The 72089-nt window shown below is 42.6% G+C and overlaps 2 long non-coding RNA genes across 3 annotated transcripts; one reads left to right on the top strand and one right to left on the bottom strand.

Moving 5' to 3' along the window:
* Positions 1-38745: 38745 nt before the first annotated feature.
* LOC143272964 (uncharacterized) lies at positions 38746-40954 on the bottom strand. The gene is made up of 4 exons (XR_013050653.1): positions 40216-40954; positions 39952-40106; positions 39650-39785; positions 38746-39022 (listed from the first exon to the last, which is right to left on the bottom strand). It is a non-coding gene; the product is annotated as an uncharacterized LOC143272964 (long non-coding RNA).
* A 1026-nt stretch (positions 40955-41980) lies between these two features.
* Positions 41981-46757, top strand: LOC107401452 (uncharacterized). Of its 2 annotated transcripts, XR_013050654.1 has the most exons (5): positions 41981-43270; positions 43479-43684; positions 44226-44348; positions 45310-46101; positions 46556-46757. It is a non-coding gene; the product is annotated as an uncharacterized LOC107401452 (long non-coding RNA). The 2 variants fall into 2 exon arrangements; XR_013050655.1 differs by lacking the exon at positions 44226-44348 and having other exon boundaries at positions 41981-43684.
* Positions 46758-72089: the final 25332 nt, after the last annotated feature.

Raw genomic sequence — 72089 nt, 5'->3', positions numbered from 1 at the left:
TAGGTGCATTGCTTTTCTTTTAAACAAAGTTGATAGTTGTACATGTACACACTGGTGAAATCAGAACACAAAGTTACCTAAAGTGACCCCAGCAAGTTGTTTTCCCAGATGACCTGAGTATACTACCAGGCCAACCTGCTGTCCTGAGGGTCATGGTGGATCCTTGCCCCATCATATCTCAATGGCCGGCATAAGAGGTTTGACTTGAAGATTTGTAAAAAAACCCCAGGGACAAAAGTAAATAGAAATTCAAGTTAGGAAACTGAATATTGGTATAGGAACACACACACACACACACACACACACACACACACACACACACACACCTCACACTCTCTAGACTCTGAAATTGCTTTCTGCAAAGTCAGAAGGAAGAGAATGGTCCTTAATGCACAACCAGGTCCCACTTAGTCTTAAAGCTTTTCCTTGATGCAAATACCATTTCCTCAAATTTGAAATAGTAAGAAAGAATTTCTTCTATCCACGGATTGATTTTCTCAAAATACTAACCTGACAGATTGACTTCTTTGCTTACTCTTTAGTCAGCTTCCTCAGTCTGAGCCCTCCATGCTGTCTCCATCCCTATCCAGCAGGAGTAGCTGTCATTTCTTTCAAGTTAACACCCACAAGACAAAAAGAGATGCAATAACATAAAGTCTGTGTCCTCTCCAACACTATCATTCATGCAACATTTATGTATTCAAGAATGCATAAACATTTAAGAGGGACATATTTGAAATGGTGTCTGAGGCTGTTTCTAAATGGAAGCCACTAGGACAGTATTTCTGAGACTCTCCGGGAAACCCTCATGCCAATGTGGAACCAATAATGCTTACTCATGGGACCAAGAGGGTTTATTCATGGGACCACCAAGAGTACGTACTCATGGTACCAAGAGTGCTTACTCATTGTACCAAAAGTGCTTACTCATTGTACCAAAAGTGCTTACTCATGGTACCAAGAGTGCTTACTCATGGGACCAAGAGTGCTTACTTATGTGACCAGGAATGCTTACTCCTGTGACCAAGAGTACTTACTCATGACAAAGATTTGTGGACTTTATTCCAGATCTAGTGAGACAGAGTCAAACTGAGACAGAGTGTGTTTTAAAGGAGCTCTCTATATGATCCTCAGTTGCCTAGGCATCACTGCACCAAGAGTATGCTTAAATTAGGTAAGAAATGTAAAGTTATAGCCAAAGAAAATCATATCTGGCTAAAAGGAAATCAGCCAAAGTCCTTATAGCCATTTTATAGGGAGAAGGAACTGGTGCCATGCTTAAAAGAATTAAGTAGAAAAGGCAGTCTTTATGGTAGGAGGCAAGGCCATGGAGACTTGCCGTCTATGGTTTCCATGGAAAACACCACTCTGTAAAATTCCCTTCCTCCTCCACCTATGGAAACAGAGAGCTTTTGCCCTGATCAGTAGACCACCGAGCAAGCCACTCACTAAAAGATAAACCTCACAAGAAAACTGATTCTCTACCCCCACACACCTCACCCTCAGCAGCCATCACTTGCCAGTGTCTCCTCAGCTAGGAGTGAGGCCTTAGGAGGCCCTCTCCTAGCCATGGTCGCAGGGGTGGCCCTACACCCATGTACATAGTGGCAGTACTAAGGCACTCAGTGAGTTTTAAAAAGAGTGCTTGAAGTCGATGGGAAAACAGTAGGGGGACATGGGAGGTGTTAGAAGGAAGGGAGTGGTGGTAGAGTAGATCCAATCATTATTTTCATGTATGAAATTTTCAAACAATGAATACAAAAGGAAAAAGATAAGCCACATGTCAAATAACACTGGAAGCATTTTCTTCTACCCAGAAAGGGTTGTGGTGCATGTTGATGGCAGTGTCCATTAGACTAGGTAGAGCAAACACGAGTGGATGAAACATTCCCAACTGTTTTGTGACCTCTGCACAAATTTGAAAAATTAAGAGTTTTGACAGCACACTTGAATGGGATCACCATTTTGGAAGGATCAGCAGTCTTGCCTCGGTGTTGTGCTAAGCTCACAGTTAATGGTCTCTTCTCAATGGTGGACTCCAGGACTCTGCTATCCCTTGAGGAGAGCTGATGACTTTGTGTGATAGCCAAAATAGAATCTCTTTTAAATGTTGAAAGACCAGCCACTAAGAATGAAGTCCTGACTAATATGTGCTATGGATAAACCTTGAAGATGTTACACTGAGTAAAAGAAGCCAGGCACAAAAGGCCACATATTATGTATCCCATTAATATGAGATGCTCAGAATAAGCAAATCGATAGAAACAGAAAGCAGATTAGTGGTCACCAGAGGCAGGAGGAGGGGAGTATGCAGAGCAATTGCTAATGGATGTGAGGTTTCTTTTTAGGGCTATGGAATATTCTAAAATTAGATAGTTGTGATTTTTGCACAACCTTGAAGAGATACTAAGACCAACTGAGCTCTACATTTTAAAACAGTGGCTTTTATTACATATGAACTAAATTGCACTAAAGCTGTCCTTGAAAATATAATCTTAAAAATTGTAGACACCTGTGGAAAAATTTTGGTTCCTTAGTATGCTGAGACAGGGAAGTTAAAATTGAATTCAAGCTGGGCACAGTGGCTCATTCTTTCAATCCCAATACTCAGGAGGCAGAGGCAAGCAGCTCTCTATGAGTTTGAGGCTAGCCTAGTCTACAGAGTGAGTTCCAGGACAGCTAGGGTTATGTAGAGAGATCTTGTCTCAAAGAAACAAACAAACAAATAGAATTCATCAGTAATTAAATTATGAGGCCAATGAAGAGCTGAGATTTTATGTCAATCTAGCCTTTTGTTTCAATCTTACCATGTGCCATATCTCTTTGGTTATATCTAAGAGGTACAATGGGAAATGAACATTTTTATAAAAGTCTGTTTTCACACACAATACAAAATCTGAGCATGTACTGATACTAAGCAAGAGACAGATTACCACTCACAGTGGCAGTTAAGGTGAATTTGGAATCAGTGGGAAGGGTTACCACCAGCATTCACTCCTTAAAAAGTCATTTCAGAAGACATGGCTTGTTCTGACTAATTGTTGAGTCATTAAAAAGAGATTATTTTCAAAGGGTCTACTGAATGAGGAAAATCTGCTTATCAATACACTGTAGAGCCTTATGGTTTAAATGTGATTATTTGAATCACAGTAGCTGAATGTGAGCTTAGGGCAGAGTCAGTAGAGTATTTGGTAAAACCAAGTCATGAAGTCCCAGCACGCTACTCAGTCCACGGTGCTTGTAGTCTGAATGGATGCTTCCACTTAGTAGTGCTTTTCAGGCACTTGTTTTTGTGAAGGTGTGAAAGAAGCATGCACACGCACACGCACACGCACACGTGTCACCATCATGTCACCCACACTGCTCTTCCATGGAGTTTTTAGGATTCACTCTGAAGTGCATCCATGGATGCTTCACTCCATTCGGAGAGTACCACACCTATGTGAAGAGCAGACTGTAGCCTACGCTGAAGTTTGATTTCATCTACTCACGCTACTGTCCGTGAGTCTGAACTTGACAAGATTATAACCTTCGTTGTGTGATGGGATGCTGGGGGTTGAGCCTAGGGCTCCACACATGCTATGCAAGTGTTTTAACCCCTGTGCTATATCCCCAGCCTTCTTTTCACTTTTTATTTTGAGACCAGGTCTCTCAAAGTTGCCCAAGCTGACTTTGAATTTTTGGTCCTCCTGCCTCAGCTTCTCTGTTACTGGAATTGCAGTCTTAAGCCTCCATGACTGTCTTTTTAAAAAAATCCAGTACAAACATGTACATATCTTAGGCAATATACACTTACCCTAGTACTAACTGTTCAGTTTCAAGATTGAGCTTTAATTATCAGGACTCTTTGGGATATGACAATTACTTAGAGGAAGTGGGACTGTATGAGATTTCAAAATATTCATTTGACTACCACTTCCTGTGACTCTAGGAAGCCTCCTTCATCATGTGGCCTCCAATGTTTCTTGTTATGCTTTAGTGAACATCTCTACAAATAAACATGTAGTAGAATAGGAGATTTTTTCCAAACATGACTGTTCTAACCATTCAGGACACACCCAACTTCACTCACTGCGTGGATTGAGAGAATGTGGGTAAGCTCTGAGGTTTCCTCTAAATTCTTCATGAAGAAGCCTCAGTGTTTTCTTTCTGTTGACCACGAGAGATATATTTAGTCATCCAGAAGGGGAGTTGCTCTGCCAGGGAAATTATCCCAAAGGACACGAAGCAAGCCATTCCTTGGCAGATCTGGGGGTTGGGTGGATGGGCCTTGTTTCAAAACAGCTTACTGACTCTGCCACCAAGTCCCATGTCCTTGTGTTTTCCTGGGGAGAATCTTCCAAGGAAGCAACATGAGAGCTGACAGACTCAACGAAAGGAGTGCTCTGCCATCTGGCTTGCTCATAAGCAGGATTGCTCTTTTTATCAGAATTATTTTCAGATTTTTTGCAAGGAGAGGATATGGCCATTTTGAACACCAACTCAGTATTTATTCTCTTAAATTTTCTACTTAATTTTTTTATTCAAATATTCCTAATATGAACACTAGGAAACTTGATTTTTTTCCTACTGGAGGAAAGGATGGAAGGCTTAGTAAAATCCACTGTCTAGCATCCAGGGTGAAAGGGCAAATGTATGCCACACATGGAGGCAAAACACTCATACACATAAAATAAAAGAAATGCTTTTTAAATGTGTTAAAAGTTGACCCTTGTTTCTTTCTTCTGTCTTCTTGGACAGTATTACTCTGTGCCCGGTACACCAGCAGGGTGGGCACTTTTCAGGAGATGACCTCGGTGGTGAGCACATGCATTAAATTCTGCTGCTTCCTTTGAGAAGGAGGATAATTGGAATGTAACCTGAATGGAAATCTACAGAGAGTGATGAGATCTGGGGTTTCAGGGACAAATGAAAGAAAAACAGACCACATGCTAATCTGCTATTTCTGGATCAATTTCAAGTATTGGCTTTAAATATATATCCTTTGCCTAAATATAAGGTGAACATTTTGTCTCAAAAATTATTTCCCAGAAAAAAAGGAAGTCACCTTTTAGATCCATTCTTATAATGTCATGTACTCGTGAAATACCTGAATTTAGAACAAGAAAACAACAAAATTACTGTCAGTGGAAGATGTATGGGGTGAAAGGATCTAAGTTAGAGTCTGTTTGGGGTGTTTGTGGAGGTCATCTGCCAGAAATGACTCAGGAAAACAGAAGGAAGAATAGTGTGTCACCGATGGAGTAGTTCAGATTTTAGCTCTGAAATGCGAGTGTGAGATATTTTTAAAAATAAGCCTTTTAGACGTCACCTAAGAATGCAATTCAGTAAGTGGCACATTATGGAGATTACAAATATAGACCTACAGGAAATGAAAAAATGAACAAATGTGATACAAATGGATGACTATGACTTGGGGGTGACATTTCCAGTGCCAGTGTTGTTCATGGACAAAACAGCATTTGCTCTCTGTCTTAGAAGGACGTGGCAATGACAGGCTGGAATCCTGCTGGGGGAGGTGTGTGGTGACCGTTGAGGAGAAAGACAGCTTTAGAAAGTGAAGATGGAAAAATACAGTGTTTTAAAAGTCAACACATAAATGTATTAGAGAGCGATAATTATTATAAATACTGCTGTGCAGTGCTGGGAATGTAACATAAGGTTTTGCAAGCACCCCACCACTGAGCCACACCCCCACTTTCAACGTATTCCTTCACGATGTAAATATAATTTTGAATATGTATGCATAACTAAGTTGCTAACTAAATATTTCAAGCAGATATTTGGCTTATGCTTTATTATCCCTTAAAAAAGTGCTTCTCAATGGTCTGTGGGGCAGGTAGATTGTTTGCAAAGTTATATATCCTTAAGTGACCATGGTGTCAGGGAGATACTTTTTTGTTTTACAGGTGAAATAACTAAAATGTTATTAACTCAGGGTCTCGTAGTTGGTAGGCAAGGGGATTCTAAATGGAACTTGTGCTTTCCTTATATAACTTGGTAAGATCCTTCCTTCAGAAAATTCTCAGACCCTGACAAACAGATAAGAGAAGTTAAAATGGGTCCTTTCGAGTTCTCACTTTGAGGGAGAATTTTTTACATGTGAGAAACTGATGCTTATGTATACACATACATACACACCACACACACACCACACACACACACACACACACACACAGAGAGAGAGAGAGAGAGAGAGAGAGAGAGAGAGAGAGAGAGAGAGAGAGAGAGAGAGAGAGAGAGAGAGCAGATGCTACCAATTCCTGACCTCCCTCTGAGACTCAGTCTTATAGACTGGAATTGACTCTGAACCAACAGGAAATTGATGAATGCTCTATGTCCAAGATGCCACTCCCTTGGAAATCCTTTGGAATCACGGATATTTGTAAATGCATTGGTCCACCCTGACTCTGTGGATCAAATTGTATTGTTTCCTGAAATCGCTTGTGGTTTGGCTTTACAACACATGAAGTCTCCAAACCGTTCCAACAGCCCAGTGGGTTATAAAGCCTGTAACCTGTCAATCATGGCATAGGTATCATGATACTCAAAGCTTTATCAGGAAGAGCCAGATTTTCCTCAAAGGAAACCAGTCATTCCCTGGACTTTGGGTGTGTTGATTCTTATCAGGTTAATTATTCATATGTAATTTCAAGTCCCAACTCAGAGTGCTTCTGGTTTATCTGAGCACTGGAAAGGTCAGGAAACCCCTCACTGAAACTGGCTATCTTCCTAATAGCATTCTGTTGCCACCACACAGGGGGCCAAGAATGGATTCAGACAGGTACTGATGAATGGAAAAGCCCAGTATACTAAGAGTGTAAGAACACACACACATACACACACACACACACACACACACACACACACACACACACACACACGTCAATAGAAAGGAGCCAGGTTACTGAGAGACAGCAGTCCTGATGTTAAGTGGGGCTTTTGAGAAGTGGTGAACATTACTGAGTTTACATAGAAAGATTTCATATGCAGCAGCCTGGGCTCAAAGGACCAATTAGCTGGGTTCTAAAGACAATTGTATTATGCCCCGTATTTCTGTTGGCATGATGGTCCTCTTAAGTAAGACTTCCTTTTTTTTTTTTTTACCTGTTTGGACAAATTGTATCTCTTCTCACATCACACATCTAGTGCCAGTTTCTTCATTAATTTAGGTCACCTCAAAGGTCTAGGTTGCTTGACTGACACCCCTTAGTTACAGCTGTGACAGTCCTTCACAGCAGTGCCCACAGGGAGCGTTGACTGGCTACCTGGAGAAGACGTATGTCTCTTGTGGCTAGGGTCTTGAGAGTTGTCTTAAAATTCTGCTTTCACCCTTGTTAGCATCACTCCGTTCTCTGCGCACTTGGAATATTAAAGTACTAGGCTGGGCAGAGGACTCAAGGGGCAAAATGAAGGGCTTGGTGCACAAACACGAGGATCTAATTTCAACCCCCAGAACCCATATTAAACAAGCAAACAAAATGGCATAGCACCTGCCTATCGTCCTAACACTGGGGACATGGAGACAGGAAGACCTCTGGGGCTTGCTGGCCAGCCCAGCTAAAGGATCCAGTGAGTTCCAAGTTTAGTGAGTGTGGTAGTTTGAATGTAACTGGCCTCCATAAGCTCATAGGGAGTGGCAATATTAGGTGGTTGGCTTTGTTGGAGTAGGTGTGGCCTTGTTGGAGGAAGTGTGTCACTGTGGGGGTGGGCTTTGAGTACTCCTATGGTCAAGCTTACTCCCCAGTGTTATAGTCTCCTTCCTGTTGCCTTCTGATCAAGATGTAGCCAGCACCAGGTCTGCCTGCATACCTCCATGTTCCTTGCCATAGTGACAATGGACTGAACCTCTGAAATTATAAGTGAACCCTCCCAATTAAATGCTTTTCTTATAAGAGTTGCCATGGTCATGAAGTCTCTTTACAGCAATAGAAACCCAAACTAAGACAGTGGGAGACACTGTCTCAAAAAATGAGCAAGAGGCCAGGCATGGCCATGCCTACCTTCAATACTACCATTTGGGAGGCAGAGGTAGGTAGATCTCTGTGAAACTGAGACCAGCTTAGTCTACATTGATAGTTCTAAATCAGCCAGGGATACATAGTGAGACCTTGTTTCTAAATAAGTAAGTAAGTAAATAAATAAATGTGGCGAATGCTAGAAGAACATACCAATATCAACCTCTGTCCTCAATATGCATATATACATATTCATGACCACTAATGCACACACACATGCACATGTGCTCACAAACACATGCAAGGAGGGGTTCTAGAAAAGATCTATTTATATTATATATAATTTATTTTCAAATATGTACATGCCAATACTGGTAAAGATTCATGAACATAGTTTCCTTGAATTCAGGAGCTTCTCTCTGCTTGGTGCTGGGTACATTAGCTAGCGTACATTGTTGTTTTTTTTATTCCAATAATCCATGCTCAAAGGTAACTGCATCTGTTTTATATATTTTGATCATAATATCAGAATCCTTTAAATTAGATCTTGACTTGAGACTGGGTTTGGTGGTGAAATCCTAGTCAGGCCTATTTCTTTTGTTTGGAATTTGTTGATACTTTTCTAAGATAGACACTGATTCTGAGGATGGGGAAGTTACACCAGATGTGAGGTTTTCTGAATTAGATCATTGTAGGCTCCAAGATAATCCACCTCGAGAAATACAGCTAAATATCAGAAGATGGTAGGCAGTCTTTTGAAAAGAGAACTGAACTCTTTAGCAATCTTTATTGCCAGAGGGTCCAAGTGGAAGAAATTAATTTAAGCCACCATCTAATTTATATGTATAGTCAAGAAACGGCAATTGACTCTGTTTATAGCTCGTTTTAAATCTACTAAGATATGTAAACTTTGTACAACAAAAGTACATCTGCTTCCTGGATGTACAGTCAATGTCTTCCTGATTTCAAACCCAGACAAGGTTTGCTCCCTGGATTATAGTCAAGCATGATCAAAAGTAGATTTCTGGAAAGCTTAGGGTCATGGACAGCTGAGTTAAGTTCAAGGAAGTGGAAATTACTTACTTTGTAATAACCCACTAAATGAATTCTCCGATTATGGAGGCCTGTGTGATGTGATTCTTAATTAAAGCTAATGATTGCTGTGTGATACTGATGGGAGGAGGCCTTCGTTTTGCCTTTGGATAAAATTACAGATGTTTGGGATGCTGCCTGGATATGAGCCCCTTCTGGAGGATTTCTGAGCAAAGTGGTCATTATATTTGACAACAAATGAAGGAACTGTTTATCTCGATGTTCTGCAATATGTCAACATCACTGTCGTTTTAGAAACCTAGATGTAAAATACAGACAGAAAACTGTCTTAGTTAGGGTTACTATTGCTGTGATGAAACATCATGATCAAAGCAAGTTGTAGAGGAAAGGGTTTATTTGGCTTATAATTCCACATCACTGTTCATCACTGAAGGAAGTTAGGACAGGAACTCAAACAGGCCAGAGACCTGGAGGCAGGAGCTGATGCAGAGGCCATGGAGGAGTGCTGCTTACTGGATTGATGCTCATGACTTGCTCAGCCTGCTTTCCTATAGCACCCAGGACCCCTAGCCCAGGAATGGCACCTCTCACAATGGGCTGGGCCTTCCCCTATTGATAACTAATTAAGAAAAAGCTCTACAGGCTTGCCTATAGCCTAATCTTCTAGAGGCATTTTCTCAATTGGGGCTTCTTTGTGGTGGTATTGTGTTCCCCAAAATATTGTGTACTCTAATAAACTTATCTGGGGTCAGAGAACAGACAGCCACTAAATACAAAGGCTAGAAAATGGTGGCACTCACACCTTTAATCCTAGCATTCCAGAGATAGAAATCCCTCTGGATCTCTGTGAGTTTAAGGCCACATTGGAAATAGCCAAGCATGGTGACACACGCCTTTAATCCCAGAAAGCCAGCCTTTAATCCCAGGGAGTGGTGGTAGAAAGCAGAAAGATATATAAGGCGTGAGGACCAGAAACTAGAAGATTTTGGCTGGTTAAGATTTTGGCTGGTTAAGCATTCAGGCTTTTGAGCAGTAATTCAGCTGAGACCCATTCCGGATGAGGACTCAGAGGCCTCCAGTCTGAGGAGACAAGACCAGCTGAGGATCCGGCGAGGTGAGATAGCTGTGGCTTGTTCTGTCTCTCTGATCTACCAGCATGGACCCCAATAACTCGCCTCAGGTTTGATTTTATTAATAAGAACTTTTAAGAATCCTGCTACACTTCTTCCTCTGTGATAACTCCAGCTTGTGTCAAGTTAACATAAAATTAGCCAGCATAAAAACCAAAGGCAGCAACTCTCAGAGAAAAGATAAACCTGGGTCAAGTCTCACCTGAGCTTAACATTGTGTATTTCAGCCACAGAACCTTCCAGATACAATTCAACCTTTCCTTCTAAAGTCTCTCTCAGTGGATTAATTAGTTGTTAATTAATAAATTACTATGATTTTTAAAAACTAACTAATGTGAATGGAGAGCTTGCTTTAGAGGGACTCAGTCAGTCACTAAATTTCATTTAAAATCTCTCTTTAAAACTTTATATTATATATACTTTTTTTATAAATATATAATTGTTACACCGTTACTGTGTGTATACTTGTGTATAACATGTGGGCATGTGTAGATCAGAGGACAATTTTGTGAATTCACTTTTTTCCTTGTATCTTTACTTGGATTCTGGGGATCAAACTCAGGATGTCAAGCTTGTATGGCAAGTGCCTTTACCCATTGAGCCATCTTTGGGTCCCTGTTTGGTTGGTTTTGAGACAATCTCTTGTATCCCAGGCTGATCTCAGATTCACTATGTATGCAAGGATGACATTTAACTCCTTATCCTTCTGCCTTTTCCTTCTGGGAGCTGGGATTACAGGCTTGTACCACCACACCTGTTTTTTCCCCCTGTTGTGCTAAGGATTGGATCAGTGTGTGTGTGTGTGTGTGTGTGTGTGTGTGTGTGTGTGTATACACGTGCTATTTCCAGGCTAGAAACAGACGGTTATTCTATGAGGAATCTGACTGACCTAACAAGAAAGACCTATTGGTTCTGACATTTGTTATAGCCAGCAAATATTTCTTATCATAGAATAAAAGCCACCAGTTAGCAAAGCCTACTCAGACACATGAATTACCCAGAATGCTTTTGATTGGCCCTTAGATGTAGATGGACTTTTCTGTCCCACCAACCAGTTCCCAAATAACCACACAGAGACTTGTTATTAATTATAAATACTTGGCTGATAATTTAGACTTGTTACTAACTAGCTCTTACAACTTAAATTAACCCATATTTTTTTTCTTATAAAAGAAACATTTAATTGAAGTGGCTCGATTACTGTTTCAGAGGTTCAGTCCATTATCATCATTCCAGGGAATGATGCTGGAGGAATAGCTGAGAGTCCTACATCTTACAGGCATCAGGAGTTAACTGACATCCTGGGCAGTATCCTGAGCATAGGAAATCTCAAAGCCCTCTGTCACAGTGACACACTTCCTTCAACAAGGCCACATCTCCTAATAGTGCCACTCCCTATGAGATTATGGGGGCCAATTACATTTAAACTACCACAGTCCATTCCCTGGTCCCCATATGCTTATAGCAGTATCACAATGCAAAATGTGTTTAATCCAACTTCAAAACACTGCATAGTCTATCACAGTATCAACAATGTTGAAAAGTCCAAAGTTCAAAGTCTCTTCTGAGATTCATGCAATCTCTTAACTATAATCCCCTATTAAAAAACAAAAAACAAAACAAAAAAACAGGATATACATTATCATTCCAAAATGTAGGGAAGGGAGTGTAGTGAGGAAATACTGGACCAAAGCAAGACCGAAAACCAGCTGGATAAACTCCAAACTTTGCATCTCCATGTCTGATGTCAAAATGCTCTCCATATCTTCAAGGCTGTTCAGCTTTAGTGACTGTAACACACTTCGTTCTCTTGGGTTGGTTCCACTGTCTGTTAGCACCTCTCCTCAGCAAGTATCCCACCACTCTGGCATCTCTAATATCTTGGGATCTCCAAGACAATCTAGGCTTCAGCTTCACACAGCGGCCTCTCTACTAGGGCTCCATTCAGGGACACCACATGCAGGCCTCAGTGACTTTATACCATAATTCCTTTCTTTTACCTTTAACTCCGAGTCAGAAACACATGGCTGAAGCTGCCAAGTTCTACTGCTTGCTGGGGCAGAAGCAGCCCCCTTATTGAATTACATCTTCACCAGCTTTCTGTTCTCCTTCACTGTCTAAGATTGACTGCAAACTCAGAGATCTACCATCCTCTGCTTTCCCAGTGCTGGGATTAAAGTTTTGCCCACCACACTCAGAGTCACAGAATTTAGCTCTATTCTACTTCCTAGTACTCTTTTTTCTCCTCAAAATTTTCATTTTGTAATTTACCTTGCTCAGCTTACTCCTTTTCATTATAAATCTTCATTAGAGTTACCACTAAAAAACCACACAATAGGGTCTACACTAGGCTGTTTTCAGATTTCCTCTGCCAACAGAATTAATCCAAAATTTAGCCTCAGGCAGACTCTTTGGACAAGGGCAAAAGACAGCCACTTTCTTCACCAAAATATCACAAGAACAATCAATAGGCAAAATGCTAATATTCTTCTCCTCTCAAATCTCTTGAGTGAGTCCCCCATAGTTGAAATAACTCTTAGCACCACTGTCTTCCATGCTCCTACTAGTATAGCCCATTAAGCAATGCTTAAAGCATTCCACTGCTTTCCAAACCCAAAGCACCAAAGTTCAAATTCCTCCAAACAAACACATGATCAGGCCTATCACAGCAATACCCCAGTTCCTGATACCAGCTTCTGTCTTAAGATTTTTATTGCTGTGAAGACACACCATGACCACAACAACTCTTATAAAGGAAACATTTAATTGGCATGGCTTGCTTACAGTTTCAGAGGTTTAGTCCATTATTATCATGGTGGGGAGTGGTGCTGGAGGAATAGCTAAGAGTCCTACATTTTGCAGGCAACAGGAAGTTAATCTAACCCATATTTTTTTTAATCTACCCTCTGCTAAATGGTGGTACCTTCTTTCAGCATAGCAAGGTCATATTGCTTCTCTTTATGTCTCCTTGTGATCCCGACTCCCCTCTCCTTCCCTTAGTCTGATTCTCCTGCCTAAATTTATACTGCCTAACTATAGGCCAGTCAACTTCTTTATTAAGCCAATGACAGTGACATATATTCATACAGTATAAAGGAATATTCTACATTTTCCCATTTTTGTCTAAATAAAAAAGAAAGATTTTAACTTTAGCATAGTAAAATTATGTACAACAAAAGCAATTGTCAAGTAAGAATTGTAGTCACAATATCCAGTCCATTTGTATATGGCAAATTTAGAGAAAATATTCTATTATTTATCTTATCTTTGTGAGTCTAAAGTTTTATACTTAATTTATCTTTATCATTACTAAGTAAAACTTTAAATCTAATTATTTAGTCTTTAACTCCATCAAAGATCCAAGAAGGGTGTAATGTTACCTAATGACAAGGACATTTGGTTGCCTGGATGGTCACCCAAAGTTCTTCTGTAATGTTGGGGCATCCATCTTTGGTCTACAGACCTAGAATATCTGACAGACATTTTGGAGAAGTGGGGAGTTTGGAAGGACTGTCCTACTTTGTTTTGGCAAAGTTGGAAGGTTTTGCTTTTTTGGCATCCTGCTAGTCTAATTTGGAAAGTATACTGTCAGCAATTGAGGCAAAGGCAATATTTTTGCTCAAATGGCTGGCTTTGCCATAAAGAAAGCATATTCCATACAGAGGTTCTTTGATGCCCATTATCTTCTCTGAAGTAAATTGGTGCTGCCAAGAGCAGACATGTCTCACTATCAAGAAAAGTTTTATGTTGTTAAAACATTTTAAATGCCATATTCTGTAGGTCTTTGAAGTGTTTGAAGACCATCTATCTAAATAAATCTATTTAACTTTGAAAACATACCTAATATGACTACAAGTTTGATTATTATAGATGACTATTAGCCTGTATTTCTAAATTATACACTACATTTTTAAATGAGTTGCATAAGCACAATACCCCAAACAACAGTAGAAAATAAATACATATAGTATAGCAAAAGTAACTTTAAATTTGTATCAATAAAACAAAATCCATACCAATGTAAAATATTTAAGACTAGTAGTTGCTTTTTTAGTTTAAAAGTAGATTCAATGATCTACCCTTTTATCCTATCATTTCTATATCTCCCCTTTTTCTTTTCAGAACAAAATCATTGAATCTAATCTCCTTTGTTCAGCTTTTTTCTTTACCATATCAATAACAACTTGTAACCAACCCACCTTAAATGATAACAAACATCCATAAACCATTGAATAACTAAAACTCACCCATACCCATTTCTTGGGAATGTACGCATCATACTCTAGATTACTTCCTGTTGTTGTGGGTGCTGGTATCTTTGGGGGAACCTTGAGAAAATCAAGATAATTGTTAAGTCTTGATTGGAGTAGTTTATGAGATTGGACCATCTCAGCCAGCAGCCTTGAAACTGTTCTAGATGCAGAACTCTGAGGAGATTGCAACAGAGGCATTTTGAGATGCTAGATTACCTGGGCCATCCATTTTCATTGGTGTCTGGTCTCCTTGTCCTGAAAATACACAAACTTTAAAGGTAACATGCATGTCTGTATTAATACAAGTACAGACTGTGTGTCATATACAAGGTAGACAAAGATTTTTTGCTGTGTATTTGAGCAGGTAAAATATATGTTACATGTTTTGTAGTTCTTTTAAGGTTTATTTCTTTATGTCTATAGCCAGGATTTTCAGGGGATCTTCTCTGATCCAACCTGATCTATATCAACCTGGAATGAACCCATAGCCTTTCATTTCCTGTGGAAATAAAAGCATAAACTCTTCCCCAAAGTAATATATCTTTTGACTTCCAAGTAAAGACATTTTAAAAATATATAGTTTTGTTTAATCCAGCAGTTTCCATAATCCAATGTATCTTAGCAGCTGTTGTTTCTTCTTCAGCAATCAGAACTCAGACAACACCATAACATACAGGATCCAGACTCCCCATGTATTTTCCATATTTGGGTGACTTTTTTCCTTTATATTACTTTATTCTTTCTTTAAAATCTTTATTAGTTTTAAACTATTTTTTTCTATGTCTGTCTATACCATTTCTCTTGTCTCTCTCAAGCCTATGTACATTTTAAAACACACTGTGACCCATTTAGAGGTTTTTGTTTTTGGTCTGGATCTGTCTTTACTGTGTATCTATAATCTTTTCTAGCTGCATGAGCAAAATTTAAACCTGTCATGTGGCTTAGTTTATTGCATGCTGGCGGGGCTTACTCTGGCAGTGCTTGTGCTGGTTGGTGGCTTAAGCTCACAGGCAGCAGCTGGGAGATGCATCTCTGTACCATGACTGTCATAAGAGACATGAAAAAGGCTGTGTTTGGCTCCATTTTCATGTGTTTGGAACATTTTTAAAGCTTTCTTAGGTCCTATGTGTATGTAGGTGCCCCATGTTGGATGCCATTTAATGGCAGACTTTTCTGTCCCACCAGCCAATTCCCAAATAACCACACAGAGACTTATTATTAATTATAAATTCTCAGTCAATAGCTTAGACTTGTTACTAACTAGCTCTTACAACTTAAATTAACCCATTTTTTTTTTTACCTAACCCCTACTACATGGCAGTACCTTCTTTTAGTGTGGCACACTCATCTTCCTTCTCTCCACGTCTCCTTGCAACCCCAAGACTCCTCCCCTTCTTCTTCCCAGCATCTTCTTAGTCTGATTCTCCCACCTAGCTTTTCCTGCCTAGCTATAGGCCAGTCAGTTTCTTTATTAAGCCAATCACAGTGGCATATATTCATACAGTGTAAAGGAATATTCCACACTTAGGTGCCTTGTTTAAATAAAGTGGGAGTGGAAGATCTCAAGATCCTTCTAATGTGGAATGAGAGGTTAAAATCAATACATTAGATAATGTCTGTCTTACTATGACCAAAATATAACATAAGAGATGAAGGGTTCACTTTGGCTCATAGTTTCAGGAAGTATGGCCCATTATGGCAAGGAAGGCATGGCAGAGTTCACGGTGCTGAGAACATGTGTTAGAGACTTCTCATATCATGGTGGACCAGGAAGTTGAAAGGAGGCCTGCACTGGGGGGTGGGGGGTGGATATAACTTTCAGATGTCCACCCCTAGTGATGTTCTTCTACCAGCTGGTCCCTACCTCCTAAAGGTCCCCTATCCACCAAATAGTGACACCAGTCAGAGAACAAGCTTTCAAAACACAAGTCAGCAGGGATCATTCTAGATCCATGACACCAAGCAAAGATCTATAAACAAACAACAGCAACAACAAAAACAAAAAGAGAAGAAAAGAAACCAAAAAGGTAGCAATGCAAATAGAAAATTCAGGAGGAAAATGCTCAGAAAAGCCACAGAACAACTGTGTTACAAACCATGCTGAGGACAAACATTTAAAGAAGAAAAAAAAGATTTCCAAGGTTAAAGTTGGAGAATCTTCCTGAGAAAGATGCAAAAACTGAAAAGAAAACAAAGCAAAAGTGTTAGAGGATCCATCCAGGAGATCCAACCTCAACCAAAACAAGTTTCCAAAGAAGAGAGTAGAGGAAAATAGAAGAAAGATTTAATGGTTAATATTGATTGTCAACTTTACAGGATCTAGAGTCACCCAGGAGACAAACCTCTGTTCTTATCTATAAGCATTTTCTAGGTGAGGTTAATTGAGGTGGGAGACCTACTCTAAGTGGGCAACACAGTTCGTACACTGGGGCTGGGGACTGAATACAGAGGAGAAAGGGAGCTGAGCACCAGCCTTCATCTCTCTCTGCTTGACTGATCTAAGGGTGGAGGAGGGAATGTATTTATGCACTATTTGATGTGTTTGGTTAATAGACAGCTGGGAAGGAGCTAATGATAGGGACACAGAAAAGCAGAACCATGTTCATTATTAGCTAGTAGAAATAAAAGTTTTACAAAAAGGGGAGTGAAAGTGAGATTATGTTTTGCCTGTGAGTGATATTCACATGATCATGTTAACTAAATACTGAAGGTTAATTGAATAAGAAGTCAATATTGGAAGAATGGTGTGTGTGTGTGTGTGTGTGTGTGTGTGTGTGTGTGTGTGTGTGTGCAGGTATTGGGTGTGCACATGTCTGGCAAGAAGTTGATGTAAGACATTTCACCTCTGTCTTCTTTAATAAGAATGCAGCAGGTCAAATATATAGAAGAAAAATCTAAGAAGTAACAGCTAAGATAATTATCAAGAATTACAAATTAAGAAGTAGAATAAACAATTCAAGAGCGGAAAGTGATTGCCTCTGAGCCAGGTGATGTGGAAGACTGCTTGTTTTGCTTTATAGTAAGCCTTTAGGTGCTCTTTGAATTCCCAGATGGCTTGATTCATACCTGTGCTGGGTACTGATTTGTCACCTTGACACAAGCTAGTCATCTGGGAAGAGGAGCCACCATTGAGAAAATGCCTCCATCAGATTGGCCTATGTGCAAATGTATAGGGCATTTTCTTGACTGATGGTTGATGTGGGAGGGCCCAGATCATTACGGGTGGGGCCACCTGGGCAGTTGGTCCTGAATGGTATTAGAAGGCAGGCTGAGCGAGCCATGTTGAACAAGCAGAGTTCCTCCACAGTCTCTGCTTCATCTCCTGCCTTCAGGTTCCTGCTTAGACCCCTGCCCTTGCTTCCCATAATGATGGACTGTAACCTGCAGGCCAAATGAACCCTTTCCTCCCCAAGTCACTTTTGGTCATAGTCTACCACAGCAATAGAAAGAAAGCCAAGGCATTATATACATTTTTAAAAATGAAATTTAAATTTTTAGTTAAAAAACTAAAAATGAAAACAAGTGACAATATAGAGCATGCACACACACACACACACACACACACACAGACAGATGTGTACATATAATGGAATAGCAAGGCAGCCAGAGCTCAGTCCTGACTGGAGGCAAAGGATACATTTCCTCTATTCCCAGTGTCTTTGGGCAAAGTCAGGTTCAAGAGTCTGCTCTAGCTCTGTCATGTCTTGGAACGTGGGACCCATCACTGCTGCAAACTGTCACATAGGACAAGCTGAGCAGGAACGAGAGATCATGCTGAAGGGCACACTCATTTTCATACTCAAACCTTGGCTGTGGTAGGGTTGCCTGAGGTGTCTTCTCCAGGGAATGGGATATTCATGCTGCTTAGAATCTGACTCGGTGTGGTGGGCATGGGGCAAAAAACGCAAATGATAACAACGGCAGCAGTCTGACCGTTTTGAACCACCCAGAGCGTGTGATCTCTGACTCAGACTCTGCCAGTCTTCAAAAGCACCCCTCAACGGAATCAGCTGCTGAGACGGTTCCCATTTTCTTTCTTTTCTTCTCCTTTTTTAAAATTGAAAATAATATACTCTGATCACTATTCTCCTCTCTTGTCTCCTACCAGTTTCCATTTTCTTCACACTGTTAAAATTCTGTCCTGTCTTGGCTCTGAAAGAGGACACCAAAGGGTATCATGCAGGTCGGGTCCTGAGATGGGATTGCAGTATGAATGGCATATCTATATCAAAAGCTCATTCATTTTATATTTAAACTTACATGATATTTTTCACAACTGAAATTCTTTCCTTAAGTGATTCTGGGACTAGGTGTTTGTGCAAATTATATATATATAAAATTTTTATATATGTAAAATGTGTACCTGAGAATGAGAGCTATCCAGAGAAAGGAGAGACAGAGTGAGGGAAAGAAAGAGAGAGATTCAAATTGGCAATTAATTTTTATTTTTCCGTGTTTAATACTGGTGACCTATCATCTAAATAATACAATCTAGAAACTAAGGAGATGATGGTTCAGTTGGTAAAATGCTTACCACCCAAATGTGAGAATCCCCCCAACACCCATTTTAAACGTCAGTCATGGAACTGCATGCTTGTGATCTATGTACTAGGGAGGTGGAGACATATTCATCCTTGAAGTTTAGTGGTTGCCAGCCTTGCTTAATCATCAAGACTAGACCCAGATGCCAGTGAATGATTGTCCCCCCCCCCCCCCCCGCCAAAAATGGACCACTCCTGTGGAACAACACCGGAGGCTGCCCTATGGCCTCAACATGCGTGAACACCTTCACATACATGTGTACCTGCATATGCGCGAACATAGACAGCCTGCATACACCACATGTGCATAGAACATGATCTAGTCCTCTAAGGAAAACCATCCAGCCTGTGGCACAGGGCTTGTTTGCATAGAATTATTAAGACATTGCAATTTGGATAATAAATCAAAGTCAAGTCAGAGACTCTGACTTCAGGTTCATTTATTATGATCTGGACACGGGAAAGTCTCTTGTTCTTCCTGTACTTAAGGATGGATGACAGTTATTCAGTATTCCTGATATCTCACTGTGATGATGAAAGATCAAAGGTTAGCTATAAAATACTTTGAGACATGGGGAAATTATAACTGAGTGAAAAATATAGTCTTGTGAACAAATTTCCGAAACTCCCTCCCTCCCCCGTCCCTCTTTCCTCCCTCCCTCCTTCCCTCCCCTGCCTCCCTCTCCAGGGTCTCACACTGTAGCCCAACCCCCCCATCCTGTCTCTGTCACGTGACACACAAGTGTTGGGATTATCCCCCAAGGGACCACACCTGCTTCTCTTTTTTGTTTTCCCCTTTGCGCATTTGATTGCGCTCAGGAAAGAAGGGGAACATTTACTTACTGCTCAGGAACATGCCCAGCGTTTACACTTGATGTGCTGTGCACACTGCATTGAACATATAAGCAAAACTTACTTTTTCTTAATAGCTGAGTAATTCTTTGAGTGAGAGGCCTAAGTTGCTTTTCTAAAAAGATTTGTTTTACTTTTATGTATGTGTGTGCGCACGCGTGTGTGTCTGTGCGAGTGGATGTGAATACAGGTGCTGGAGTTACAAGTATTTGGGGATACATCCAGCTTTTTACTTGGGTGCTAGGATCTGAACTCTGATTCTCATGATTATGCAGAAAGGGCTCTTAACTACTGAGTCACCTCTCTAGTCCTCAGACCTAAGTCTTTAAAATCTTCTAAGTATCTTCAATCACAAAGTAGAAGACACAAAAGAAGAAAATTATGCTTGCTCCTTTGGATACCATACTTCCCTGGTTCTTTTTAAAGTCACCCTTTCAAAACAAGAGCCCACTTTCCTCTGAGAGAGGAAATGAGTGTTAGAGAAGACGAGATATAGCTTTTATATCTGATTGATCCAGCCTGATTCAAAAGCTACCGTCAGCAGTTCTAATGGGAAAGGATGTGAAGTCTCAGGTGTGGCTGGTCTGCTGAACATCTGCTTTTTGATAGTGTAGTGGTCAAAAGCTTATTGATTTCTGTCACAGGAAAGGAGGAAGCAGGCTGGGGATGCTTTCTTGCTGTACTTAATGTGCTCTCACCACCACTCTCCCATGAATTCCCAGAGCAGAGCTTAATAAGGCCCTGTGCATTGTCCTTGGGGTTATTATTTTGAATGTGAATTGGAATTGAAATGACACTAAAAATACCCAGTTTAACAGGAGTGTGTTTCAATGCCCTGAAGGCTGATTTTGTTGGTGAATATAAGGTAAATTAACTTACTTTTGATATTCTAATTCCTTTAGAGACTTCCATAATTGGCACCTAGATAATTAGGGTGAATGAAGCTACCAATGTAGGTGCTCTCCTCCTCGGGCAATCTCCATCTCCAGCTCTCTCAATCGTAAGATGTACATTTGATTGATCTTGGTACTGAATAATTTCTCCAAAGGTACCACATAAATGAGCGGCTCTTTTTTCCCCCCTTCTAATTTGTTGTTATAAGAAGAGACACAAAAATCTTAGAAGGCTGGGGAGGAAGTCCTAGGTTCAATAAACTGGGCCCAGGGGTGCATGTCTGTAACCCCAGCGGCTGCAAGGAAGTGTCATCTTAGGGAAATTCAAGGTCATCCTAGGCTACATAGTAATTTGTGGCTATTAGGGTAGAGCCTGAGTTTCCAGAATCTTCACAGTTAACTGATTTCTCTGCCATCCTGTCCTTGTTGGTATATATGTATTTTTCTCCAAGAAATGATACTAAAGGATATGTTTGTGTTGGTAGAAACAAACAGAAGAAAACCTTCAAAACTTTAGCCTAGAAGTTCTTTTTATTTGCCAACTTATTGATCCTCAGATTCTTAAGCTTTGTTCAATGAGAGGGATTGCTAATGAGTTCCCTGCACAGAGTGACCCTATTTCTACTAGACTTGCTCCCCTCAAGAATGGAGCCCCAGAAGCTGAATGTGTACTTTGAGGCTTTGTTCTTGTATACCTCCATTGACTCCATCAGAGAGGTCATTCTCCCATGACGGGCCATCTTGACTTTCTGGTATTTGCAAAGAATTTTGGATTACACAATCCCAAGAGGCACAGTTACTAAGAAAGCTCTCCTACTGAGAGGTAAAATGGAAAGAAAGCTTCAAAGGCAGACTAAACAAGGGGAGAGGGTTTAGGAAACAGGGGGTTGGGGCTGGGGGAGAGTACTAGGCTAAGGCAGAGAGAAAAGTTAAGGGAATAGAGAGATAATTGTTTATAGGCCTTGGTTTGTTTTTGTTTGTTTGTTGAGAGGTTCTTACTCTACAGCCCAGACTAGCCTTGAACTTGCTATGTAGCCCAGGTTGATCTTGAATTCATGGCAATCCTCCTGTCTCAGCCTCCTGAGTGCTGAGATTACGGGCATGAGCACTACATGTAGTGTGAAATCCTTCTGGAGAATTTTCTCCTAGCTGGCTTGGTCGTCAGGGGACCTGTTACACATGTTGTCCTCTGTGAGACAGTGATGACCACTTTGCTAATTTCTTAATATCAACCATCTTTAGTTGAATGTGTTCTTGTTATTAACCATTGAAACATGTTAAGAGAAAAACTTCTATATTTGTTGAATTCCTGTTAGATGGTTCATGGTTATAGTTCTTAAAAGTGCCAGAATTTGAGCTGAATTCCACTCTGAGGCTTTGGTCACCTCTGGGTTTCTAATAAATAACCACAGCTGTTTGGGGTAAAAGGGCAAAAGGGTCTTTTGGGTCTTGTGCTGGGATTTGAATAGTCTGAACCATTTGCATTTGGGTTTTGTGTGGCGAATCTCATTAGAGTAGTGATTGGACTATGTCTTTCACTCTGGCAAAGGTTACCTGGCTTAGTTTAGTCTACAGGATCCCAGTCGAATTGTTTTATGCCAACAGGCTCGTATGACAAAGATGTCTTTGTTCCTTTCTGTTACAGCAACATCATTGCCTGCTTTTGTGATGGCCACAGAGTTTGGAGATGGGGTTTGTTGATGGTGAACACACTTGAGAGGAGAGTTGACTTTCATTTAGAGGGTTCTAGAAGTGAGTACTTCCAACATGTTCCAGGGAAGGCAAAGTGACCACTTAAAATGAAGGCAAAGCATTTCCTGTGTTGTGGGCGCTAAAACTAATTTCTGGGTGGCTGTGTCTTTTCTTTGTGAAGCTATTGTCATTTTATTTTCCACATACATCTTCAAGTTATTTTCCAGTGGAAAAACAGAAGCACCCACTGTAGTTCAGGCCAAGTAGCCACACATGTCCCATCCACAGAGACAGAGTGAAGGTTGTTAGTGCTCAGCATTCCAGACTGAAAATATCCGTCTGTGGAGAGAGCTCGTGGAAGCCAGCATTCCTCTGGGTTTGCACAGTCAATACTATTAAGAATGAAGAGGTGATGGAACGCAGAGTTTTCCTCTCTTGCCTCACTCTGGAGAGACCAACCGAATGAGAGGAATTTCAAGTGATGTACTGTGAAGGTTCTGCAAGATGTTTTAGAGGACCTTTAGGGACTCTGAGCAGGAGAGCAAGCGCAATGTTTTTAGGTAAGGTGTGCACTCTTTCCTTTGATGTATTTGGGGAAACCCAAGAAGACTCCCTTTTCCAAAAATATCTTCCCAACCAGCACTGGACCTGTAGTTCCATAATTAGAGATTGAATTTTGGCTTAAAGAATCATTCCATTAACACATAAATAGTCCGGGGAGTTAACTATGAAATTAATATCTAGCTAACATGTTGGCTCAAAAGAAATTATTTAAGCACAATGTATGAGAATTCCAGATGCTTAAAGACATGCTTTGTGTTGCATAAAGTTCTGACACTTTCCCTCAAGACTCCCCGTTCCCCACCAATTCACTTGTTAACTCACGCCTGGTGGGGTACCAGAGATCATGGCATCAAGAACCAACTGCTGCAACCCTCAGGGCAAGTCTGGGGACTGTTTTCTTCAATTACAGTTAAATAAGATTGGAATATTACGGAGTTAAACATTTGGATGGGTAAGGAAGAGAAAAGATATAATTTTGACACAAGGATAAACAGCTCTGAAGAAATTCTATTGAAGATGCTTCATGGTGGCCAGGCAGGAGAATTCCTGAGCAGACTGCTGTCCGTTTCCTGGACTCTAGGGGTATAGGGGGTTAGCCCCCAGCAGCAGCAAGAACAGGAGAGAGACGTGGGAAGTGAAAACAACAAAGATCTGAAGATACGTTTGGAAGATAAGAAAAGTTATAGTGGTGGGGTGGGGCTCTTTTGGCTGTAGGCGATTATAGAGAGGAGCCCGTGAGAGCACCTGCATAGGTTTGTTCTGCTCTTGGATAGTATTTTTTCTCCTGGATCCTAACACGCATATTGATCTCTGTGGAACGAGCAAGCTGAACCCCCACAAGACAAATGGTTTTGATATTTTCAATAGGAGTCAACCGTGTTAAACTTTCTCCCTGAATCTGGCTCCAGCTTGTGTGTCTGTGTGTGAACAACCTTGGACTAGTCAAGTACAGCAGCTCCGAGATGTTCCCCAAATGAGGGCTCTATAGCTAGTTTCAGAAAACAGGTGCTATCCCAAGGATGGTCCTGTCTTGAATGTGCATATTTGCTGGAGTGAGATTTCAAGAGAAGCCACAGAGAGCAGTTAGTTTGAGAGAATCCACAGGGTCAACAAACATGTGTTTAAACAGTTTCTTAATGGCCACTAAACTAATATAAACTAACAGCTAGTTGTCTCCAAAGGTTCTGGATTTTGGCTGCTCCTCAGGGTCAGCTGTGAAGCTGGACAAATAAAGTGTAATTCAAGAGATGCTAGTGACAAACAAACACACACATACACATACACATATATATTGTATTTATGGCCATATATACAATATATGCATATATATTGTATATATGGCCATAAATACAAAATGTAAAGATCCTCTTTCTCATCACCAAATGTCTTCATCTATATAAGTAACTTAAAAGTTCTTTAATGAATTTCCCATTGATAGACAAAGCAGATGGATAAATATAATAATGGAAAAAATAATTTGTATTGTCTAAGTGTATTTTTCACTTTGCCAATCAGAACATAAATTTCTATTTTGTCTCAGTCTGAACTGAGGGATTGTAATGCTTCTAACCAACGAGTTGACTATACGTTCCTGTCGGAGATGTGTGGAAAAAATAAAGACACTTTATTTTTCTAACTTTACTTGTTCCAAGAAAGATTGCCGATCACATCCCTGCCACGCCAACTAATATTTCTGACTTAGAAACTTCTAGAACATGTTTTAAATAAGGAATATACTGTTTATTCTGTACATGTTTCTAGGAGGGTAGCATTGTGAGCACTCGGCAAACAAGTTGGAATTGCACTGAGCCTTTAGAGCTCTTGTTTTTCCGTGCTGGGGCACAGGCCCACATTCTCCGCAACAAATGTATTAGATGTTTTCTTTCTCACAGTCGCTCCTAAGCAGGCACAGAACCGCTGAACAGTGAGGAAGTGAATGGGGAGTCTTCTAGCTTCCTCCTTGGCAGGGCTTCCAGCGCGTCCTTTGCAACCGCTTGAGTACTTTTTCCAAGTGATTGGCATCTTACTGGTGGTTTTAGCTATCCCTCCCCCTTACCACCAACCTCTTCCTTCTCACTTCAAGACGGTATTCTTAAAAAGTTGAGCCCTTTAGTCCACCAAGCAATGGGCTGAAAGCAGCTGCTCAAGACGGCTTTATAGGCTGTTTCAGTCCAGAGGGATTAAACAGGATGACCTCACTGAAAAAGAAACCACACTTAATAGTTTTAAATGGGACTGCTCTTAACTGGGTCACCCTGAACCACTGAGCATACTTCTTGTTTCAGATGAATGTGGTGGTTTGGGCCAGAATGAGTTGTTGGCGAGGTAGTGTAAATGGCGTTGTCTTTCAGAGATGAACCAACATCTTCTAATAGCAAGCAGGAAGGGAAACTGTGGAATGGGTCAGCTGACCTTCACCCTGAGCCTTGAATCCAATTTCTGGAACACTTAGGGAAATTGACACTTAGGGAAAGGAAAGGGAAATTCTTTCCTTTCTTCTCCCTCCTCCTTCCCTCCCAGCTCCCCTTGCTCCCCCCTCTTCCTCTTCCCTCTCCTCTCCTTAATGAGAAATTTGTAGGACATAGTTCTTCAGAATAAAGACTCCAGGCTAGAGAGACAGCTTAATTGACATAGGACTTGCCTAGGGTACTGGTTTGACCCCCAGCATCCTGTAGTATAAACCAGGTATGGTAGTGCATGTCTGTAATCCCAGCAATTGGGAGACAGAGACAGGGGATATCCTCAGCTAGTCTCCTCCTTAGACCAGCCAATCAGCTGACTCTGAGTGCAGTTGAGAGACCCTGTTGCAGTAGAGATTGACTGAGGAAGACATCAAATGGCAACTTCAGGCCTCTGTGTGCACACAAGTGTGTGGACACACACACACACACACACACACACACACACACACACACACACACACACCCAAGAAATTTAAACACATTAAGCATTTATTCTGTTCTGAGCACTGAGCTAAGCTTTGTTATTGGACCCCTATAACAACCACCTTGAGAGTGAAGTTGGGAGCAGATCTCTGATCTCTCTGACTCACACTATCATGTTCTTTACTGTGACTTTATTTATTTATTTATTTGCTGGGTTTATTTGTTTGTTTTGGTAGGATCTCATTATGAAGCCCACCCTGGCCTCAAACTTGTAATCACACACCCTGTGTTTACTTGGGTTCTGGGGATCTGAACTCAGATCTTCACACTTCCTCAGCAAGGTATCACCTCTGGCCCCTCTTGGCTGGTTTTTTAGTTTGAACTCAAAGTTGCCTCTGTTCACTAAGGACTTCTGAGACATCTCAAAAATTGAGTTTGAAATATTAACTGCTACAGGATTTCTAGAAGCAATCTTTCCTAAATCCCTTGGGCTTCTGAGAGTGACACTAACTTTTGGTCTCAGACCTCCAAAGGGGAAATGGATTTTACCAACACTGGTAAGTTTTCGTTATTCATAGTCCAGACCCAGGGATTTCCCTCTAGCTAAATCGCTGACTCAATACTTCTTGTTTTAGAAAAAAGGAAGTCACAGAAAGGCACCTGCTAATGAGCCTGAAGTAACTTGATATGTATGTGGTTCTTGGCAGGAATAGCCCATCATATGGACAGATGAATGCCATGGGTACTAGAACATGCCAGAGATCTCACTACTTAGGAAAAAGAGGCATGAAGATCAAGAGTTCAAGGCCAACCTGGACAATGTGAGACTCTATCTGAAGATAACAGGAAGAGGGAAAGGAGGGAGAAAGAGGCTGTACAGTTGTTTTCTAAGGTGCCTATTTTATTTTCCCTAAAACCTGACTTTGAACTTTGCTCCTGAGAAGCTTGAGTAGGCAAATAAGTTGTTACTACAATGGAAAGATGATTTTTCCTTGGATTTCTTCACACTAAGCTGGAGTAATCATTGATATAAATTTCTTCTGTGACATACCAAGTTCCATGCTGAAGAGGCTGAAAGAGGGTTTTGTAGAGTCAAGAAGAGTCTGTGTCAACCCAAAGTTGACCTGGGTCTTTTTCCAGTGCAGTAGGGCAAGGCCCGTGGTCCTAACAAAAGGCTTCCACCAAGGACACTTTCCTCACTCATGTGATCAAGCGAGTCATTAAAGCGCATCTATTAACTGCCTCCTGTGCAGCAGGCTTTGTGCTGGGGAGTCATGAGTACAATCTAGAGAAGAGCAGACATGGCCAAGTGACCAGGGCAGGCTGTACAGTGAGAGGAAGAGGAGGAAATGGCAGAGATGGAGGAAGCAGTGACTCATCGCCTGCGGTCAAGGAAGACTCAGCAGAGGAACTGACTCCACACGGTGGAGAACGCACTTGGTGGTGTGACACCAACCTGCTTCCTGGGTTTTGTTTTCTGACAGATGCAGCTTGTGCTTCTGGATAGTTCACCTGAAGATTCCAGTCTATTCATCTTAAAACCCAGACCCGAGACAGGATCATGGGCCAAGTACACAATAGGTGACAAATCAATGTGCACCTAAATGGCTGTGGCTCCTGGCTTTAAAAGGCTTCCGGCCTTGTTTTTTCATGGGTAGAGTGGACCTTTCTTTTTGTGTTTAATCTCAAAATAGCTTTAAGATTTTCACTTCCGCATTTTAGCTAGAGTTCTGGGCATGATCAATGATTCTGCATGCCTGCTGCCCACTGTCTTCTGGCACCAGACCCCATGCTAAGGTCCCTTCATTGTCCCGTGGGATTCTCCTTTAAATGCCTTTAGTCCTTAGAATACTCTCATCATGTTCAGGGTTCCCCTGACAACACCAGAACCAGACAATCTGTTTAATACTCCAGAATGATGGTTTAAAAGGCGCTTTAAAATCTGGAACTTGGGCTTCTTATCCTATTCTATTAAAAAATGCCTAAGTGGAGCTTTCAGGAATGATGAAACCAATCACATCATGTTATGATCCCTTCTATAAGACAAGATAAGATCAGGGGGTACTCCTGCTGACACCTAGTCCAGCCTCATGGGAAACTTGACTCACTACCAAGGCTGATGACTAAAGGGCATTACATTTCTTAAATGATAAAAATAATCTTTTGTCTATTCAGTGAGTGCACATTCATGTGCATGGAGGGTGTAGGTCAACATCAGGTATCATCGCTCAGGAACCATCTACCTTGGTTGTGTTTTTGTTTTTTGAGGCAGGGTCTCACTAGGCCCTGGGGCTTATAGATTCGCTTAGGCTGGCTGGTCAATGAACCCTAGGGATCTACTGTGTCCATGTCCTCCGCACCGAGGTTACAATCTTGTGCCACTACACTCGGCTTTTGATGTGGGTGGTCAGGATCAAACTCAGGTCCTCATGCATGAGCTTCAGGCTCTTGACTGACTGAAATCTCCCCAGCACCAGGCACAGCATTCTTCATGGAGTCTTCTTCTCTGTCCAGTAGAATATGAGTTCCATGAGAGCAGGGGCTGGTTACACTCTGCTATCAATTTTCAGCATCTAGGGAAGAACGAGGCATATACGCACAGAGGAAATGTGCATGGATTGTGTGTCTGCATGCTGGTTGCTGACCTGGACATCTGAAACTCTTAATTTGTTCTTTCAAAGAAAATCAACACAATTAAATGATAATAAGCTCAAATCAGGCTAATATACATAACTTACATAACTGATGGTGATGATGATGATGGTGGTGGTGGTGGTATCAATTAGCATTTAAGTTAAAGTCACAAGTCATTGCAGCTGTTCAAAAGACATATGTAGCTCTTAACAAATCATGAGTGTTAGTCTGCACCATGTGACTTGGCCCAATAAGACATTAGGAAGCACAATACAGTTAGAGGCTTGGTAAAGCACTGTGCCTTGGGCTTTGTCATCTAGAATGCCCTCTCTATTAGAATGAGAATCTCTGTAGAGAGCAGTAGCATTTGGAAAACAAGGGATGTCTCCCACCACTCTGGCGTTACCGACGATTCCACTGTAGTCTCAAGACTTGTGAGTGAGGCTGTCCAGGAATGGACTCCTCCAGACTAAGTCATCACTGTAAGTGCATCATTGGGTCCAGCTTCTCCTATGGAGGACTCAGCCCAAATTGCCAATCCATAGACTCTTGAGCAAACAGATGGTTGGTGCATTATGCTACTAAGTTTTAGAGCAACTTTACCTGTAATATTAAGTAACTGATACAGTTATTATGCTTGAGGTACTGAGGTAACCTAGGTTTTACTTTACTTACAAGATAACTCAGGCATTCATTATTATCTCTGTCAGAAGGTTAACTAACTTGCTCAAGTCAGTACCTATGTTAATGATGGAGCAAGGATGTAAACCAGGTCTGTCTGATTCTGGAGTCTGGTTCTTGCTATTGTCCTATATTGACTTTGTGATACCGTTTGCCATCTGACCATATCTGGAATTTTTCACTTCCATAAAAGGACCTGTCATGCACATGGACTTGCTAGGGGCTTGTGCTTGCTGCAAAATAAAATTACCAATCTCTGACACTTGAGTTGCTTTTGTATAGCCATCAAACTGAGATGAAGCATTTGAATAATTTATTTGATGAATAATTTCAGGATTTGTCAGAGGGCACAAAGAGCCTTGTCTTCTACTATTCTCATATTTTTGTTATTATTTTAGTAATTATAGACTGCCGTTAAATAGGACAGACAAGGCTGGGAGTGTAGAGCAGTTGCACTAGGCTGTGTTTGATCTTCAACATCATTAAAAACAGGCGCAGGCATCCCTCATTCCAGCACTTGGGAGAAGGAGCCTTTGAGTTCAGAAATCTTCTAAAATGGTGGAGTTAGAATCCATGTTGGGCTCCATGAGACATGGTCTCAGAAGAAGAAAAGAAAGAGGGAAGAAAAAAGAAAGAAACAAGAAAAATAGTAGAGGCAAGTGGAATACTATAGAGTAAATTGATAACAATTTAAATTGATAACAATATAAATAACAGATTCTACCATTGAATAAAGCATTGCATCTTTGTGTCAATGTGGCTAGTGTGCCTGTCAGTACAGTAAATTATGATCTAAAAAGGCTATGCAGTCTTGCAACATTCATTTGCTATCAGCATCTTGGAGGAAGTGAAGAAGTGGGTGTCTCTTATCGTTCTGAAATGCATTGGAGTGGGTTGATCATTCTATCAGCACAAGAATTTTTACTTTGAAAATCAGGAAATTGTTTTAGGACTGTGTGTAGGCATTTCCTAAGCATCCTTATCCAGTGTGGTTGTTTCTTAGGCTTCCTTATCCAGTGTGGGCATTACCTAGGCTTCCTTATCCAGTGTGGGCATTTCCTAGGCTTCCTTACCCAGTGTGGTCGTTTCCTAAGCTTCCTTACCCAGTGTGGGCATTTCCTAAGCATCCTCATCTGGTGTGGGCATTTTCTAAGCATCCTTACCCAGTGTGGGCATTTCCTAGGCATCCTTATCTGATGTGGGCATTTCCTAGACTTCCTTATTCAGGAGGCACATGGTTGCTTTTCTACAATGATTTTCCTGAGGTCTGAAATATGACCTTCATTACCTAAGAGATAAGTATTTTATTTCAAATTAAAGGATCTATCAGGGATAAAACAAAGTCATCATCTCCCAAACCCCACAGAGGCAGAGATGACAGAGATCTTTGTAAAACTATCTCTCGGCTGGGACTCACAGATCCATAGGAGCAAACTTTCAAGTCCTTGAAAGCTATGGTTTGGGGACTTTTCCAAGAATGGGAAAGGTAAGATTTCTGAAAGCCACTGTGAGAGTTACTGACTTTGACAATGATGATTAGGAAGAAATCACAATATAGGTACTCATTTCCATCCAACATGGTATAGTATAAGGCTGTAGGGAATGTATTTTTCTAGCCTTGAAAATGATAACATGTGACATGAATATTGTTAGATCTGTTTTGCTCTTGTAATCTCAGAAACCATGAGGACATTAGGAGTTATCTCACTAGCCTTGTTCCTAAGGCTATAGTGTCTTCCACGGATATCTGATTATCTTGCTACTCTTTGCACAGTTCTGTTGAAAAGGAAGTGACCACTTGATAAGACACTGCATTCCATCTTTGAGAGCCTTTGTTATTGCAGATCTAGCCTGTTTAATAAATTCAGACCTTTGCTTCCACCTGCTCTTTGGACTGTGGTAAATGAGCCAGATTTCTTTTTACATGAGAGTCTTTTCTCACTGTCATTTTAGAGAGTAGCTTGTGTATTTAAAAGATGAGAGCATAACACCATAGAAATGGTCTTGACTCTGCTAATAGAAAATACAGGCAAGGTTTCAATTCCATGAAAGAAGTCTGAAAATGTCAGGGGTTCTTTCTCCATAGTAACACTGGGCTGATGGGCAGCTCTAAAGGTGTCACTGTGGTCCCTGCTTGGCCATCCAGACAAATAGGAAAGCTGTTGTGCACCTCTTGCTGGTTGCAATGGTAGAAGAGAAAGAATATGTCTAGATTCCTTCTGCCTGAGATCTGCCCTTTTGGAATAAATGAGGGACTCAATTTACTTTTTGCTCACATGCTCCATTTACATGACCATGACCAAGACTGAATTCAATAAAACAGAAAAAAAAATTATTCTATGTCTAGGGGTGATGCAAGTGAATAACTCCATCACATACTACTCTAACATCAGAAGGAATACCTGAGTATTAACAATAAATATCTGTCTTTTGTTTTGAAAGCCACATCAGAATGTTGCCATATGTATTTTCCATTGTGGTGAGGCATTTGTGCATCTGAGATGTGGTACCACCTGAAATGACTGACAGGGCACACCCACCAGGTAGCCGATTGCTCAACACATGTTGATTTCACCTTTTTCTTTTTGCTTGGCATCAGTGTAGCCAGTGGAGTGTATGATGTTTTTTCCTCAGTCAGGAGTGGCTTTGATTGTGGCCCTGGTGATCTGTCTGAAGTGATGACACACTTGCAATGGGCAGACATCCAACGATCAATCAATATCCTCTCCGCATCCCCATTTAGCTGCCTGTGAGTGTGTTTTAAAGGACATCGTGTCCTTTAAAAGCCAGGCGTGGTGGCACATACCTGCAACCCCAACACTTGGGAGGCTGGTGTGAGCGCTGGACCATCCATTCTGCACAGTCAGACTCTGGATGGAACTCTAAGCCAGCCTGCATTCCCTTCAAGGCAAAGCTGTCTCTCTCTGAGTTTGCATATAAGGTAGAAGTGACTTGATAGTGGATTTGCTGGTTTTCCTTCATAGCTGGGACCTTTGCTTGCAGTAGCAACACATAAAACACTGATAGGGATTTCCAAAAAAACGCATAAGCGATCCAGTGAGATAGGTCATCCAAGCGGTGGCTTGTGGCCAGTAGGAAAGGACCTTAAGTGATAAGGCAGGGTTTTCAAAGAATATCGAAGGGGTGGGAATTATCTTCAAGCAAGCAGAGACACCTGTATCGATTTAGCAGCCTGTGTGAGAAGTGGAACGGACACACTCTTGCCTTGCCTTGCCTTTGGGGTGTCAGGCAGTCAGTGGCACCTTAAAAATAACTGCCACCGGATAAGGGACGGGAGGAAAAAATAAACACTGCTAACAAAATCATTAAGGGAGGAAGGAAAAGAAAAGCCCACGGAAGCAGTCATGTGTAGCATAAATATAGAAAAGCGCTTTTCCAGAGACATGCTAGGAAAAACCCAGACCCAAATATACTGCAAGTTAACCAAGGAGAGAGACAATGGTCCAGTAGGCTGGGATGATATCTGTTGTCCAAAAGAAAAGCCCCACACAGGAAAGATGTATTGAAAAGTAGAACTAAACCGCTAACCAAAATCTGTGTCTGTAGTGGTAACTCGGGCATTGAAAATTATAAAGTGGTATGGGAAAGCCAAGGGGACCTGGAGACATTTTCAGAGTGTGATAGACAGGGAGTCACCAACTCTTCCCACAGCTGACACCAACAAACAGCTGGAGAGTTTTGGAAACTCTTCAGCCAAATCCTAATTACTCTTATTTTTTTACATGGGGAGGGGGCAGAGTTTAAAGGTATAGATATTCTTTTTATTTATTTATTTATTTTATTTTAGGTATAGATATTCTTTAGGTCATTGGCTGCGAAGATTACGTAATTGTTTATTTAACATTGCAAACAGATCTCAGCCCTTGTGTAGCCTCAGTTAGACCAGTGTCCATCAGGTAGTAAAAGTTTTTAAGGCTTTGTAAGCCATTTGTCACTGTTGTAGTTCCCCAAATTTGCCATAGTGGCACAAAAGCAGCCTCCAGCAGTCCATAAGTGAATGAATGAGTGTGGTGGGGTTCCAATAAACCTTTATTTACAAAAACAAGTGGCTGAACTTGGCCCCTGGGATAGAGGGTACCAACCCCCCCCCCAATTGCTTTCCTGCAAGCCCCAGGCCTGCTTCCTGGTGGTAAATAGTCCATACTTGCTTTGATTTCTGATCATCGAAGATAAAGAGTCATTATCACCAGTCTTCAGAACTTTATAGTGTCTCTTTGCTTTCAGTGAGCCAGGTGAGCAAAAGTGCTTTCAGAGAAAGCACTTTTCTGAAACATGCCAGCTAGCATTTTCAGAGAGAGCTTTAATGTACTTGACATATTAACGACATACATATTGAGTGTTTAAAAACCTAATGTTTTCTGCATTTCAGTAAAAACGCTTGTCTTAGTTAGGGTCGTCATTGCTTTGACAAAACACCATGACTGAAAAATCAAGTTGGGGAGGAAAAGGGTTTATTTGGTTTACACTTCCATTTCACTGTTCACCGTTGAAGGAGGTCAGGACAGGAACTTAAATAGGGCAGGAACCTCGAGGAGAAGCTGACGCAGAGGCCAAGGAAGTGTGCTGCTTATGGGCTTGCTCCTCATGGCTTGCTCAGCCTGCTTTCTTATAGAACCCAGGACCACCAGCCCAGGAATGGCCCCACCCACAATGGGCTGGACCCTCCCCCATCTGCCTATAGCCCAATTTTATGGAGGCATTTTCTCAATGGAGGTTCCCTCCTCTCAGATGACTTTAGCTTGTGTCAAATTGACAAGAAACTAGCCGGCACAATGATCTATTCTGGGTTTCTAAGCTAGACACTTACTTCAACTTCACTCAAGGGCATCCCAGCCCCCAAATCACCAGGTCTTGACAGTCAGGTCACCCAGTGACATCTCTGGAGACCTTCAGTCCAGTGGCACCATGAAGACTTCAGGGAAGAACTTTTCCTGTTAGCAGCTCTATAAACCACACAGGTATAGTCTACCTCAGAGTTAAGTTATATGACAACTAGAACCAAATGGAGTTGAATTACTGTTTTGGGGGAGTTAAGTTTTATGACAACTAGAACCAAATGGAGTTGAATTACTGTTTTGGGGGAGAAATGACAGGGGCTAAGAATGTCACTACATTGGCAGCTAGATTTGACATTTCTTCGTTGGGATTATGGCTTGCTTGGGTTGATCAGTAGAGATACCACTTGATTTTTGTCAAATATCAGTGTTTATCTCTCGATAATATCTCTGTTTAACAAACTACCCTATGGTGATGCCTTACTCTTAGTTTCCATGGCTACGTTCAACTTTTTATTTCCATTAGCAGATGACATTTGTCCCTACCACTCACTACCCACTCCCTTTTTCTTTTTCCCATGAAAAAGGGTCTATTCAATATCTTGGCTTTTTGCTCAACCTTATATTCTTTATCCAGACTCTGGATGTAAGAGTGGTTAGAAAATTGGAAGGGTGTTTTCTTTGCTTTTGAGTCTTGCAGGGTGTCTAGAATGATGCCTTGCAAGCAACCAGCATCTGCAGGTGTTTCTTACTACCTCTGAGGATGCTTACAGTCTTCAGCTCAGGAGCTGCCCCGGGCTTAGGTGCGAGTGCTGAGTCACTGTACACAGTCCCAGTATGAACATGAAAACACACTGGCATTTTTCCATCTGCCTCCCCTCCAGCTTCGACAGCCTCTTAGTTATCTGTTCTGCTCCCGCCTCTGGTCTTGCTTGAAGACACATTGGTCCACAGAAGCTGGGTCTGAGGCACCAGCCACTGTTCAACAGCATCAAGTGTTCCTTGTTGAACCCCAAATACTGTTTTTAGAAAATAAAGCACGGGCGAAATAAAATCTGCGGCTCCAGTTAGCTTGACCCTGCCTTTGCCATTTTCTCCGACCTCTAGAGCATTGTAGAATGCTTTATACTTGGGAGATTTTTAAATTTCTTATTTTATTTTATTATTGTCTTTTCTATTCAAATACTTTGGTTTTTTTGTTTTGTTTTGTTTTGTTTTGAGAAAATTTGCCTTCATTTTGATACATTGAAGAAAAAATAATAAAAAGTAAGGAATGAGGCTGAGCGGTGGTGGCGCATACCTTTAATCTCAGCACTTGGGAGGCAGAAGCAGGCAAATCTCTGTAGGTTCGAGGCCAGCCTGGTCTATACAGTGAGTTCCAGGACAGGCTCCAAAGCTACACAGAGAAACCCTGTCTCGAAAAAAGCAAAACAAAGCAAAATAAATCAAAACAAAGTAAGTAATGGAAAATATTACTTTCATTAAAAATTTTTTTCATCCTGTTTACCCATGTTTTATGACCAGATTTATATGTTTTGATAAAATAAATAATTTTGAGTTGATTAAAAGGGAATATAATTGAAAACTAAAATATTTTGTGTTGGACATGGTAGCCCACACCTGTAGTCCTAGCACTCATGGAGGCAGGAGGATAGCCAGGAGTTCCAAGCCAGCCAAGACTACCTACCTAGTGAGTTCCAGGCCAACCTTAGTGGTGGTGGTGGGGGAGACCCCGAAAACAAACAAAACAAAACAAATCAATCACATAAATCAACCCCAAACCACTTTATAAAGAAAAGGAAAACGTGTTTGTCTGACTCCAGTGATTGGCTGGGCGTCTCTATTTCTTGGATTTGACACTTCTAGGTCATGTTTTCTAGAATTGTGAAGGAAGAGATGTAACGGAAGCATGAAACAGCTATGAGTCTGATGCCTTGAGAGCTGACAAAATCTACAAATTCTAAAAGATCACTGTTTTTTAAAAAGCGCCAGATTTATACAGATCCTATGCTGGGTCCTGTTCCAACACCGGAGGGAGAAAAACCTGGAGAGAAGCAGCCCTTCTGCTGACAGGGCGCGAATTCCAAGAGGGACGGTAACAGCGCTGAGCTGTGCTCAGGCCTTCCCTCCCAAGCCTGATTATTGTGCATCTTCTCTGGGTTGCTCGTTTGGACTCCTTACTCTCAGTGACAGATGCACCCCGGCCTCTCACCTGGGAAAGCATATGCCCTCAGTGCTGGATCCCTGTCCCCTCAGCCCTGGTTCCTCTCAGCTGAGTTTCAGAAGGCAATAGCCTTTCTTTGGTGTTCTCCCTTATCTCTCCTATTAGTTGTCTTATCGGTCATCTCCTAGCCTGGGTTTTTTGTTTTTTTTTTTTTCCCTTCTTTCAATTACTAAATCTAGTAGATTTTTCCAGTTTTCTCCCTCTCTCCTTCTCTCTTGCTGTCTTTCTTTTCAATGCCAGATTTGATTTATATATATATATATATATATATATATATATATATATATATATATATATATTTGCACACGTCTATCTCATTCATTAGAGTGTATGTTCCAGGAGGACTGAGATGGTATTTAATTCAAAACTTTAAGATGACCACAGTGCCTGGCCTATGCAAGTTCTTAAGGGATGTTTGTTAAATAAATAGATTACTCCTCATTGGACCAATGACTTTCAGGAATGTGGGACTAACGGCATTTATATAGACTTGTATTGTTGTTTTATTTAAACGATGTGGTCTGTCTTTCCACATGGTTTGGCTTTAAGGGACTCATTTCCTGTTTCTTTTAAATGGTTTTTTTTTTTTTTCTTCTCTGAAATCCTTTTGCTCTGAAGTCCCGTCTCCCCACCCCCTGTTCTGCAAGTTCAGTCCCTTTTGCAGGAGGTCTCAGCCTTCAGGGGCCTCCCTGTCCAGGCTGGAGGTAAGGCCCTCTATTCCATTGTTTGCTTAGCCGCCTGGGTGGTTCCCACTTTGCAAGCAGAGGAAGCAGCTAAAGCCAACCCTGGGGAGCCCAAATGTGGCCTCTCCATGCAGGCAGCTGGTGCTGGCTCAAAGTGCAGCAAGGACCAGGGCCTTCCTCAAGGGCAGCTGCTGCACATCTTTCCCAGAAGGCGTCCTCTTCAGTTGTGTGCTTTCTGCTCACCCCCCACCATTTTTTTTATACTGAGGATGGAACCTAAAGCGGGCCCTCTTCTGCTGGGCAAGCCTTCTCTCATTGAGCTGCACACCCATCCTTCTTTTCAATTCTGAGACAGTCCCCGCGTCGCGTCAGTCTGCCGGCCTTGGACTCACTCTGGAGCACAGGAAGTTCTCAAACTTGCGATCCTCCTGTCTCAGCCTCCCAAGTAGCTAGAATGCCAGGCCTATACTACTGGATTTGGTTTTATTTATTTATTTTTATGGATGATCATAAGCTGATATAACCACACTTCAAATATTTGAAATTACAATGGGGGAAAAAAAACCTTCATGTAATCTCCATATCTTCAAATGGTCTCTCACAATTGATTTTTTTTTTTTTAATGTGATTCTGGTAGTTTCTGCTCCTTTTACTTACTGGGTTCCAAGTGTTCTGACACTGTCATTTTCCATCAGGACACTTTTGGGTTTTATTTTTTATTGGGGGAAATCTCAAGCCATTGGAGAAATGCTCTTCAAGAATTTGGTTTATTGTTGCCCAGGAAGCCTGTGGCTCAGAGAGTTCTGACAATACCAGATAATCAGGCTGTTTATGGGGAACAGCTGCCACCTGAATTTGGTTTTCCCACAAATGAAGGTAAAAGCTACCACATGAACCAAACTGCTTTTCTACAGCAAAATTTATGCACTGTAACTGAGTAATAGAAACCTTGAGAGATAATTAGATATGCAGATGGAAATTTTATGCTTCGATATGGATTTATGCTTTAAAAAAATACGTACGTTATTAACAATTACTAAAAGTTTAAAATACCCGAATGTCTTAGTCTGTTTTGAATTGTAACAAAATACCTGAGGCTGAATAAAAAAAGGTAAATTGACTTCTGATCCAGATATGACCATCTTCTAAAAACTGTGGGGGGTCCAAGCAGAAGATGTCAGCCTCCAGTTCTGCCTGGCCCTCCCATCCCCACTCCCTGACACTTGCATAGCAAAACACAGAGGGGGGAAGAGAAATGCCCATATGAAAGGAAGATCAAGCAGATGAACATTCAACAGCTTCCTCCCTTGAGAAGCAATTCAAGTCTGTGGGGTCCCACCCAGCTTTCAAGACCAGCATTAACCCTTCCATGAGGATGGACCATGTCCTATTCCCCCACCACCAAGTCCTACCTCCCTACTCAACATTGCTATCCTTCCAATCCAGCTGTCAGTGAATGGACCTCTGGAGAACAACATCCTAACCATCACACCAAGACTCTGGGAATGCACACACATGAAAGAACAGAGCAGGATAATTTGAGAAGGAAGATAAGCAGAAGTTGAAAACGGGAGAAATGGACGTTAGGTTATGAGCAAAGCATGCATCAAATGAACTCCAGATGCTTTCCAATTGTTCAGAAAACACCAGAACAAAGGCAAGTGAATTGTGAAGAATTGCTTCTGCAAGACACAGCTGGTCAGAGCTGACACCGGGGAGCAAGGACGCCAGTGGCCTTCACTGTCACCACGGCTCCCTTTTCAGAGTCCTCTTATTCCTTTGATTTAGGGTAGTGGAAAATAACAAGGTCTTATATAGCCCTGGCTGGCCTTGAACTCCAAATCCTCCCTCCATCTTCCAAGTGCTAGGATCACATGACAAGCAAACAGGAGTCTTAGGTCCCCAATTAGGAACTTGGTTTTGCATTTATTTACAAGTTTTCTGCCCTTGCCACTATGATCCTCAGCCTTAGTGTATGGAAGAGGAAACTCAGTCTGTGCTCTTTGCTTCTCCTTTTTATGGGAAGGTGGAATACGGAGAACAGAACTTTTGCTGCCTGTTGTAGCCAGAAGCTATTGTTGAATTTTACCATAATCTGACTCCTGAGAAGACAGAACCTTCTGTGAAGTGTCATGGACTAGCTGTGACATTGCAGGTCTCACAAAGGATTGGTATTTTCTATCCTGTGGAAAGAAAGATGGATTAATTGATGGTTCTCATTAATGCTTATTATATGCATTTGCAGGCCTAACCTTAAGCCTTTGATGTCCCCCAGACTAGGGACAGCAGAATTACAGGTCCTGGCCCTGGCTTTATAGTAGTTGGGGTTAGTGGCTGGGGGCATGTATTTGGTTCTGACTGAAGAGTTGTGAGGGATGATATCATCCAGTATTTCCAGACTGATCACTCATTATCATTATAATTACTTTCCAATGCTCTCTTGTCCCTTCTGCTATGATGACTGGTAAGGTGTGAGACAATCACTAATCAACCAATGAAGAGACACAGTGTAGAGTGTTCAGCTAATTTGGGATGGACATGTACAGGGATGAGCAGTAACTCTTTGTTATAAAGAAAAATCTAGTTCTAAACTAAACATAATGCAGCCTATTTGACTTGATAAACATGATAATGAAGAAAACATGGGGCCGAACCTTCACATGGACTGGCTCATTTAGATCCTCACAAGAACACAATGTGATAAATGCTCTTATTAATAGATGCTCTTATTATTAGATCTTACTAATACACCGTTAATAGAGGAGGAGACAGAATTAAAGAGCTTAAATAATGTTTCAAAAGCCTCCTACCTTGGAAATGGCAGGTCTGAACTTTGAACTCAAGTTTTCTCTGACAAAACCAAGATACTATTATTTCCAGAGCATTCCTTAGAAGATAAAATGCTACGGCAGCTCAGGGAGTGGTGATTAGCTCACCCCTTGCACTCTGGAAGAAACAGTCAGTTGTCAAGTTCTCAGCCTGCTCTCCTATCCAGGTAGCAGGAGGCATCCCCCTCCCCTCCCCCCCCCCCTTGAGTCCCCTCTCCTGCAGCGGGGTGCATGCCTAGAGCCTCCCTATGCCCCACGTTGTTGACCCGGTGACAGAGTAGCACCTTTGAGTAAGCAAAGTCGCAGTGCAGAAGAGACCAGAAAGTCAGCTTTGGCCAATTAACGTATTTGTGATCTTGAAAAGGTTAATCTCTGTCTCTCTCAGCTTTGGTTTCTTTTTTAGTGAAATGGGGGAAAGTTGTAGAGTCCAATTCAGAGCCTAGCGTCAGGAATGAGGGAGGCAGTGTGTAAAGCGATTAGCACCCTCTCCCCCTCCCCCGCCCATATCTTCAGAATAACCAATGCAGTCACTCTATCTACATGCGAACATTTTGAAGGTTTTCATTCCCGTGGAGAGGAAAGAGGTCTTCTTGGAGAGAGGCCAGTGGTGTTCAAAACGCCGGAAGTAAGAGAAACACAGGAGCAATTCTCACGCACTGGAGGGGAGGCCTCTTTCAATATAAGAAGAAAAGTAAATCTACTTGGTGAATAATAATTTTTCTTGGTGATTTTCTTTTTGAAAATGGTCGTTATGTTTTTACTTGAGGGTGCCTTTTGTTATTTGCGGAGATGAACCAGCTTCCGCCGAGGTGAACCAATCCTTTCCCCTCTCAGATCTTATCGGCTTCTTATCTGTAAGATGGATAGATTGGGGCCAGTCTCCCCAGTGTCTGGTGGCTGTTTGATCCTGCCATGCCCTGTTGCATCCGCTGGGGAGGAATGTGTCTGGAGCCTGTTTCTGTCTTGGGTTGTGGAACCCAGCCTGGAGGGGCTTCTTCAGAATGAAGGAAAGGGGACCCAGACTCGCTTCTGTTCAATGTTAGAGCCCTGTAGCTTTCTCTGGTCGGGCCTAACGCATGGGACCAAAGGAAAAGCTCTGGGAGTCTGCAAACACGGTTGCAGAGCAAGTGCGTTTTCTTTGCATTCCCCCCACCCCCTTCGCGGTAGTGCAGCAGAGAGGACCAACAAACAGCAGCAAACGATGTTAATTGCGAAGCCCCAGCCCCAGACTTTAACCGAGAGGGATGTTTAAATTCTGGAAAACCTTATGGATAAGCCTCGCAATTATGTACTTAGTCACAACCAGAGGGGAGGAACTTTGGAGGCACTGGATTGAAGAGACACAAAAGTCAGGAAGTGACCCTTTCGTGGGGACTGCAGAGGCCACAGAGGAGAAACAAAGTCCCCTCACAACAGGGAAGACGGACCGTACCATCCCAGGGGGCCGGAGTAGGGAAGAGGGCGTTGGAAACTGACATCCTCGCTCTCAAGGAGCCGGCGAGGACACGGGATTTCCCGGCTGAAAAGCCCCAGTGTCTGCCTGTCCCGGCCCAGCCTCTCCCCTGCCGTGGAGGCCTGGGTACCGCAGCCCGGGGGCGCCCTGCATCACCACTCTGTGAGCGGGCGGGGCCCTGCTCCCCAGCCTGGGGATGGATGGCGTGCCCTAGCCAGCCCATCTGCGGCCACGGCTGGTCCGGGAGGAAGCCGTCCCCGGGGATGAATGGGGCTTTGTTCGCTGCCAGCCGCGCTCCCCTCGCGGCCCGGCCAGGCACAACGGAGGCAGTATGCGACAGGCATGGAAATGAGCCGCGGGCTCTCCCCTCGCAGCGCCCAGGAATGCTGGCCAGCCGGAAAGGAGCCCTCGCCGGGGACCCGCTCCCGCGCCTCTGAAACCCCATTGAGAAGGGCTCTTTGAAGCAATTAAAGCGTGTTTCACGGCGGCCTGGGAGGGGGCCCGGGGTCGGCCAGCTTCTCTTTTACCCTCCTTCCCTGTCCTACCGTGTTTGTGCACCTTGGTGTGGCGGGTTACCTAGAGACCAGGCCAGAACCGGCTCCCTCTCATGCAGAGATTCTGTAACCTCACAAAAGCGTCCCCAAAAACAGATTGCTTGTCACCAGGGGGTGGGAGTGTGTGTGTGTGGCGGGGTGGAACCCAGTTTGGACCTGATCCAAGCTGACCTGCAGAGTCTGGGTTCCTGCTTTCAGAGGCCTCTTTGCTGGGCTCTACACCCACCTGCCCTTGCTGTCAGGTTTGGGCGGGACAAGAAATCGCCTCTGGACAAGGAAGTCCTGAGGCTGCGGCTCAGCATTTTCCATTTTCTCAGTGGCGGGGTGGGCTGTGTTCAGGTCTAGAAGTGATGTCACAGCCAGCCCTGTGAGTGATGTAACCTGCACATGTTGAAGGACTAGAACCGGGCGGCTATTTTGAGACTCTTGAGTTCCTTCCTTCCTCCCTGGAGACAAGTGGGTAACTGTGGAGAACTCACAAAGCTGCCCTGGGTACAGCGGTTTTCGTCTGTTCCAGTGAAAAAATCCTAAGGCCGGAGAAAAAGCGGGCGTGCTTGTGAAATTCTTTCTAATTTGGAGGTGGGCGCATGTGGCAAGTGTGTGGATTGGAGCCCCAGTAACATCTATGTGAAAAGGTTTCACTGAGTTCTCTGTATGGTTGACTTTATACCCTTTTTCCTTGAGACTGATAGTTAAAGCATGCTTCTTCTCCAGCAGGTGCTTCCTGGAGAACATGATCCCTTTGTTGTCTCGGTGTTTGTTGTATGTTTTTGAGACAGGGTCTTGATGATGCTGTAGTCCAGATCCGACTGCCTCTGCTTCCAAGTGCTGGATTTACAGGCATGTGCTGCCTTGACTGTCATGATCCCGTGGTTTGTTGTTGTTTTGGCAGGGGAGTTGGGGTAAGGGTCTGTGTTCAGAGCAGATCCTTAACAATGCCTGTCAGCGCTTAGCAAATGACTCCACGAATGCAGCCAGATCCCCTGTTGTTGTTGTTTGTTTGACCCTTATAACTCCAAACAAGAAATAGGGAACACAAGGTGGACCTTTAGTCCCCAGGATCCTGGGTTAGGGAGATGCTGAGAAGTTTGAAGGGGAGGTTAGGAAATATTTTTGAGAGCAAAGGCATGCCTCAAGTGTTTCCTGAAATGCCCCAGATGAGAGTGGAGCACTCAGGTGGAAGAGTCATTCTTTCCAACTTTGAGGATGGTTAGTTCTGGCTAATGTGAATCATGTTTTACGTCAGCAAGGACTGTGCCCAGCCCATCATTCATTCTTTAAGCATGCCATGGAAACAGGATGGCCGGAGTAGTGGCTGTGCATGGGAAGCATCATTGCGTCTTATATGCTTCTCCAGTGTGTCTCCATGGTGATTGTTACTTTGGGCTTGGCTTGTGCTTCTATTTGGTTACTTTTTTCGATGAGGCCCGGAATGTGTGGATTTTTTTCTACACACACACACACACACACACACACACACACACACACACACACACACACAATCAGTTAATAGGTAAATGAACACAAGCTGGAAGAGAATGCCCTACCTCAAGGATTACTCTGGGCATCTACAATGATGCCATCAATGATGGCATGGTAAGCAAATGCAGGCTCTTCTCCTACTCTCTCTCTGTCTCTGTCACACACACACACACACACACACACACACACACACACACACACACAAGCAATGGGTATCAGAAAGTCCACTTTGAAAATGGTGCCCTGGTGTTTCCTTATTCACCAGGGTATAGTTTGACCACCAGCACACTGCTGTGCATCATAACTTCCTCTCTCATTGTAGGGTTTCGTTTGACTGTCATCTGGTCGCCATTTTGCCTTCATATGGACAGCATGCCTGACAGCTGAGCTTCTTTCCCCACTGTTTCATTCTGTTTGACCATGTAGACACAAACAACACAGCGTAAAGCCCCACAGATGAGACGGCTCTGGGCTAGAATGCAGGCCACACACTAGCATGAGAACAGCGCCCCTCGCACAGCAGACCTGGTGAGTTTTCTCGAAATCATCTAATAATCCTGTTTCATGTTGTTTATAGCAGCTTTTCCTGCCTTCCAGCTTGGTCATGAGCAGGCTGTGGTTTTAGCAAATATTAATGATCCAAAGGAGATCGCTACAGGCAAGAGTAGAATGTTCTTGCCAGGTGCGGTGGGTGGTACACACCAGTACTCATAGCACTTGGGAAGTGGGTTGAGTGTTCAAAGTTTATCCTCAGCTACATAATAAGTTTGAGGCCAGCGCAAGGACACATGGAAACCCTGTCTCAAAAGAAAATAAACGACTCTAAAAAGGTGAGGCAATTTATTTATGGCCACTAATCAGAATTAGGCTTGTTTCTTCAGTCTCCTCATCCCTGAAATAGGAAAAACTTCAGGCCTCTGAGGTTCTAAGCCGGGTGTGGGTTCTACAGCTGCAGTGTAGGGACCAGACTCCTCTGAATACAAGGAGACAGATGCAAACTGCATTTCCCAATCTGATAAGATCACAATGGCTCTATCACACATTGCTTTGCCTTTTTTTTTTTTTGCAGGTATGAATTATCGGCTTTTTTTTTTTAGAGCCTTGTAATTTGACCATTAGCTAGAAAAATGCCCAGAAGATCTCTCCTTTATGTACCAGCTGACCCATGACCTTAATGAGGCGTCTCTAGAGGGTAGGATTGAGAGTTTTATTTGTCTTGTGTTTGGGGTTAAAAAAAGGGAGGGGCTGCCTCCTTCAACAGTCTTTGGTCCCTAAAATAGCCCCCACTCCCCCGCCAGCAGTGCTATTTACTCAGTCTCTGGGCTACTAAGTGTAGGGGTGGTCCTTGTTGACTTAAATGAGTCCCTGCAGCTAGGTGGGGCTCTCTGGAGCCCTTAGTCATGTGAGGTTGCCAGGGTAACTTAATGTCTCTGGCGCTGGAATGCTTTACGAAGTACAAAGAGGAGACTACAGAGCACATTACAACTTACAGTCATGAGTTCAATAACATGCCATCTTTTAGTAATGGGGCTTTTATTTTTACTTTATTTTGTGGGATTGAAAGATCAGAAGCCGGAAATTAGCTGGAAAGGATAAAGAAAAGGAGAATTTAAAGGGATGGAGGTGGGGGGCGGGGGGGACCGGCTATTTCTGTTCCTTATGCGGGTAATGGCTAAGCAAAGAGAACATCTGGCCTGGAGCAGGGCTCTGCAACATCTGGCCCAGAGCAGGGCTCTCTGCAGTACTGCTTTTAATTACCCAGTCATTTGGTCTCTTGCTAGATTAGTGGCTGTGGAAGCAGCTCAGATCTCCGAACTGACAGGCCTGGAGAGCTCTAACTTAGGCTGCCACATAGTCAGAGGGGAAACGCGGAGCTTCCGGTTTCATATTTAAACCAGGATTGACTCATAATTGTAGCTGTCAGGAGTGTGATGGAGACATTATGTAATCTGGTTCTTATGGTGATATGTGTTTAAGGTTTCTGCTCTGTAAATTCCAGGGGAAATTTTGTGCCCATTGAGGGAGAGCTTGCTGACTGCCTGCTCTGTGGTGTGCCTGGGCAGGGAAATGAGAGTGCAGTCACAGGTTCCTAAGTCTGCCTGAGTCCAAGCATGAATGAATCTCCCCCCTAAGAGGCCTTCCTGGTTTTCCAGAGACTTCAAGTGTGGATGAGGTTAGGCAAAACCTGGCAAACTTTGAAGACGCTGCTGGTCCAGTGGGAAATTTAATAATGGCAAGACATTCAGGTCTGTACATTTTTTGTTTTTGGTTTTTTTCCCCCCTGGGCCACATAGCTGCCTTTGACTGCTTCCTGTCATTTCTAGCCTCAGAGATCTGGAAGTGGTCACCAGATGCTTCTGGAAACAAAGCTCTGGGGCTGTGGATCATTTGTTCCATTTTTTCTTCCATTTGCTACTTGCTTCTCAGAGGCTCTGGGGCCTCTGGGGATGGGTGTGCATTGATTGCAGGGAGCTAGGGGAGGCTGGAGACAGGCCCAGCATTTGCTGCCACCAACAAAACAATAAAACAAAACAACACAAAAACCCAAACAACAAAAATAGAAAAGAAAAATTCAAAGGAGCCTGTTTAAGGTGATGCCAACATATTTGCTAGGGGGGGGACGGGACTTGTTTTCATTTGTTCTCAGCACCCAAGCGATGTACATTCCGTGGATGTGATGAGAAGAATTCACTGACAGAGTATCATTCCCACACCTGAGAAGTGATAAAGATTAAGTCAAAACGTAAAAGGCAAGCGGAGTGGGTTAACTTGTTCCTGGAGAGAGAAGAGTGGTTAGGAGATACGAGGACCAAGCCGTTGACCTTCTCTGACTGGCACAACTCCGTAACTCTGTTTGTGTACCTTTCCTCCCTCTCCTGGAGCGTCCCCCATGCCACTAATACTTGGGGTTTTTTGGCTTTCTATATCCATCGAAGATGACATTGGTATGTATAAAGTGTCATGAACATCATAAGTTATCACCATCATCAGCACCATATCCCTGTCCTCAGCACCATATCCCTGTCCTCACCACCACCATCATCACGATCACCACACCAGAGGGCTCTTCTGATTTGGGACACAAGAATCTCTTAACCATTTTTTTTAAAGCAATATGTCTGGGTTTAGAGGGGGAGTGAGCCAATTCCACCTCTAAAGCCAGCTTGGTATATTTGGGGAGGGGGTAGAAAAGAGGTGGGGGGAGGGGATGGGATGGGAGGAGGGAGAGCAAACTGTGGTTGGTACGTAAAATAAATAAAAAATTTAATAATTTCATAAAAAGGACTGATAAACCTCTATATCATACTTTATTTGATACTTAGGGTTGGAAATAAATATACAGTAGTGGAAGCTTGCTTTCCTTCAGCCTTTACAAACTAGCTCATCAATGTGTTTCAGGTTGTCCTCGAACTCTTTTCATTGTTTGCCTACAGACAAATTTCAGATTCTGGGCTGGAGAGATGGCTCAGCGGTTAAGAGCACTGGCTGTTCTTCCAGAGGTCTTGAGTTCAATTCCCAGCAACTACATGGTGGCTCATAACCATCTGTAATGAGATCTGGCGCCCTCTTCTGGCCTGCAGGCGTACATGCAGACAGAACACTGTACACATAATAAATTAAAAGAAATATTAAAAAAAAAATGTTTAAAAAAATTTCAGATTCTTTATGGAGATGTTCAAGGTCTACCACAATCTGGTTTCAAACTATCCTTCTGATTTTATTTCCTACGGCTCCCAGCTTGCCCACTTCAGTTTTTTTTTTTTTTTGCTTTTCCATATTGTATCCCACACATACAATAGTCATTTTAAATGGCTCTGTGTTTCCATATTTTCTCTCTTTCTATACTTTATGTTCTACTTACTTTTGTGTGTTCATGTGTTGCTTATTTTATAACTGACACAGACAACTTAGAAGGAAGCTTCTGGGTGGTCAGACTTTCATTTCCTTAGTTATCGAAAGGAGGATTGTTTTGCTCATGGTTTCTGAGGTTTCAGCCCATGGTTGTACTTGAGCAAAGATAGGTGGTAAGACTATGTGAGCTCCATTACCTCACGGAAACATGGAGATCAGAGGACAACCCATGAGAGCCAGTTCTCTGCCTCCACCCTGTGGATCCTAAGGATGCAGCTCAGGCTGTCATGGTCGGCAGCAAATGCCTTTACCCAGTGAGTCATCTTGTCAGCCCTAGTCATGGTACTCAGAACAGTTAAGTCTGTTAAAGAATGGAAAAGAGGGAACTTCAGAGGGTCCTGACAACTGACACCTTTAATTGATTGCACAGTTGTTTCTTCCTAAAATTGCTTAGCTTAGGGTTCACTTCCCATTCTTGGGACCAAAAAAAGACTTGGAACCTGGTGCGAAGAGGGTTCCAGCCACATCTGGCAATGAGGGTTGTTTTGGTCCTCACTGTTACTGGGATAGGGATGAAGGTGAAGGTGAATAAATTCATATTCTGAGTTAGATGGAGGTTTGTGGCATCATATCCACAAGTTGTTAAGAGCGGCTCATTGTCTTTCTGACTGATGTGTCCACCTTGGCCCTACTTTGATTTGACTGTACAATAATGGATTCATCCAGACTGCTTACCCAGGCCTCCCCATTGTATGAGCTTTAGGTTCAACTCTGAACCCAACCCCTTCCCCGTCCAAACTCTCTCTCTCTCTCTCTCTCTCTCTATATATATATATATATATATATATATATATATATATATATATGTATGTATATATATATATATCCATCCTTCTTTCCCCACCTACCCCGTGTCTTCCTCTCTCTTTCCCTCCTCTCTCCCTTCCAACCCTGTCCATTCATTCCCTGTAAGATCTCTCCAAATTCTCATAGAATTTATATTTTCACTGTCACTTGTGGCTCATCAGACTCTTCCCCAAATTTGTACAAAGGAATTGTAAAACGCATAGGAGTGTAATTGTCTGCTAAAGATTTGGAGACATGACAGACAGGCATTCATGTTGCAACTAAACAAATAGTTTCAAATTTAATTTCATGGATCCTTCTTTTCAAGATGCTTCTCCACTGGCTCCTCCTTAGAGACTATCCACAGTTCTCTCACCCTGTGAAATCCCCATTTGTAGCAACTCCTCCCACACTTCCTCTCCTTCCCTTCCTTCTCAGTGCCACTGTGCTCCTTGCTGCTGAGGTCTCCTCCTCTTCCCCTTCCCTCTTTTTTCCTTTTCTTTGTTTCTCTCATTATTCCCCCCTTTACTGCCTTTCCCCGCCCCCACTTCCTCCTTCTTCTCAGATAGGGTCTCATGAAGCCCAAGCTAGCCCTACACTTGCTATGGAGCTGAAGCCGACCTTGAATTTCTGACTCTCTTACCTCCGTCTCCTGGTTTATGCAGCACCAGGCATTGAACCTATGCCTCTGTGGATGATAAAGTAGCACTCTACCAACTGAGCTACATCCCGAGCCCCAAGTCCAGAGGTTCTTACTTATCTCTCCTTTCTTTTATACCAAGATTGGATACCTACTTATGCCTTCAGGGTCATACCATCTTGTCCCAATGGCTATTTCCCCAATGAGGATGCTGTTGTGTTGTACCCGTTTAGAGAAACCCCCAGAGACCACCAAGGAGCTGGTTTCCGATGCAAACACATAAGGGTCCTTTTATTGTCAGGTTCAACCTGGGCCACCACATGGCAGATGGAAGGAAATGTGGTTGGGTCCACGAGCCCAGGTGTAGAGAGTTTTTATAGGGAAAAAACTACAAGCTGGGAATTGGAAATTTGGGATTGGGTAGAAGGGATATGGCGCAAGGTGATTTTTTTGAAACTATTGGTCTAGACTTTGGGCATGAAACCACATTTGAAACCATTGGGTTAGACTTTTGGCAGGGAACCACAACCCGCTGAACAGGATTATCTGGATCTTGTTAAACTTTACTGCCCTGTATCTGTTCAAGTTGTCATGACACATTCCTGAGATTCTTCCTGGAACTTAGTACAGCAGATGGTCTGAGATGGTGGCCCTTTCCCTAAGATGGAGCCTGTAAAGTCAAGTCTAAACCTTCATAGTTGTAATTGTTAAGAAAGTAGCAGCAGTACCTAGTAGCTATGACAACAGAGCATTTATTATTATGACAATAGAACAGAACCACACATTTGTTCCTTCCATGAGGAGCTCTTGTGTTGGGTTTCATCTAGTCCTCACCACAAGCCACTGAGGTATCATTAGTTTCATTTCAGTATTGAAGTCAAAGAGCAGAAAGGATTTTTTTTCCAAGAGAATCTTTAAAACCTAGTACCTATTGAGTTCTTTGTATTGATTCATCGACCTTCTACAAGTTAAGTATAGTCATCCTCACTTAAAGATAGTAACATTCAAAACAGAAAACAGGTGATTTGCTCAAATCCCCACAGTAAAGAATGAGCGGAGCTATGAAAGGTATTGATATAAAAATACCAACACAGCTTTGAAAAAGTTTGTTCTGAGTCAAATATGAGTGAACAGGAATCGGAGTTATTCTAAATGATTTGTTGTATTATGGGAAAGTTTACATGTATATAAGTCTCAGTTGACCTGTCTATAAACTGAACAAGTAGAGTCACCAGGTAGGAAGGCTGCAGCAAGTCCGGGAAATCTATAGAATTTCCGGGTTGACTTTCTCATTTAGGGTTGAGACTAGGTGAGTCCAGCTTAACCCTACATCCAAGAGTATTATCTGAAAGTGAAGAAGATGTTAGATCAGATAAAGAAGATGTTAGATCAAATAAAGAGGTTGATGATACACGGCAATGAAAAAGGGCCAGAGACCAAGACAGTCTGGGCTCTGAACCTGTAACATCCCAGCTCTTGGCAATCACTATGCTCTGCTCATTCAGCCGAAGTTAAGCAGGCTACAGAAACTTCACTGCAGGCATTGCTTCTTCAGGAACTTCCAGCTCACTGGGAAACTGGACAGTTAAGATCTAGAGCTCAGGGGCTTTTGAGAAAGTGATGGTGTGATTTGGTGTTCTCTCCCAAGTCTTCTGATGCAGATCCATAGCTCCTTCCCTAGAGAAGCTAATAGTTCAACCCGTTATCACATTTTAGATCCTTCTACCCCCATTTTACTTTTCCTTCATTGCATTGAGTTCTATCCAGTATGTTTCTTTTGTCTTTTCTTGATAGTGGGGGCAGTATGGGAGGTTGCAACATACATGCTCATTCCCTCCGACCTTTTTTACTTATCCAGGTTTTGAGACAGGTTTCAATAAGTTGCTCATGCAGGCCTTGAAGTATGGTCCTTTTACCTTAGCTTCCCAAGTAATAGGAATAGGAATATAGGCGTGCCTCATAGACCCAGGTTCTTTGTAGCATGTTATGTATTTAATTACTTTAAAAAAAAATGGAGTGTCAGTTCCCTGGGGCTGATGTGTTTCTGTCTGTTTTGCTCACTGCTAAATTCCCAGGGGCTTATCTATTGCACGAAGTAGGTGCTCCACACGTAGTCCCTGAGAAAGAATGTGTGTGGTTGCTGACATAAAGGACAAGTGTCCTAATCATGTCCTAGAAGTTACTTTGGTAACACTTCAGAATCTGTCCTTTCTTCTCCATTTCCAGTTTCCTTCCCCTACTCCTTTATGCAGAAGAGAAGCTGCTGTTTTTTTAAAAAGTTAACTAGTCATGAGAGTTCCAAGTTCACTGTGAATTTCCAACTAGAGAAGAGAAGAGGATATATGTCCTCAGACAGAGAAGGTCTGCTGAGAGCCCAGCCATCCTGGTCTTGGGGAGGAGGCTGATCATTAGGCAACACAGTCAGCTGAAGATGTTTAATTCTGGAAACACTCCAGGAAGCAGCCCTTTGGATAGTGTGAAAAGGCTCTAAAAAAGATCAAACACACACCAGGGAATTGCGTTAGTTACTTTTCAAGGTCGCAAGGACAAACTATCTGAGAGAGCAATTTACGGAAGAGTTTATTTGGGCTCCATCCGAGGGTGCAGTCCATCATGGCAGGGAGGCACGATGGTGGGAGCATGCGCAGCTAGTCACATTGCACCTGCAGATGGGAGGCAGACGAATGCTGCTGCTCAGCTTGCCTCTCTCTTTATATTTAGTCCCAAATCCTAGCCCGTGAAATGGTGCTGCCCACACTCATGGTATGTCCTCCCTCCTCAGTTAAGGCTTTCTGGAAATCATAGACACACTCAGAGGTGTGTTTCCATGGTGATTCTAAATAAAGTCACGTTGACAGTGGAGATCACCCATCACCGGAAGCCTCAAGCACTGTAGTCCTGACAGGTCCCTTTCCCATTCTCTTCTCTGTTTTTCTCGTTTAATGGTCTCCACTTTGGTGTCTCTGCTTTCCTTATCAGGTTGCTTCCCAGTCGTAAAGAATACTCCTTGATTTGCAAGGTCACCCTGTCCATTTAGAAAATGAAGAAAACTGTTCTCTTGAAAGCTTGTCTAAGAGGTTCTAGCAAGCGAGGGAAGCATCTTGTATACACCTAGCTGAGTCACAGTCTTCCTTTGTAGTAGGGGGCAGGGAGTCGTTGACAGAGCTCAATGATTTGGAAGGATGTACACAGAATGATGATGGAGAAAGGGGACATCTGCCTACCCAGCTAGATCAGCTCAATCAACCCTTGAAAACCATGGGGCGACTAATGTCGTAGTCCAAACACCTCACGTTAAGATGACTGTATTTCCAACAAGTTCAGTGGGCTTTGGAAAAGATCACTGAGAACATAGGAAAAACTCTTGAGAAACAAACCTTAGGGGAGAAGCTTAATATTAGAAACTTGCATCAATATTCAGGTGAAGTATTTTTATTTCTCCACAATCTTTCCTCTTTACTATTTGAGACTTTTATATTGTTGATGTGAATCATTAACATTTAGAGAAATGATAAATTTTCCGGCTATTTGCTATTTTGATCTTTGAAAGTTTTAAGCTATTTCTATAAATGCACTTAAAATGTAAGTACATATGACTTAAAAATATTATTTTTAGTTTATGTGTACGGATATTCTCCTGCATGTATGTATATCATGGTCATTCCTGGTACTTGAGGAGGCCAGAAAAGGGGGTCAGATCCTCTAGAACTAACTAGAGTTATAGAAGTTTGTGAGCCCAGCTAAGCACTGGGCCGAGCTCTGGGAGTCCAGTTGAAGAGGGCAAGGAGGGATCATATGAGCAAGGGGGTCAAGATCATGATGGGGAAACCCATAGAGACAGCTGACCTGAGCTCGTGGGTCGGACAACAGCTAGGGAGCCTGCATGGGCCTGACCTAGACCCTTGGCATGTGGGTGACAGTTGTGTAGCTTTGTCTATTTGTAGGGCCCCTAGAAGTGGAACCAAGACCTGTCTCTCGAGCATGATCTGGCTTTTTGGAACCTATTTCCTGTAGTGGAATGCCTGGCTCAGCCTTGATGAAGCAGAGAGGAGCTTGGTCTTGCCTCAACTTGATATGCCATGCTTTGTTGACTCTCATGGGAGGCCTTACCCTTTCTGAACGGAGAAGGAGGAAGAGTGGATTGGGGGGGAAGGCGTAGAAGGGAGGTGGAGGGAGGGAACAGGAGGAGGAGAGAAGGGAAACTGTAGTTGGTGTGGAAAATAAATTAAAAAATTAATAATAATAATAATAAAAAGAAGATTGTGAGCTACTATGAGGTTGCTGGGAACTGAATCTGGGTTTTCTGCAGGAGCATCCAGTGCTCTTAACCATGGAGCCATCTTTCCAGTCCTGCATATGATTTTTGTTTTTTAATGTGCATTGGTGTTTTGCCTGTGTGAGGGTGTGAGATTCCCTGGAACTGGAGTTGCATACGGTTGTGAGCTGTCATGTGGTTGCTGGGAATTGAACTCAGGTCCTCTGGAAGAGTAACTAGTGCTCTTAACCTCTGAGCCATCTCTTCAGCCCTGCACATATTTTTTTTAATAATAAGTGAGTTAATTTTCTCAGGTTAAATTTCTCAGGTTCATGTTCTCTATGGGTTAACAGCATGTATTTTTTTTTTCTCAGAACAGGGGCTTACTATGTAGCCAGGCTATCCTTTAACTAGTAATCCTCCTGTCTCAACCTCCCAAGTACTTGATTATAAGCATGCAACACTATGAATAGCTGAAGTTGTATCTTGAATTAGCTAAAAATTATAATGTTAATTCATTAGCTCAACAAATATTATCAAGTATTAATTACCCTAGGTACCACTGAAATGTATAAAATAACAAATGTCAATAGGAGTCTGTCTTAGTTAGGGTTTCTACTGCTGCAAAGAGACACCATGGCCATGCCAACTCTTACAAAAGAAAATATTTATTGGGGCTGGCTTATGGTTTCAGAGGTTCAGTCCATTATTATCATGGCAGGGAGCAGACAGACATGGTACTGGCTATGTCTTGATCAGAAGGCAACAGGAAAATGGACTGTGACACTGGGCGGTATCTTGAGCACAGGAAACCTCAAATCCCATCCCCAAAAGTGACACACTTTCTCTAACAAGGCCATACCTATTCCAACAAAGCCACACCTCCTAATAGTGCCACTCCACATGAGCTTATGAGGACCAATTACATTCAAACTACCACAGAGTCATAGACCGAGGTTCTTTTTTCTTGTATGATCCATGGAGAAATGCTTACAGAGTCTACTTGTTGTATTTGGTGGGCCTGCCATAATGAATTACCACAGATTGGATGGCTGCAACACAACTTTACTTGCTCAAAAGTCTTGCTGAGGCCAAGGTGTCTTCAGGACTGGTTCCTTTTGCATTTTCTCTCCTTGGCTTAGAGGTAGCCATCTTCTCCTTTGGTAGTCTTCCCTCTGCACCTGTATGTGTCTGTTAGTTATTTTTGTGTAGGTATGATCAGACATCTTACCAAAACAGCTTAGGGACAGGGGTTCTTTATTTTGGCTTATGGTTTCAAAGCGTGCAGTCCATGGTAGACTAGACTCATGTACTTGAACAGAATAATACGGTACTGAGAGCATGTGACAGACATCATGGCTGATTAGGAGTCATCAAGCAAGGCAGGAAGGGGCCAGGGATAATATACCCCATAAAGACCTGGCCTGCTGACCTATTTTCTACAGTAGGCCCACCTCCTAAAGTGTCCTTAATCATCCAAAATAGTGGGACTAGCTAGCGATCTAACATTCCAAATAGGAGCCTGTGAGGGATATTTATATTCAACCTTAATAGTGTACAAATTTCCTCTTTCCATAAGGACACTGGCCACATTGATTAAGATCCAGGTCACTGACTCATTTTAGCTTAAACTCTTTTTTAAAGACCCCCCATATACAAATATAGTTACAGACTGGGTATTGGACCTTAGGTCTTCAGCATGTGAATTAACATGGAAACACAATTCAGTCAACAACAGTTATTCTAATGTATATCTTTCTTAGCTCTCAAGTTAACTGTCTAAAAATAACAAAATGCCTCTCAGCACATCTGTTATACCATCTCTTTATGGGTATTAGAACTAGGTAGGAATAAATCTACATTTTTAGAGTGTTAATGATTTTTATCAAAGATCACAGATGGACCAAGCTTTGCCCAGAGCTACAAAACAGCTAATGGGTGAGGGAATGATTTTCTAAGAGTTAAGATGTTTTGGAAGTGAGTGTTATATAACTGAACATGACTTAAAGGGACTGCTAAAATTATGAGCTAGACTTTTAACTAAAGAGATTTAAAAGTCCCCTCTCTTCTTTCTGAGCAACATCTACAAACTTGGAAGAGAAGATACAGGGGAACAATGGAGTTATACCCCACCCCCATCTTTATCACCAACCTCATCATCATCATCGTCATTTTCTTCACCATGTCACAGTGGATGTTTTCATTATAATATCTTCAAGTTGTTCCCTCCTATTTCTGACAAGTTTTTGAGATTCTTGTGGGCAGAGAGCATGCCTAAGACTATTACCCATATCCCTTTGTATCTGACATGGTGCCAGGCACAGAGCTAGGCCTTGATAGGCGGACCGCAGGCTGGTTGCTAGGGGCATAATCAAAGGATGGGAGGTGAACAGGAGGGATGAGGATGATGGGCTTGTGTGGCATTGCCAAGAGTGTGATGATATCCAGGGATGATAGTATTACTGGCTTTGACTAAAATTGATGATGGGGCTTCTGATGAGGAAAGTGAAGAGACACAGGACTCTGTAGTCACAAAAACAGTTTCAGAGTGGTTTTAAGTATTAAGAAACCTAAACTGGTTATGATTTGCTCATCAGGCAAAAATCTTGCCATGCAAGCCTAGTGACATGAGTTTGATCCCCTGATCCCATAAAAAGCTGCATGTGGAGCTAACATTTGTAATCCTAGCCCTCCTATGGTGAGATGGGAGGCAGAGACCAGAGACTTCTTATGAGAATTGAAGATGATCCAGGTTGGAGTACTCAGAGCAGAAGAGCAAAAGACAGAAGAGAAACAACGCCAAAAAGTTGTCCTCTGACCTCTACATGAATGCTGTAGCTTGTGGTATCTGTCTACACACACACACACACACACCCACGCATGCGTGCGCGCGCACACACGCACACACATACACACCCCAAGTAAAATAAAACATTTAAAGTGCATAACAATTTAGTGGTGGGGAACGGGTCAGGACAGGGGTGGGATCGAAATGGAGTTTTCAGGCTGGGAGGTAGCTCAGCAGTAGAATGTTTACCTGGCATGCATGAGGCCCTGGCTTCAATCCACAGCACCACAAAACAAAAAACAAATAAACAAAACCCAGAGAGAGTCTGTTAACTCCCTCTGACTGTGGTCACAGGAAAACATTTTGACTAGGAAAAGATTAATTTCTGCTGGGCAAATTCAAACAAAACCCCTCACATGTGGGAACTATTATGTTGACTCCAGTTTAGCTGAGCAGATGGTGACACTCCTCAGGCGTCTCAAGGATGTGCCTTCCATGCTGAAAGCATCTGAATTGGGCCGAGTCACTGAGAATCACGGCACACGGCTCATGCTACCCGTCTCCCAGAAATCTTTTCTGTTTTATCATGGAAACACAGATTCTTCTCCCCAAAATCTTTTAATAAATTGCTTTCATCTGGAACAGACAATCAACATATAAACATGGATATTTATTTCCCTTCCTCAGCAGCGCTTAGCCTCAGTTTTGTATTAATATGGGCCTGTGATTTGCATGGTGAGTCCCTGAAAGCACATCAGATGTGATGTGGGCTGGCCCCCTTTTCAAGTCTTCATAAAGAGTTCAGGACACCAAGGAAGGTTTTTTTTTTTTTGAATCCTTGTCCACATTTCACTGAGTCACAGCTGAAGTAAACCGGAGAAATGGGTTGCTTACTCTCAAATCACTGAGCAGTTGTTAGCCTTGTAGAAACTAGTTGTGCTGAACTCGAAACTTTGAGACAATGTCTGGCTGTGGAACATAGATCTGCCTTGAACTTACCTCCTCGAACCCTCCAACTACCTCAGGCTGAGTGCTGGGCCTCACAGGTGTGGACCACCATACCTGGTACTTCACGGCGAAGAGTCGAGTGAAGACAGAAGAAAGAGATTTTCTCTGTGGCTTCCCACCCACCCATCCCGTTTCTTGGTTTCTTTTGAAACCAAACCACAGCTTTAAGTAGACCTTTCCAGAAGTTTGCTGAAAGACACAAGTCTACACTATGGTTACAGGGAGAGCTACTGGTTACTAATCGAGGGCCTTCCTTGTGTCATAAGTCATTTCTCCCACAAGGAAACACTTTCTCAATGGGGAAAAAAAATCATTAAAATGAAGGACAGGAGACAAAGGCGAGCATGCTTGTTCTTGCAACACTCAGGAGGCAGAGCCCAGAGGATGACCACACATTCAGAGTTGGTGAGTGGTGTGGCCTAAGTAGTGAGTTTTAGGCCAGCCAGGGCTGTGTGGGGAGACCTGTTTCAAAAAACTACCACTATTTCCATCGGCCCCAACATCAACCAAAACCCAAACCAGAAAAACCAAAACAACCCACCAAAACAAAACAAAACGACAGCAAAAAACAAAAAGGCAACCAACAACCTAAACAGTAAAAGAAAAACAAAAAAGTAGGACAGCAGGCCACAGCAAACTGGTTAGGATTGACTGGGTTATTTTATTTGCTTTTCGGACTCCATTGCCTCAAATGACTGCTTCTCTTCATTTATTTATTAAAAGCTTAATGTGGTTGCCCTGTACCTAGATTCATCTAGATTATGAACTGTTGCCCTTGTCAGATGGCCTGATGGAGATCCAGGTATACCTGGGGTCTCACCCCGCAAGGGCCAATCCCTGGTGCTGATTTTAGGAATGTGCTTCAACTTGTCGAGTGGACTCGAGATTGGGATCCTTCTGCTTAGTGAAATGTCTTTCCTTGTTTAGTAACTGGTGTGGATGGTTGGGTGCTGGTGGTTCACACCTTTAATCCCAGCACTTGGGGGGCAGAGGCAGGCGGATGTCTGAGTTGGAGGCCAGCCTGGTCTACAGAGTGAGTTCCAGGACAGCCACGGCTACACAGAGAAACCCTGTCTTGAAAAAAAAAATAAGCAAAACAAACAACAACAAATTGTTACGGATAATTAATGCATTGTCCTGAACCTAATGGCTGCTTTTGAGTTGTCTTGCAGACTCCTGTGACCTTCATTTTCCATGCTCTTCCTTGTTTCAAACACTCTATACACCCACACATTACCTCATTGAGTAACAACAACAATAACAACAACACAAACCCCCTATCTGTGGTTTCAGGCTTCCTATTAGTCTTCAGATTTTGAGACAGGGGCTCACTATGATGATATAGCCCAGGTTAGCTTGAAACTCTCAATCCTCCTGTCTCTTACACAATCCTCCCTAGCATACAGATATGTGCACATACTCTGCTTGCTTCAGGGTTTTTCTGTTTTCTTTTGACAAGATCTTATGGAGCCCAGGTTTGCCTCCAATTTGCTTTGTAACCAAGGCTGGTTTGAGCTCTTGATCCTCTTGCCTGTACTTTCCCGGTGCTGGGATTATACATATGTCCCACCATGTCCTGCTGCTTCAGGCTTTCTCAAACTAGGAATAAGAAAAGAAATGTTCTGTTGCTATTAGCATGAGCAGCTAGCACAAGATAAGCATAAGTGTGGGTGTTTTCAAATGACCAAGTCTCATTTTTTTCTACAGCTAATTCAGATGGACATATCAGAAAGGAAATGAGCCTCCATCCCCCCACATAAAAAGGTTGATTAAAGCAGCTAAGGCAGCCATTTACACAGATGACCTCATTTCATCCTCACAGTACCCCAAGGGGGTGGTTACTATTATTGGTCTTTTTTTTTTTTTTTTTTTTTTTTTCAGATGTGGAGACTCTCAGTACCTCTACCAGGCAGAACTCATCACTGAATCCCCAAGGCCTGGCTGTAGGTCCTTCATACAAAGTTGATGCTGAACAAGTATCTCATGAATGAGATGAATGAGTGACTGAATTCCCCAGGTTTTATCATGTTCGCCCAGGATCTTTATCTGTCACCCAAAGTGTCTTCCTCTCTTTTCCATTTTATCATTAGAACATCTTTGCTACCTCATTTTTCATGGCATTCCACAAAGAATGAAGGTGGTTTGCAAATATATCCATATGTATAAGTATACATGTATTATTCAACAGTGTAAAAAATAAACAAGGCAACCAGGGACATACTCACATTTTTTTTTCTTCTTTCTCAGATTTAGTTTCGCTCACTGTGGAGAAGAAAACACACTCAATTCTTGACACAGATTTACTTGTGTATGGCTAAGCATGTTGATTTCTTTATCCTACTCATTGGATGCCTTGATGTTGGCATTCTGCCCTCTCTGTCACTGGAGCCACTGAGGAAAGACTTTGGACTTAAGGTGACTTTTGAGAAACGTTCCTACCTGTTAGTCAGAAATCAAAAGGTTGTATAACTTACATGCCTTCAAATTTCTGGGCAATTAGCTCTTGTGTTTTCAACTTGTGATTTCCAAACTTTGCTCTAAGGATCTTTGCAAGTTGAGTTAAGACCAACTTAGGGATACATGGAGATCAGACGTGAGGTGGGGTCGGCGTCCCATTGCTTTATTCCAAGGAGCTTTGAATTCCTTTATCATATTAATTGATTTATTTATGAAGACATGATCTCACTCCACAAGCCAGGATGGCCCCAAACTCCTGACAATACTGCTTACATCTTCCTAGTGCTGGGATTACAAGACGTAACCCACACTTTTATCTCTTTTCTATTTGGGTTCCCCTTGATTCTAAAATATTAAAAAGCCACAACTCTATGATTTTTCCTTCCCCCACCCTGCTTTTTTTGCATCTATCTCTTAAAACACCCGAGTCGTTAGATTGCATCTAGCATCATTCATTGCTCAGTACTATTTTCGCTAGCTTCTGAAAAATGCAATAATCCTCACCCCTTGCCTAGTATTCAAATACATACTGGCTCTGTAAATTTTTCTGGGTCCTCTTTTTAATGTGTGGGTTAAAAAAAGATATGCAAGTGAAATCAAGAAATAGCTCAGAGGCCAGCACTTATTTAAAGAGTTCCTGAGAATGAACGACGCATTCCATAGAGACACAGGCACAGTAGACCAAACTCCCTTGGGCTTAATAACATGGCCGTGAGTCTTAATGACAGAAAAATCAATGTATAGTGGATTTTAAAAGACAAAGCTCCAAGGCAGGCCTTTTCAATGGATCCATGGCTTCTGGCTGAGAGGAACAGATTTTGGTTTTCCACACAGCACTCCTCTGTTGAAGTAGTTTCCCTCTTGTCTTAGCCTTTTCTGTATTGCTCTAACCAAACACGCAAGGCTGTGGAATTCGTCCGGGAAAAAGGCGCATTTTAGAAAACACTTTGGGGAACTGAAAGCCTAACATTGGGCGGTCCTGTTTACTAGATCTTGGTCAGGGCCTCCTTGGTTAGATCTCAACATCGTAGATGACGTCATGGCAGAAAGTAGTGAGAGGGACAGACAGAGGTCACATGATGAGCTAGCTACAGGATGAACCAGACTGCGAAGACCTTGCTCTCTTTGTACAACTTGCTTTCAAGGTAGAACTAACTAATCCATTCCTACCAGGCCCGACATGCATGGTAATCCATTCCTGAGGCTGAAGTTCCTGTGACCTAATATGCTCCACCTCTTGGAGGTTCCACCCCTTCTTCATGGTCTAGGATGAAAGTTTTCAGCACCCAGACTACTGGGAGACAAGGCCCATCTCAGCCACAACACTCTCCATTGGTCGGCAGTCTCACACCTTGGTCCTTCTCACTTCCCAGAGTGAGCTGTCAGTGCTCTGCCAATATCTGCCTTGTCTCCCAAATGCCAGTTGCCTTCACTTCTTTTGCTTCATTTCAATAGCTTGGGGGTTGGGCATTTATTTAAGGAGTGCCTGGGAATGGACGATGCATCCTACAGAACCAATAGTGGTTCACTCCCTTCAGTCTGACTTGCAGGGTAAGTGTTGTCTTAGGTAAATGGATCCTCAGAAAGTTGGAGGAGAGACTTATGGGTAGTCCTGGGAATTTCATGGCAAGATTTGGAGCTCTGAGGGAAACTACACACACACACACACACACACACACACACACACACACACACACACACCCTCAGGAGATATATAGATTTTCATCTAGTTCAAGGAACAGACCCTTGGTAATGGAAGCTTAAAGGCTGTAGAAAGTCCAGAAATTCCCTCCACATTATGGAATACATACTGGAGCAAAAAGCCACTATAAAAGTATGTTTAAACTTAGGCCATGGTGGACATGGAAGGGAGTGAGTGGGTGTGTGTAGGTGTGAGGGGGATTTACAGAGAAACTCGTTAGAGGATGAGGATAACTTAGGAGATTTGTTCTTGGGAAAATGGCTCAAATGCTTAGAGAAGTGCAGGACCAGGGAAAATCCCAGAAAGCACAACTTACTCAAATGTAGTAATTCAAAGGGCAGGGAGAGGGGCTTCCCAAAGGTCACACTGCAGCCCGAGACTCTGGGGAAGTAACAGCCTGTGTTTTCCTGTGAGTTTGGGGAAGGTGAAGTGTTAGGGACTGTTTGAAGTGTTCTGGCATTCAGAGTTGGGTCAGTTCTTGTGTCTCTGGTTCCTTCAGCAATGTGCCTGTACTGTCCCCTTGGCCTCCCCACTCTTAACCCTGTCTGTCCCCCAGGCCTTGGTTCTCTGACCTTGGCTCTGGGAAGCACAGGGTCGGGCCACTGGGCTCTGCCTGCCTCCCGGGGAGAGCCTTCTCTTGTGTGCTGCGTTCACGACAGTGAGCTGGAAATCTTTGCTCAAGGCGCGTGTTTCTTTGACAAGCCCAGCCTTTGGATTATGAAATGGGACCCATTTGTGCTGGTGACCTCAGACTGATAATCTTTTTAAAGATAGTTGTTTCCTCGTGTGTGTGTGTGTGTGTGTGTGTGTGTGTGTGTGTGTGTGTGTGTGTGTGTCCAACAGTAGACATGTAAGGGGACCAAAGGAAAACATCTGGTGTTCGCTCTATCACTCTCCACCTTCCTCACCTGAGACAGTGTCTCTATAATCCTCCTGTCTTAACACCTAACAGGTTAGTTGTAACAGGCAACATGTTATAGCCCATGTGCAGCGTACCCACACCAGCTTTTCAGACATTTGAAAATATGAACACATTCTCCACTCTGTACATTTCAACTATATGTTCCTTTTCTCACCAATCATCTTCTCAGCCCTGCAGACCGGTTATATTTACTTTTTTCTAGTTATTTAATTGGAATAAGAAAAACATTTTATTTTCTGTTGATAAGCGGCCCTCTCCATGCTCCTTGCCCCCAACCCACGGCCCCTTGAGGCAGGGTCTTATGTAGCTCAGGCTTGCCTGGAATTTGCTGCCTAGGCAAGTGTTGTATGACTTTTCCTGTGGAGACATGAACAAACATCTAGGACACTTATGAGAGACCAGAGAAAGAGTTCCACCCAAATTCAGTTTAGTGAACCAGTGAATTTACTGGGGTACTTCCAGGAGTGTGGCGAGAGGTTGGTTCATGTGCCAATAATCCAAAGGAAGCCACAACATCAAAAAGCCCATCCCAGTCAGACTGATGCTACATGAAAGCTGCATCTGTGGGGCTGGCGGTGCAGCTCAGTCTCCTCTGGCCTGCAGCAGCCACTGCATGTATAACATCTCTGGAGCAGGGGACAGAGGGGGTGGGGCCGTGAGCCTTGTAAGTTTTAGGAGCTTCCTGAAACCTGTGAGTTTTGTTTACCTCCTGAGTCTAGTAGGTTTCCTGCATCTTAAGCAGCAGCCCATCTGAGAGGGAATTTCAGCTCAGAGGAAATTGCTGTGCAACACTAAAGGATGACCTTGAACTTCTGACACTTGCCTGTGTGTCTGGAGGGCTGGCATTACAGGTACGCTTCCCCATGCATGCTAACATAGTATATTTATCATCCAAAACAGGTGACATGCTGTGTAGCAAAACATTTTTTTTTAAAGACAGGATCTCTCTGTGTAGGGCTGGCCTGGACTCATAGAAATCCACCTGGCTCTGCCTCCTGAGTGCTGGGACTAAAATTGTGTGCCACCATGCCCAGCTATATTTAAAACTTTTATTCTCTAAAGTTTTGACCTGAAAATATTCCTTACAGAAACATTTTTATTTCATTTCTTCTTTCAGCTTTCTTTTTAAATTTTCTAAAATAGACACCTTGGGAAACAAATTTGATCATCTCAAAATTGGATAAAGTAATCTAATTGTCTCTAATCAATGAATGATATCATTTCAGATTTTAGCCAGGGGTGACCCTGACTGTGACAGACAGAATTTCAAAATGGCTCTGTGACCTTTTGCCCACTAGCATTCCTCCAGTACGTCTAGTACTTTACACTGCAAAACAGAATTTGGAGACATAATTATGGTAGTTAATCTGTAGACTATAACATGGGGTGTCTTCATTAGGGCTTCTCTTTCTGTGATGAAACACCATGATCAAAAGCAACTTTGGGAGAAAAAGGGTTTATTGCATCTTATACTTGCAACTCACAGTCCATCACTGAGGGAAGTCAGGTAACAAACAGAGGGTAGGAATGAGACTAGAAACCAAGGAGGGTCACTGCTTCCTGTCTTGCTTCTCAGGGCTTGCTCAGCCTGCTTTCTTACAGCACCTAGGACCACCAGCCCAGGGGTGGCGCCATGCGCAGTGAGCTGGGCTCTTTCACGTCAATCATCAATCAAGAAGATACATCACAGGCTTGAGCACGGGCCAGTTTGGTGGGAGCATTTTCTCAGTTGACGTTCCCTCTTCCAAAATGACCCTAGCTTCTGTCAAATGGATATAAAGCTAGCCAGCACATTTCGGGGAGCAGGGATTAGAGTAGGCCTCACCTACGCACATTCATATTAAGTCAGAGATTTATACAAAAAGAAAGACTCGACAAGTCTGCTGCTCTCTGAATTTGGAAGAAACCAAGGCAAGGATCAGAGAGCAGCCTTTTGGAGATGTGCACGACATGACAACCTCCAAGCAAAGAGGGATCCTCAGTTTTCATCAGGAGAGCCTCGACTCTGCCAAGTGTATGCATAAGCCCGTAAATGAATTCTTCCCAGAACCCAGTCTTGGTTTAACCTTGTGAGTTCTGGTGCAGGAGAAATAGTCCCTGGAATTAGAGGTCTTCAGACCATGAAAAACTAGAAGGGTGGTGTGTGTGTGTGTGTGTGTGTGTGTGTGTGTGTGTGTGTGTGTGTGTTTTCCAGCTGGCCATTTGTCAGGCAGCAACAGAAAACTGATTTCTCTTGTTTCTGGATTTTTTTCTGCGGCTCCAGCTCCACTGAGTGCAGTGTGTAATGGGTGGCATTATGAGAAAAGGTTCAGGAGGCTTTATTTTTATTTTAATTAATTTTTTTTCCACTTAGATTTTCATCCCCTCTGTTGGGTACAGTATTGTGGGTGGTACTACTGGTAGAATTCCCACAGATATTATTGTTTGCTACCAGGACGTCTTCCTGCTCCACTCCCAACTCTCTCCTTCCAACAAAGAGCCTTCCATTCCATCACTGGGATGCACAGCCATGGGCCTGTAGGTGTGTGTGTGTGTGTGTGTGTGTGTGTGTGTGAGAGAGAGAGAGAGAGAGAGAGAGAGAGAGAGAGAGAGAGAGAGAGAGAGAGAGAGAGAGAGAGTATGTGTTCTGGCCAGTGAGATGTAAGTAGAAATTTATCCGGCTAGTTTGAGAAAAACTCCCCTTCTTAACAGACCTGAGCTGAAGGAAGTGCTCTGGGTGACACTTGTCACTTTTTCCTTTGCCTGTAGTGTGAAGGTGGGACATTTCCTTGTGACCATGAAAAGGAGGCTAAAAGGACCACAGAGATGCTGATTAAGGTCCTGCTGACCCATGTCACTGTTCACAATACCTGACATGGGGGCCAGGGAGATGGCTCATCAGCTTGCTGTGTAAGCCTGAAGACCTAAATTAGATCCTCAGAGCCCACATACAGGTTGAAGGAAAGAACTGATTACTCAAAGTTGTCCGCTGACCTCTTCATGCATGAGGTGGCATAGATGACCACATATGTAATAACATACACACTCACACACTAACAATAGTATACCTGATGCTTTGTTGTTGGTTGTTTTTCACTCTTAATCTTTTGGCTCTTTGAGGGGAGGGTCCACCACCCAGCACCCAAATAAATTACACACAGAGGCTTATTCTTAATTATAAATACCTGGCGTTAGCTTGGCTTGTTTCTTGCCAGCTTTTATTAACTTTAAATTATCCCATCTACCTTTTGCCTCTGGGCTTTTTCCTCTTCTTCTGTATATCTTACTTTCACTCTTACTCTGTGGCTGGCTGTGTGGCTGGGTGGTTGGCCCCTAGTATCCTCCTTTCCTTGTTCTCTTGCTCTTTCTTCTTCCTCCTAGATTTCTCCTGTTTATTCTCTCTGCTGGTCAGCCCTGTCTGTCCTTTCTTCTGCCTCATTGTTGGCCATTCAATTCTTTGTTAGATCATCAGTTGTTTTAGACAGGCAAAGTAACACAGCTTCACAGAGTTAAACAAATGCAACATAAAAGAATGCAACACATCTTTGCATCATTAAACAAATGTTCCACAGTATAATAAACAAATGTAGCACATCTTAAAATAATATTCTACAACAATACTTATTATTTATTTTTCCTTAATAAGGAGAGGTTTATTGAGCTTACAGGTAGGGAGATCTTTATATTCAAAGTACAAACAGCTCAACATAGACTCTTCTGGTGAGGCTGTTCCTTCCTTGTGGTGTGATAACAGTGGTGGGAGTGCTGAGCCAGCACAAACAGATAATCACCATTTGAACTAGAAGTAGAGAAAGTCCAGGTTTGTTTGAGTGATAATGCCCCTCAGAATATATCTGAATAACCTAAGAGCCTCCCACTGGGCCATACCTCTTTAAAAATCCACACCACCACCAAGTACAGCCACCCTGTGGAGCAAGATTTCAACCACAATGGAACTTTGAGGAACACATGAACCACCCCTAAATAATTACAGTTAGTTAGTAGAACTGTAGCTGTCAGCATATCTGACTGACAGAGAATTTGGGTTTTAAAAGTGGAAACAGATTTAAAAAAAAACAACAAAACTTAAAATGGGTGGTCAGGATGGAGATTGAGGACCCATCTCTCTTAAACTGGAAGCATTTACCGTAACAAACACTTAAGCATTCTGTTGGCACATCTGTCTTTGACTATACATTGAGAGTTGCAGTGGGGTGGAAAATGGGGAGAAACATTTAGGGTGTTTATATGTATTGGCTTATTTTAATGGCTATTAGAAAAAAAATATCCTATAATGAAATGCAAACTTAAGCTAGATAGCTAACCTGTAATCAAAGAAGGGGGAAGGTATGATTTTCTTTAGGAAAGTCCTTCCCAGGTATGTATGACCTTTGGCCCAAATGAATGGAATCTTGTTCTTTGAAGTCTTGCAGGGCTGAAGAAGTCTTTGGTAGTCCAAGTTAATACAAGCAGAGGTGGGAAAGTGGTACTCTTAAGACTGATAAAACCAGAGCTTTCCAACACAAAGCCCTAATTGTGTGAGTTAAATACTGGAGGATTTGGGAGAGTATGGGGTCTAGCAGGAGGCCGACAAGAATTCTTAGCCTCAAAGACTGTGTCTAGACAAGATCTTTAGCTGTGGTTACTAATGCAGAGACTCGACCAGAAGCAAACGCATAGATCTACTGAATTTTTGAGAGGCACTTTACTGTGAAAGATACCGTAAGGTTTGCCAACAATGGCATGTAATTGCCCAACCCCAAAGACAATCCCTAATTATACAAACTTGTATAAATATGTGGTGGCTGCTAAGACTAGCAAAAAACTTTCTCCCGAATACCCACTTCAGATATAGGCATTGAAAGTGATTAATAAGGAATATTATATCTTACTTACCTCAGGCCATGGAAGGAACACAGGGAGCATTTCATAAATGACAGAACTAGGAAGTGAGAGGCTGACCAATCAGAGATTCTCCACTGAGAGGGCAAGTTATTAAAAGTTTTTATTTTTGAATTTTCAATCATTATATATTAGGTATTTTGGAAGGAGAGTCTGGTTTTTCTTAGAGAATCTTCCATGTTTATAAGATGTGATCTGAACCGGGTATAGTGGTGCATACAGAGGAAGACCGTGAACCTGAGCTGTAGTGATAACTGTCAACTGAATAAATAAAACAAAATTATATAAATAGATAAAAATAAAACATGAAATTATCTTTGGACCGAACAAAGAAGATCAAATATACAGAGATACTAGATTTTGATCTAGTTATGGAAGTAACCTGCAGCTTTGTGTTTACTTCTTCAGGGGGAAGGGATGACACCTATATGAACTTCCTATATAGGTTGTCTGTGGCTTGCCAAAGGAATGGCATATACTTTTAGTTGGCTGTCTAAAAGTTCTAGAGTCAGATTTCCATGTTCACAGGTTCCATGTTGGACTCAAACTATCGTTGGTAGAAATAGTCCAAAAAAAGTCATGCTTGTCTTCAGCACACTTAGGTTCATTTTAGTTGTTAGTTCCTACTCAGTAAACTACCTATATAGTATTTACATTGCATGAGATACAGTGAATCATCTAGAGATGGTTTTGAGTCTATAGGAGGATGTGTTCATACTATGGAACTCCATAGTTTGCTCACCCATGCATCTTAGTATCTGCAAAGGGGTCTTGGAGAAGAGTCTCTGTGGGTGATGGCAGATGAATGTACATCTGTAGCCCTTCTTCCATGGGAAGACATCTCAGCTGTCTGTGTCCCTGGCCCCTACTATCTGCTCTGATTCTTTTCTAGCAGAAGTCCCTTGATTTCAGGCATGGCAAGCTTAGTGATAGAGCTTGATATGGCCATACAACTCCAATTTAGACAATGATGCAAAGGAGGTCCTCATAAAGCTTTCTACATTTATATGCTGCCATTAAACCAATGTCAGCAACAACTTAAGCATAATTTTGCTATATGAGATTAAATAAGTCATCACTTTATGTTTCTGTTGATACTATTTTTTATTATGAGACAAGTAGCCCAAATGATCCTTCAGTTCACTATACAGCCGAGGTTGACATTGAACTCCTGAAATTTATTTTTTTTTTTAATTTAAGAATTTTTAAAATTCATTTTACATACCAACCACAGATCCTTCACTCATCCCTCCTCCCACTCCTCTCCAGCCTTCCCCTGCCAACTCACCCCCCATCCCCTCCTTCAAAAGGGTAAGGGCTTTCATGGGGAGTCAGCAAAGCATGTTACATTTAGTTGACAACGGACCAAGCCCCTCCCCTCTGCATCTAGGCTGAGCAAGTCCTGCCATAGGTAATGGACTCCAGAAAGCCAGCTCATGCACCAGGAATAGATCCTGATCTCACTGCCAGGGGGCCCCTTAAACAGACCAAGCTACACAACTGTCTCCTGTATGCAGAGGGTTCAGTCTGGTCCCATGCAGGTTCCACAGCTGTCGGTCAAAAGTTCCTGAGTTCCCACGAGCTTGGCTCAGTTGTCTCTGTAGATTTCCCCATCATGATCTTGATCCCCATTGCTCATAGAATCCCTCTTCCTTCTCTTTGACTGGACTCCCAAAGTTTGGCCTGATGCTTGGCTGTGGATCTCTGCATCTGCTTCCATCAGTTACTGGATGAAGGCTCTATGATGACAGTGTATTCACCAATCTGATTAACAGGGTAGGTCAGTTCAGGCACCATTTCCACTATTGCTAGTAGTCTAGGCTGCTAGAGTCATCCTTGTGGATTTCTGAGAATTTCCCTAACACTCGGTTTCTCCCTAACCCCATAGTGGCTCCCTCTACCAATATATCTCTTTCATTGCTCCCCGACTCCATCCCTCCCCCAGCTCGGCCATCCTATTCCCTCAAGTTCTCATTTCCCACCCCTTCCCCTCTGTTGCCCCACCCCCACCCCCTGTTTACTCATGTGGATCTCATCTATTTCCCCTTCCAAGGCGATCCATGCATCCCTCTCAGGGCCCTCCTTGTTAACTAGCCTCTCTGGAGCTGTGGGTTGTAGTCTGGTTATCCTTTGCTTTCCGTCTAGTATCCACTTACGGAACTCCTGAAATGTCCATGTACTTACACCTCCTATGCTACCACACTTCGCAAACCACCATTTTACAACTCACCCTTAGTTTTTGCTTTTATATTTTAGAGGCAAATATTGGTAAATGATGTGACTGTAAATCTGGAGACTAGCCTGCTACAGCAAGGAGTCATTGAAGTACAGAGTATTGTTCAAGTCGAGCCTCTCCCTCTAATTGATTTTGTAAAGTTTTATTAGAAGATATCTATTTCCCCTCCCCCCCCCTCTCTCTCTCTCTCTGTGTGTGTGTGTGTGTGTGTGTGTGTGTGTGTGTGTGTGTGTGTGATAGCAACTTCTGCACCGCATGGGAAGGTGAGTGGTAGCAGTGAAAGCCACATAGCTTGCCAATCCTGTACTGCTTCTATCCGACCTACTATAGAAAAGGTTTATGGCTTTACATCTAAAGGGTCGTCTGTAGAAATCAGGGTTAAACGGGATTCAACATTTCATTTATTTTAGCAATATTTTACTTAATTTCTAAAAAAAAATAATTTATTTATTGTACTTGTGGGTATTCACACATGTCACAGCTCACTTGTGGAGATCAGAGGACAACTTTCAGGAATGATTTCTCCCTTTCCAACATGTGGGGTCTGGGGTGGGTTCAAACTCAGACTGTCATGGTTAGTGGTAAGTGCCGTTATCCACTGAGCCATAACCCGATTTTAAATAATGTTGTAGGAGTTTTGCCCAAATATACAGAACATATGAGCCCTTGTCATCCTCACAGACTGCAGGTCCTGCCTAAGTCTTGGTTGGAATCTGCAGGGGAGGGACTTGGTGACCATTTCCCTGTGATTCTTCTGACTGCACATCTGATCCACCATTAAACTGAAACTGGTTCCTGTCTAGATTTACTGCGGGGTCCCCAGAGTGACTAAGAGGTTAAGAAGGACTGTGAGGTTTCTGGAGGCTGCTCAGGGAATTAAGGGCCTCAGATCAGAAGATTTTGCTGTTGTAAAAGTGGTGTCAGTTCTGGAAATGAGACATCTCCATTCAGGACCTCAATCAGCCTCTCACTTATTATTTGACCTCAGACAAATTTCTCTCTAATCACCAATATCCTAAACTGCTAAGCTCTTAGTAGGTCAGGACTTGGTGACGCATACCTGTCACCCAGAGTTTGAGAGAATAAAGGAGAAAGAACATGAGTTAGAAACCAACCTCGGCTACATAGCAATTTCGAGGTCAGCATGGGCTGGTTACATTGTGAGACTCTGTCCCCAACAACTGAAAACAACAGTAAAATAAACCAAACAGCAAAACAAAAACACTTCATCAGTGGGCTGGGACATCTCCAAGTTACTTTTGGGCAGCATGATTTTAAAAATAAGATGACAAATGTAGTTTCTTTGTATTCCTTTCTTCCAGATTAACGTTCCTCAATCCTGGTTGTAGCCAGAAGTTTTCCTGTGTCCTGCAGCTGCTTGGTCCCAAATAAATACACAGAGGCTTATTATTAATTACAAATTGTTTGGTCTATGGCTCAGGCTTATTGCTAAGTAGCTCTGACATCTTAATTCAACCCATTTCTATTAATCTATATTTTGCCACACTGTCATCTTGTTCCTTGGGCAGCTGGATAGCATCTGCCCTGATGCCCAATGTTGGGTGCCACTTGAAATGTGAACCAAATGGCTGTATATAAGAATATATATTAATTTATTAATGGGTGCTATGGTAATGGGTGATGTTCTGTATGCTGTGAATATGTGTTGCTCTGATTGGTTGATAAATAAAGCTGTTTCGCCAATGGTGAGGCAGAATAAAGTTAGTCAGGACATTCTAACTAGAGAGAGAGGAAGAAAGAAAGAGAGCCGAGGAGAGGCTGCTAGCTGTTACCAGGGGAAGCAAGATATAAAGGTACTGGTAAGCCACAAGCCATGTGGCAAAGTATAGATTTATAGAAATGGGTTAATTTAGGATATAAGAGCTAGCTAGCAAGAAGCCTGCCATGACCATAGTTTAAAAATAATATAAGCCTGTGTGTGTCTATTTGGGTCCAAGCGGCTGTAGGACCAGAGAAAGCTTATAGCTACACTGTGGGAATACAGACTCATGGGTACAGGATAAGGTAGATCCAGCTGCAGAGTTCTTCCACTTTGTCTACTTCACGCTGCCTGACTCGGTCTCCACAACCCACGAGAGAGCATGATCCCCTTCTCTCTTCCCTTATAGGAGGTTACATAGGCAGAAAAGAAGCAACACCTCTCTCAAGCCAGGTAGCCCAAGGTCATACTCAGAGTGAATACCCATTACACCTAGTACCTGACAACATGCCACAGATGGTCTAAAGTACCAATGCCACAGGTCCCTCACTGGGATTCTGACTGAATCAGCCTTAGGGAGAAGATCTTTGTAGGTGAGGTGGTTCTGTTTCTAGTCAGATAGGCATGGCATGTATGTATCTTGTCTATCTCCTGTTCAAGGTTCATGTACACTAGTCTTACCATCTGTGAAAGACATGAATAGGAGGAATAAGCAAGGTCAATAATCCTCAAATACCAAATACTTCAGAGTCAGAGAGGCTGTATATAAACCAGAGGAGAGCTGACAAAACTTCTCTGCAAAGTCTCCACCACTGAATTTTGATACATCAGATCTTGGGTCTGGGATTCTTTGTATTTGGTTACTGCTCTTTCTAAGCTGGTAAGTAAACCAGGCAAGGAATGTTTTTACTTTTGGCTGGGGACATAGCCTAGTCAATGGAAGGCTTCCCTGGCATGTGTGTAGTCCTGGGTTCAGTGCCTAGCACAGTGTAAGATTAGGTGGGGTGGTACGTGCCTGCAATTTCTGCATTCAGGAAGTAGAGGCAGGAGAATCAGAAGTCCCAGACCAGAGTCAAGAAGATAATCTGAAGAGGGGGGTGGGGATTAGATACTTTTGCCTAAGCAAGCCTGATACCATCAGTCTGGTCATCATAGTGGAAGGAGAGAAATAACTGTAAAAGAAAATTGTTCTCTAGATACCTGCTAGAACACACACACACACACACACACACACACACACACACACACACACACACACACACCACACACACTGTAGTTGAGGACAAACTTGAAGTTTTAAATATATCTATATATTTAAAGTACAAATTATATATAAAGTATATATATGTACACTTAAAATTTCAAGCTGGTCCTCAGCTACACACCAAGTTCAAGATGATTGAGGCTAGCTTGAGATACCAACCAACCAACCAACCAACCAACCAACACAACAAAAATTGCCTCAGGTTGTCCTAGCTAAGAGCTGGATTGGAAACCAGACAGCCAGTGATCTTTGACCTCTCCACTTGGATGTGAGGGCTTGTGATTCATTTTGTGAGGAATAAGTCACAGGTCTAAGTCAGACATGAAAGGGCAGTTTGTGTCCCATGAAAGGGAACTGTGAAA

The sequence above is a fragment of the Peromyscus maniculatus genome, chromosome 4 (genome assembly GCF_049852395.1).
Source record: "Peromyscus maniculatus bairdii isolate BWxNUB_F1_BW_parent chromosome 4, HU_Pman_BW_mat_3.1, whole genome shotgun sequence".
NCBI lineage: Eukaryota > Metazoa > Chordata > Mammalia > Rodentia > Cricetidae > Peromyscus > Peromyscus maniculatus.
Note: the sequence above shows the minus strand (reverse complement) of the source record. Positions and strands in the feature narration are given on the sequence as shown.